Below are 72089 nucleotides of genomic sequence, written 5' to 3'. Positions count from 1 at the left end.
CTTGGTTAGAGAGCTTTTGATCTCCCGTGTCATTTTAATTCATTTTTGTCTAATGAGGTTCAGCCTTTCATTATTACCTTCCTGATTTCAACTTGACTGGTTTCAACTCGATGAGCACCTTTTGTTGCATTTAAATAAGGAGCTACAGACATCTAACCATTACTTATAGTGAAAGGGTCCTTCTGGTGATCAAACAAATTCCAAATCCCAAACTCAATTAAACATTTCCTCAGTATCTTGTTTTCTCCCAGCCGTTGTGCATTCCCTACACCTGCTCACGTTGACGTTAGTATATTTCCAAAGGAGTGCACGGCAGACTGCAGCACAAGAAGAGTTCAGATATGTTTCATTATTTCTAGTTAGGGGTATCAATCGATTAAAATATTTAATCACAAATAATTGCATGTTGTCCATAATTAATTTGTGACTAATTGCAAATTGATTGCATATTTATTCTAAATGAGCTTACTTTACTTTGACAGAATATTTTTTATGTTTATAATATTCTTATATGCACTGAAGTGGACAAATACACTTTTTGCGCAAATGAATGTTCGTTATAATTCCAACAAAACCAAATATGATTATAAGATTATTGTAGAAAAAAAATCTTTAAAACGCCTCCTCTAAAAAAACAAAGTTAGAAGTTCACAGTATGCATACTCCAACAACGGGGTTTGAAGTAACTAGCTATGCTTACTCACATCCCTCTCAATTTTCCCATGCTTTGCACTGTTATAAGTTGCTTGCAAAACCCAAACACTTACTTTTACTTAAATTTGTTTTGAGTGAAGTATTTTACTCAGTGAGATGTGAAATCATCCATAAAATATGACAAACTGTAAAGGCAATAAACACATCAGGAACAAAAAACAAAAACAAAACAAAACAAAAAAAACAACAGGATTTATCCTTCAGCTAGGTTAGTAATCAGATCCCATGGTGTGGTCAATTAGAAGACAGATGTGTTGGGGAAAAAAATAATCAAGCTTAGTTAAAGTTACAGTTTTTCTTGATCGCTTTCCAACAGTTGTCACCCCAAACTCCACATTTTGAAAACAGCTAACAAACCAAAACAGCAACACTTGTGGTCAAAGTGACACATTTTGTTGGCAAAACACTTCCAATATGAAACAAAAACAAATATTTCCTTCAAACAACAAAACTTGAATCCAACTGTACGAACTCATCAAATCAATTGTTACATAATGGACAACAAAAATGTGAGTGTAGGCCAAAGGGATTTTACAAGTATAAGAGACAAATATGAATGGATGAAAAGTTTGGGTTTTTGTTTAAAATGATAAGAAATTTACACAAAAAAATGAATCCCTGACATTCCAGACAATATCTACAATACGCGTAAGTGGTTATCCTCTGTTAGTGTTTTAAAAAGTATTGAAATAACTGCACCACTCATCAAAAAAAAAAAAAAAAAAAAAAAAAAAAGATAACATGCCACTCTTCCCACACTCTTTCAAGGTTTAAAAGCAGATATTTTTCCTGTGAACAAATCTCCAGCAGCGCTGTTTGCTTATTATTAAGTATTACAAAGAAATGGCCCAAGTTTTAATGACTTTAACAGCTCCCAGCTTCAGAGCCACGATTCTGTCCTTTATAATGAGGCCAGCAACAGTTAATCTTCACACTGGAAAAAGTGTGGCCCAGCTTAAATTAAAAAAATTGATGTCCATTTGTTGCATCTAATATATTTGACTTCACAGAATCTAAATAAAGTGGTTTGGTACAACATGACTATTTAATATTGACTCAAACCATATTACTTTACTTGACCCAATATTAATTCTTCACCTTTATCCAAGTTAAATTATTTACATTTTAGTTTTTGAACCAAACTAATATATTTAACTTGAACCCATCAAATATATATACCTTGCATTAATTAATTCATTGGCACCATGAAAGTCTTTTTTTTAATATATTTCATAAACTTGGTTTCATAAACAATTTGCATCACTCACATCACACTTAACACACTCCAGCAACAGTTTTTTTCTAAGCCATTTATTCCTCAAGTAAAAAAGGACAAAAAAAGTTGCATGTTCAGACAAACAAATATAAACATGTCATTGTTGCTCTACATCAGAGCAATGAAATAAAGACAATATGGCTTATCAAGCAAAATTAAATGGACAGAAAGCATTCACTGTTGTTGTACTGTTCAAACACATCTGAACTTGAAGGAATGTTGCATCTGTAAACATCATCAAAGAACTAAAATTCCAACAAAAGCACTCCATTAAAGTGACCCCGTGAGCCTGTATAACAAAGTGCTGTGAGGTGGTCTACCTCTTAAATAGATGCCAGTGGCAACTACATGCACACATTAAGCACACACAAATATACACTACTGTGCAGTTTTGAGTTCACCACTGAGTTTGCGAATCTTGGAAGTCATCTTGTTGGAACCAAGCTCCATCTGGATCTTCTGAAGGGCCTCAAAGGTGAACCTGAAACCCTGTGGATACTCCATGTTAAGAGCATAGCAAAGTCCAAAGAGCATTGCCACTCCAGCTGCAAGAGAAGGCAACTCATTGAGGACTTCCACACCATCAATGACAATCCCAACGTCTTGGGGCTGCTGTAGAAGGCTTGAATTCTCTCTGAAGACGAAGACTGCCATGATGGTCCTCTCCAGCTCCTGCTCGGCTTGATCTTTCTGGGAGACCTGAGGCAAAATATACGAAATATGCAACTGAACAACTGCAGTCTGGCACACCTCATTAATCACTATATACTGTATAATGGCATAGGTGGTCTCCCGTGATGAATAAAGTTGAATCATCATTGTGACAGAAAATATCTGGACATACCATGTATTCCTTTATAAGGTCCTCAACACGTTCTCCCAGGTAGATGATGAGAGCTTTGAGGATACACTCCCTTCTGAAATCGGCATCAGCACCCTTTAGGGACAATCAAAATGGTTATTATGCGATGTGTACACTAGTCTAGCAACTTAATTCCCAGCTCTACCATAAACAGTGCTTTTACAGTGTGTGCCTGGTCAATACTGAATCCATGGCAGACAAATTGAAAGCAGTGAAAATGTAAAGCCATTCTAGTACATCTGCCAGAGGTCACTAGTAGTCCCTCTTTACATAAGACAGACTGGATGGCTCCTGTTTGGGTTCCTATAGTGACAGGTGCAGAAATTATTTTCTATGCGCTACTACACATTAATGTACTCATAGGTGGCACATGTTTTTCTGTTTTTAAATGGTTGATAGTGAATATGGTGCAAAACTTGGCACACAATAACAATGCCATGTACATCAATTGCACATCATCTGCACATCCTCTTCATGTAGAAGGATTGAGGGCTGTCGTTAGTGGCTAATTATATACTGCACATCATACCTGGTCAAGAAACTCAAGGATCGTGGCAGTTTTTGCTTTAGTGATCCCTCCTTTCTTTCTGAAGATCTTCAGCAGCTGCGGGGAGTGCTTGTCCAGGTGCGCCATAAGTCAGGTCAGGAGGGGAACAGCAGTAACGCACAGAAACTCTGCATCAACCTGCACACAAGAAAACATTGCGAAATACACTTAAAATTTAAGAATAATGTGAAATAAAGAAAATAACAAAAACAAAACATTTTCTCATCTATGGGCTTAAGTATACAAAAAGTTGTAAAAAGTGTACCTCTTCCATCTGAAATAAAGCTGGCCATCTTTCCATGAGGTTCTCGATGGTTGGCTTCTGATCCACAATCTCTTGCCTCCTGAACTGAAAAGTCCTGGCCATCTTCTCCCGTATGGTTCTCTCAGTGGTTAGCTCTATTTCTTCATTCAAGTCATAGTCAGATGGATTGGAAATGAGTGACGTGACAACTATTCCACTTTTAAAGTCATTAATGGTGCATGACTGATGTTTTCTCCATTTATGGCTCCGGAAACTGCTGTATATGTTGGTTTTGTATGAGCAACCATCAAACATACATGGGACTACTTCATATTTTCTCAGATGTTCATAGATATGTTGGAAAAAAACGTGCTCAGTAGAAAGCTGATTGTTTCCACAAATGTAACACTTGAAAGAAGAGTGTCTTTGTTGGGACTCCAGAGAAGGATGATTTCTAGAGAGATGTTTCTGAAGACCATTCCATGTCTTGGACGAACAGGGACATTGTCCGTGGATGCATGGATAGGGACGCCGCCTACCGTGAAACCGATGGTCAATTCTCAAGTGTTTCAGTATCTTAGATCTTCTTGAAAAATGCTTGCTGCATTCTTTGCATTTCCACATCCAACCTAAAAAAAGGAAAGTAGACCAGTAAATATTTAGAAAATGCAATGAACAGAAATCTTAGTTTGTTTAGTTTTAATGACAGTCTGGTAATCTATATATCTAAATACAATGTTGAGTCTAGCGGTAGTAAAGAACATTGAGCTGCATGTTTTGTATGAACTAAGATATCATTCATTCAACATCATTATAGCTACTACTGCGCTCTTACAATCAGAGCCACCCTAATGTAAAAATGACTGCGGGCAAATGCTACACTGTACTTGCCCCCCCCCCCCCTTTCATTAGAGATTTGCTTTAATAGAGTAAGCTTGGTTGAAGTTGGCATGTTCACTTTTTGAAGCACTCTGCCTGCCACACTGATCTTGCAGACCACTTCGACTGAAATAAAATAAATAAATTAATTAATTAAATCGTTTGGTCCACTTAATCTTGTCTCCACATTCATTAGGTTTTTCTGAACGTTGCAACCCAACAGTTTTACTGGCTCAACGATATTTTAACAATGGGCGCGTGCGAAATCACACTTCATAAGATACCTGCCAGCATGCCATGACATATCTCTGAAAACACAATGCATTCGGAAAATGAAGTTCTTAACCTACAGTAAATGGGGCAGTGTCGTGAACAAAATGCATGAAAACCAGTTGTAGAGCCGAACAAAAAGTTCAAGGCTTAACAAGGAGATTCGCTTACCGAGAGCATATCCTGTGAAACCGTTTTAACAGTTGGACAAACCAGCATGGCGAACACTGGGAAACATCACCGACCATACCATACAAGTATAATGCATGCACAAAACGCCATTAATTTTCAACGGGCCTCGCTACCATTAACAAACTGGGACTTTACAATCATAGTGGTATAAACACACTAGACTAACTAATTGCTAACATGGCTTTACATGGGTTAAGCTAGTCAAGTTCACCGTGTAGCCGAGCTAACCGTGGTGGAAGCTATTGATTGGTAACGAATTATGCCTACCTTGATTAATTCCAGCTACAACCGAACAATGTACACATAGTTATATTTCTCGTGAAATACGTGTAAGTTCAGAAATTACACCACATTTAACCCAGCGAAAAAGAAAGCGTTTACTGGGATACCCACATTTAGGCGGGACTTTCAGCTTGCTAACCAGGTGACATTAACTCGGTCTTTTGCATTAATACAATTGTAGGCTTGTTAAGACACGTTTACATCAGCTTAGTTTAGTACTTACCGCAGGTTTATTCTTTGATAACGTGCTCGGACGTTAATCATTCCTTCTTCCCCATGCCGAAACGGACGAAGCTCTCCAAGCACTTCTCCCCAACTTCTTCTCACGTGACTCAGATTGAAAATATGACATCATTTCCTTTCAGCATGTTTTGAGAGGAACCAAAATATTTGCTTTCTTCCCTTCAGAAGTCTTATTAATTCAGTCTGAATCAAAATTGACACCTCAGAATGCAAAAAAATAGACTTTCACAACCAAGTCAATTATTTTACATTGTATTCAATGTAAATTATTAGCTTGAATGAACAACTCTGTGCTACACTTTTTCCAGTGCAGAGAAAAAGGTTTACCGGTAAGGAGGGCACAAATTGCAATTCTCAGCCGGCAGTAGAATAAAACAGCGAACAAATCAGGGCCAAGCTGACATTAGCCTCGCGCTAGCAGGACACCCACTTCCCATGAAGGCCAATTACTGAATCCTCACACAAGCGGTGGAGGGTTTCCACAACTTCCAGTCGGTGTATTCAAGCGAGGTTAAAAGAGGTGAGAGGAAGCGACTGGGTTTTTACCTTTACAAAGGGACGGAGCAGACATATCTGCCAGGGCTGACATGTTTTTTCTTTTTGTGCTCCTCACACAGCTGCTGTATAATGAGCCTATCTGGCCTTAAGAGAGCATTAGCAGTCTGCCGCTTCTCTCTGCTATCTGTGACACTTCGCTGCTCAGGAGGAGGAGAGCCATTTTCTCTTTGAAGAAGATATCAGAATCATTTCATATATCCTGCTCATCATTTTTCTGAGTGGAGCTGCGGGGCTGTGGAGTTCTGTTCCATCACGACTCGCCACTCCGTCGTCCTCGTGTCACAGAGTGGGTTTGAACGTTTCTGTTTCTGCTGAGGAAAGAAAAAAAAAAAGATTGGATCCACGATATCCTGGTGACTGAGAGATGGACATTCCTCAGTCTCTTGTATTTTTATTGTTACTTGTTTGAACCATTAAGACTGACTTAAAACTAACTGGTTATTTGATAGCTGAGTTTACTGTGCTTTGCCAAAGTATTCCTACTCTTTTGACTTCTTTACATTTTGTCACATTACGTAACTCAAACATGAGTTCATGTTTGCAATCAATCATTTTTTGTAAGCAAACGCTTACAATGTTTGGAGGACATTATGTCAATCCACAGATCAGGTAAGGTAATCTACTGATACAGCAACTATCAGTTTCACACAAATCTGAATTTTATGGAAGACTGCTGACAGACAAAATTACATAATGTTGTTTTTTTTTGGTCTAAACTTTGTGACAAACCATGTAGAAGAGACTGCGTCCATAGAAAAAGGTGCTATAGTCAGAAAAGACCACAATTCAACTTTCTGGCCTGTATTCTTAATGCCATGTTGAGAACTAACACTGCACATCACTGTGAACACAGGATTCATGACTGTGGAACATGGCGGTGGTATCGTCTTGCAGTGTGAATGTCTTTCTTCAGCAAGGACAGGAAGTTGGACATGGATTAAACTGGTCTCACTCATCTGAGACCAAACCTAACAGACTCTTTTTTTGTGTGTGTGTGTGACTGAAACACTGTGGATCACACACATAAAAACTGAATCAGCTAAAGGATCACAGACCACGGGATTTATCAAACCAACTAAAGCCAAACTAAGCTCATCAAACTCTTGTGAAGGTGACAGTTTGAAGGAACAAACACAGCAATAGGAGATACTCTCAAATTTAGACAGGCATTTATGTATGTTACACTCTCCCATAAAATCAAAGTGATACTGTTTAGTTTATGTTTATTTTAACTAACAAGTAAATGTAATTTGGAAGGCGTTGACTGTATTTTCTTGCCATACTCATGTGGAGAGGTTGGAACATTTATTTGCGGCTGTGTGGGTTTTCAAGTGACTTCCAATGTTGGCTGTTAGCTGAAAATTATTATTTTTATGTTAAGAGACGACAACATAATGTTTGGGTTGGATTTCGCAAGTAAGCATTTATGATGAATAGGTTTATTCTACGTGGAAAAAAATTCATTCAGTAAATTCAATTTGTTAAATGGAGTTCCTTACATTTATGTTCAATCTAAAAGGTAGGTTCATTCATTTATTTACTTGATTAATGATAGTTTGCACTGGGTATTATATTGTTGTAATGTTATATAGTCCTGAATATTTTTATATTTTCATTTTTTAAGTCACTTTGCAGCTGTTGTCGTGTCTCAGCTGTTCTTTTTTATTGGCCGTCTGCCTGATGCATTCACAGTTCGGTTAATGATAAGTTCACACTAGACTAGTGTGTCCATATCCTCCTCATAAAATGTGAACATGCTTGTCTGACTGTGACTGAAGTTGGTTGGGTTCCCCTCTCACACTTGCAGACTCCAGTCTTCACTCCTTCTCAGTCTAACGGAGGTTTGTGCCAACTGACCACAGCGAGTGTAGACTGACGTAGCCTTTCCCTGACTTGGAATCACTGGTAACATGGCACCAAAAAATTGCACAGTGTGTCCCCAGCTTGAGTGTGATGTCCTCACAAGGTCTGATTAAAAATAAAAAAAAAGAGGTGTGTGTCTGTGGGGGCTGCAATCTATAATGGAACAGACGTTATCATTATTGCTAAATAATGCACCGTGGCCACCAGCTTCAAGTATTAATAACTTATTGAACAGAGCAGTTTCCGGTGACCTGCCTGTGGGCCTTGACCATGACTGAACAGGACCAATGTGTGTGTGCGTGCATGTGTGTGTGCGTGGGGAGGGTTGTGTGTGCATTATTGAAGACAAGCCATTGTAATATTAAGTCCTGAGAAGCCCAGTAAGGAGGCCTTTTAAAGATCTCTTCTTTGTCATTTATTACACTGCTACAATTTAATAAGTTCTCATCACCAAAATGTTCACATGTGGGTCTGTTTCTTCTCAAAACGTCTGTTTGAGTTTATTATTATTAGTATTGCTGATTTTGCTCCAGTCCTATTCTTGTGTCTGATCTACTAAATATTTTACTAATATTTTTCAGTGACTGATCTAAATTGTAAAATGTGTTGGGTCTGCTGTGATAAAACTGCATGCTGAAGGAATGCTGAGATTTTACTTTGCAGATGATAAATCTTTTATTTCCACATAAAATAGAAGACAGCAGCTTGAAGTTTGTGCAACAATGTTAACTGAAGTAAACAAAAGCATTTTCTAAACCAAGTTGAGATATGTTTTTTTAATAAAAAAAAAACACAAAGCTCCATTTTAAATGTCTCCAGCATTATAACAAATAAAACCAACCAACATGTTTCCCTAAACTATTCTCCTGTGAAAGAAAAATATTTTCCTTTTTAGCACATTTTTGAGGTTAATTTTTTTTGTCACAGCCAGACAACAGTTGGTGCCAGCAATTATGTTGAAGTGCAGATGTGTGAGAAAGATTTTATTTCTGGTCTTGTTAAGGCCGTGTGAACATCACCAGTTACTTTGTGTATTTTAAAAAGTTTACATAATTGAAAAGAAAACAAACACCAAGTCTCCATGAAAAAATATGTTATTAGATTATATGTGACTGGCCATGACAAATACCAGGAACCCATTTTGCATTATTTTCAGACTTACAGGGCTGTGAGCTTATTTCTTTACTATATGTTATCAGTACAAGTTGATACTATATGTTCACCCAGAATGACCAGTAAACCCCATGTCAGTTAGCACAGACTAATTATTAGTTTGAAAGAATTGCCTTATTTTGTAATAGTTACCTTCAAAAACCCATTGGAGCCCTTTTAACTGTGCTTTAAGAGGACAGTTTAACATCAGCTAAAAGAACAATTTTTCAGATCACCGAAAGCTCTAAGGTGAGCACTTCAGCTGTAGAGAAGAATGATTCAGTGTGTCAAAGAGAGCCAGGAGTGTCTTTCCCTGAAGTGGAAGCTATAAAATCATGTTTCCTCCTAGTGCAGAGCTTGCTTTGCACCTGCAGCAGGTAGGGGTGAGAACTTCTGCTTCTACAGTAAGATATAATCTTCTGGACAAAAAAACAAAACAAAACAAAAAAAAAATCTGCTCTCGAAAACGTCAAGGGCAACTCACTACTCAACTCAAGCTGATCCTCCGCAATACTTTTACAATTGTACTCCTTTCACTTTGCAAAAACATGACTGGATTTCGTCTTACAAAGCAGTTTCAGATTAATATCTATTACCATTATTGAATCTTAAAATTCAGCAGCCTTTAGTAGACTGACTGTGATCAAGGTAATAACCCTCACACCATCCCATCAGCTCCACCAGGCCAACTCTTTGACACAATGCTGAATGGATACATACTTTAATCCTATTTTTGCCAAATTTTGACTCTACTACAAATATAATGCAGCTAAAACTGAGACTCATCAGACCAGGCAAAAATGATCCCATTTAGCTACTGTCCAATTTTTGAGAGCTTGTGCAAATAGCTTTAGTTTGCATTTTTGCCTGACAGGAGCTGTGCCAGATGTGGTCTTCTGCTTCTGCTTCTGCTGCTGCCCATCTGCTCTAGGGTATGTTTTTAGGGATGGTATAATGAGTACCTTGGTTGGGCTATTATTTGAGCTACTGTTGCATTTTTATCATCTTAAACCAGCCTGCGTATGTTCCTCTGAAATCAAAATGGGTTTTGATCAACTCAGCAGGATATGTTCTGCTTTACAAACCATTCTGTTCAAACTCTGGCATGCGGAGTTTTGTATGACAACCCTAGTAGATCAAATTTCTGAAATACTCATGTCAGCCTATTTGCCATTAAAAGTACAATATTCAAAGTCACGTAAAACCCCTTTTTGTGCCTATTTTGTCCTGGAATTGAACTTCAGCAATTTGTCTTCACCACATCTGACTACACAAAGCTGATCATTTGTACTTAATAAACTGGTAAGTGAATGTGTCCATGTAATCCATCTTCTTGATGACCACTGTGGGTTTATGAATAAAAACTCATCCCCTTTTCAAAGACTTAGAGCCAGAGCGGGTTTAAAGTTCAGGCTTTGTGTTCCACATGTAGTGGAGAAGGTTAAGAAATGCTTTATGACTTATAGAAAAGCTTACAGCAGTAAATACAAAAATTCTGGGATGTGTTTTCGAACAACAGAAGCAGCAACCTTTGACCCATCTGTAAGTACCTTAGATTTAGGGCAGCAAAGTGCACTGCATGTTTGTTTGCTGCTGTATTTGCAGCTCAACAGAGACCCCGTCTGCCTGATGCAGAAACATTGCCTCCCCTCCCGCTGCCACACTCGATCCCTTTCTGCTGGAAATGAAAAATGAAACAGGAGTTAACAAACATTTTGGCTGCCTTTCACCCTGTGAGCACTAAACATCCCTTATAAAAATCTATTTGCTGGACGGCTTGTAAATTGAAAGCTTTAGAGACGGTTGCCTGGTAACTGGGACCCGGTTGCCAACCTCGACATAACTGCCAATTATGCCGGGCAGGAGAAACTGGTGTCATCCATATTTTTTCCTCCTCCATCTTCTGACTGCCGAATGTCTTTTTATTCCCCCCAGAAGCAAAACAACATTCACATGAGGAACAACACTGATGTTTTTGCCTTTCACATAACTTACATGGAAGGTGATTAAAACAAAGCAGGAAATGATTTTAAAAGAACATGGAAAAAAAAAGTATTGTGCGATTTTTGCTACTGTAAGTTTTGCTGCCAAATGACCCATAAGAGTAGAACTGAAACAGTTGTAAAATCCAGTATTCGATTGATGCTTCTACGGAAATAATTCTGGACAAAATCCCCCAGTTTCTCCCCTCTCGTAGGGAAAGCTTATTTGCTCACGACATCCTCCACAAGTTTGGTAGGGGAGAAAAAAGGGAAAACAATCCCCCAGTTAATGCATTTTTTCTCAATTAGATTTCACCCGGCGTGTTTTGCAGCCCCACCTAGCTGCTGGGGGGACACTGATGAAAACTAATGCTGTAATTCTGCACACATATTGCCACCTGACTATTAGATTTTGCCCTCTCTCTTGTATGGAGGCCAATGTGCTTGTTGGTTAACCACATTAGCTTTTGTGTGTTATTGCTTTACGTTCTCACCCAGAGGACAGTTTCAATAATCAGGAGGAGGAGGAGGTAGGTGGCGGAGGCGAGAATGGAGTGAGAGGGGTAGGGGGGTTCACCACTAAACCATCCCACAGGGTCGGCAGCGCAGTCTGAGCTGCAAACAGCTTTGCTTCTCAACAGTTTTCGCCTTGCTTTCTGCTGCAGAAATAAGAAAAAAAAAAAAAAAAAAAACGTACCTTTGATATTAATTCTGCTAAACATCTGATACTGTGGTAACATTTAAGAGATATGCATATCATGAAAAGTCATCATCAGACATGAACTGCATCTTTTGTGTGTGTGTTTTTTTTTTCCAGTTTGTTCAGATTGTCAGGGAGAGAGTTTGAGGTAATTTCTATTATTTTTTATCCTTCATCTTTTATATGGTAACATTTATAGCCACAATTTGAAATAACTTACCTTGGTTTAGCTTTTCACTTCTCCACATTCTATGCAACATGTTTGAATGTTGAAAAGCTCAATTAAAAAAAACACATTTAGTTTCACAGAAGTTACCTGCAGCCTATGTTTCTGCTGTTTGTGCTTATGCTATTGCATTTCTATCGATGTTGTGATTATTACCAGCTACACCGTGCTGCTATGGACTATTTTATACATGTCCAAAAACACCATGAGATGAGCAGCACAGATCATAGGTAACATGGATTTCCTTCAGTTACTGAATGTAAAAATGTAGAGAAATGTGTTGCTGCCAGTTTGGACAGAATATTGGTAATAGTAATTTCCCTGGGGAATACTTACAATTAGCTAAATCCCATTATTTTATTCCAGACATGAATAACACCATCATGAATTAACATGCCTGCGTCTTCAAAGCAGAGCGGTGCTTTTCTGTCACTGAGGATTGCAAATTTGAGCAACGCTGAGTTTGACTTTTTTACAAACACCGGCTGGTACTGATGATCAGGTGTGTGCTCATCCTGACTAGCTGCATGCGTAGGGGTCAAATTATTACATTGACCACAATTGTGCATGTCGTAACTTCATAAATTACATTTATGATGAGCTGATCACCTTTGATTACAGTTAAATTCAGTGCACCCTCCTCCTGCTACTCTGCCTTACAACGGGCTGCTCAGGGGACTCACAGCAGCGGCTCTCTGACTTTGGGGGATGAACAGACATTAACCAACATTTGGACGATGGCAGAAATGGACACTGTCAGATGCTCAGAATGCAGCTGGAGTTATGTTTCCATATGTTGTCAGACTGCTTTTATAAGAGCGAGCGAAAAGGTGTCAGGTGACGCTGATCAGTGGAGTGGATGAGAAAGAGCCAGACATATTGCTGCACAATTTATATAATAAAGTCATCTTACATTTTTATACAAATTAAACTATCTGACACACTCACCTAGATTCTCATCTTTCATCTTGGTAAAGTCTGTTTTGTCACAGGACTGCAGAGCAAAGAATCGACTAGTCAACTAGTTAATTAAACCGCTGCCTTTGTCATGTTGACCTTGACTTTATAAAATAAGAAATCATGCAACTCCTAGCCTTCATGCCAGAATCACCAGTTAATACTGCAAGCACTTAGGCTGTGAGAGAAAACCCATGCCTGCAAACTCACTCAGAGAACACATACTAATACTGGCTTTGGTATTTTATCAAGAAAATAATCTCTTACTCTGGCAGGATCCGTTTGTCTGAGGGGAAGAGAGGGAGAGACATCAGACTGGTTGCAGAAACAAGGGAAGTAATGCATATTGAATACGAGCGGCGAGATGACAGTGCAGGTGGTGCAGAACCAGTTGGTCCAGAGGCTAGTGAGATTTTAATCCAGTATGGAAGTGATGTTGTCTGGAGGTTTTGACAGGCGATCACGACCTGGAGCTGAGAGATTTTAAGGAGAGTTGTGAAGAAGTTGCCGTTAGCTGGGAAAACACTGGAACTTGGATCGGATGCAAATTCAGCACCGAGGTCCTTTGAGCATTTTTGAACCTGAGGATTCTGACGTTGCTTGGGTAAACTGTTCACCTGGATTAATCAAGGAAGAGGCAGAGAGAGGACAGGACACAGGTCAAAGGAGACTAAGAGCTATGACTTCCTTTCTACCAGTAAGATTGACCGTCAGGCATGGAGGTGTGAGAGCAGCCACAGCCGTGGGCATGCACACTGCTCCACGTCTGTCACTGAGGAAGCAGAAGATAAAGAAAAGCATAAACGGCATCACTCACACTGCAGAATATGACAGTTTGGACTATGGCCTAATTCTGGACAGAGCAGCAAGTAGACGTAGATCTAGTCTCTTGTGAAAACATCAAATATTTTAGGATTTGCTGGGTTTCAGTGTGCCTTTCAAACTAAAATTCTCTGTGATACCAAAATAAAAGACAGACTGTTTTCATTTCTCCTTTGTGTCTATCTATCCGTCTGATGTGGGCTGCTCATCTGAAGCTCGGCTTCCCACCCAGACTGATAGATTTCTGGGATAAACCTGATTGCAGTGCCAAACACAATAACACTAATCATAACTGTGATGATTACAGTGAGCTCATAGTTTATGAGCCACAAGAAGAACTCTTTCCTTTAAGTTTTGTCCACACAGTTGGAACCACAAAAAAGGCAGATTTTGTTCTGGACTTTGTATAAGGATACAGAAGTCGATGATAAAACGCCTTATGTTTTAGATTAAGCGTTAAGAGTGTTGAAAAGAGAACAAGCTCTCTTTCCAAGGGGAATCACTTGGAAGAAAGTATCAGGCAAAAGCTGATACTGTAAAAGCTCTTATTTAACAAAACAAAAACTTTCTTATGACTATTTAATTACAAAAATATCTACAGAAAACTCAGAGCTTTATAAAAGATATTGCTTCCAACAATTGCTAAAATATATGATTAACTCTATGTCTATGGGTTTATTTTGTGAAACTTCTGTCAGTGACCTCGTTCTTTTGGTCACAACCCAAATGTCGATCAGTAGGTTGATCAGTAGGTTGAAACCAATATGTAATAAGGTCCTTGGTTCAGATCTCTGACTGACTATTTTTGCATTAAATTAAATTAAATTCCAGAATACTTTATGAACTCCACAGGGAAATTAAACATTGTTGTGACTCATATTATGCACCTTTCCCTCAGTCATCCTGTTGTATTCTTATCAAGAAACTAATTAAACATAACATGTAATAATAATGTTTAACCTTAGCCTATCTCTGAAATGTCCAAAAGGCTGTCGACATTTCCAAACCCAGCATGTTCCATGACAGAGATTGGATTCTGAGGATAAAACAAGACAACTCTGCCAAGTTCCCAAATCCCAAGGCGATCTGACGCCAGCCGAGCAACGTTGTCCATCCACCCTGTCCTGGGTCTTCCTAACCAGATGCCACCTTAACTCTGAGTCCCTCCTGGATGACTGAGCTTCTCACCCTCTTTCTAACAGAGAGCCCAGACACCCATAGAGGGCGCAGTTGGAAGTCATTCCAGCTGCTTCTGTCAGTGACCTCGTTCTTTTGGTCACGACCCAAATGTCGATCAGTAGGTTGATCAGTAAATCGAGAGCTTCGCCGTTGGCTCAGTTCTCTCTTCACTATGACTCGCTACAATGCCTGCATCACTGCAGACTCATCAATCTGTCTATCAATCTCACGCTCTATTTTCCCTAATTTGTGAACAACACCCCAAGATACTTAAACTCCTCCACTTGTGGCAGAACCTCCTCCCCAACCTGGAGAAGTCATTCTATCCTGTTCTGGGTCTTGGATTTGAAGGCACTGATCTTCATCCCAGACATTTCATGCTCAGTTGCAAACTGCTCCAGAGAAAGACAGAACCACTTTAAATTCATTGATTAGAAAAAAAGAACCTGTTAGGGTTTATTAAATTAAAACTGTCTGATTTCAGTCAGCAGATTATTTCTCAGTGCGTTTCCAATCCAAACTTTTACTAAAAGAGCCAGTGAACACAGTGGGAATGTGCTCCTTCATTTAAAACACATTCAACAAAATAAGATGAACAGCACAGTTTGTTACTACTAAACATTTCACTGACAAGATCTGAAGAACTAATTTGATTTTAAAAATGTGTAAAAATTGCAAAACACATGTATGAAAACAGCATCTTTGCCGAACAGCAAGCACCCACATCTAACCTCGATGTGACATTAAATGTGATCAAAATCAGTTTTTCTCTCCAAAATAACTGGGTTTGAAAGTAGTCAAATATGTGTGTGTGTGTGGGGGTGTGTGGGGGTGCGTGTGTGTGTGTGTGTGTCTCCTTTACTTTGCAGCCACAGCACTTCAGCATCTGAACAGCTCGCTTAGCGCAACATCGGAAGTCCTGCTTGTTTTAAAGCATAATGTGAGGCTGTGTTCAGGTGCGGACACCCTGTCATGCTGGAAACGCACGCAGAGGAGGAACTCCGGCTTGCTTGTGCGTTCTGAGCCTCTGTTGCTGCTGCCAGCCGTGGAAGGAGATGCGCTTGGTTTTTTCACTTTGAGAGAAACCCTCAAGCGCAGACCTGTCCCGCTCTGCTGCGAGCGATGAGACGCTTCGACAGGCTTCTTGCCGAGCCAGAGGACGATAAACAGCGAGCTGAAAACCTAGCAGACAGCCTCTCACTTTAAAAGCACTCCTGGGGTGGCAGCTGGGGCTCCTGCGAGTCAAACAGGTTTTTAATCTCAGTCTGAGGCGCACTGCTCTTGCAGTAGTCAGCCACTGCAGGGGGTTTTAATCATACTAGAGATGCATGAAGTGGCAGGAGCCCCGGGCTGGGCGGGGCTTGGAGGGATTCAGATTGTGGTGGGACTCAGGTTGTGTTCATATTGTTTGAAAGGTCGAGCACAAAGAACATGGATAATGAGACTTAATCATAGTGAGACCAAGCATTGTGTCACTGCTGTTACAGACATGCGGCAGGGTCACGACTTGTGTTCTGTCAGAAGAAGAGATATCATCGGGATAATGGGGGAAATGGGTCTGCAGGAAAGGTTGTTTTAACAAAATCAGAAACTTCCACAGCACAATGAAATGTTCCAAGTAAAAAAAAAAAAATATAGATGGTAATTAGAGATGAACAGGAAAGTCAACTAGTGACTGGAACTAAAGTTGCCACAGGAAGCAAATTCTCACCCACCTTCCAGGCATTTCTTGATATTGATGAACTGTCTGTTCCATGAAGTCTAAACGTTAACGAGCAAATTTGCTCTTTTTTTTTTATTGTTCCAAACTGATGAATAATATGTTATGAGATATGGTGTATTTCAAAATGGTGATAATTTCAGAAAATCTCAGAATAAGAATAAGGTTCTGCATTTTAGAATAGGCATTGATGTGTGACGTGTACATTTAATTTGACTAGACTAATTAGTGAACCACTGAAGAATTTCTGCTAAAACCATTTAAAATGTGAGGTCTGTATGATTTCAACTGCTTTTCCTCTCAAGAACACATTGTGCAGAGTGGAGAGTTTTGATATATATTTTTTTATAGTCAACATTTCAAATTTTTATACAAAAGAGCATCAAAGTTAAGTAGGTGTGCATTAATTTAGTTCTAAGTAACCTTTTAATTATAAGATTTGTCTTCTCATTTTAACAAATTTGAGGCTTAACTAACAAATTGCCTTCACAGAGATGAGACAGAACCATACTAGTCATGGTACCAGAGAAAAATAAATAAATATAGAAACAAAGAATATTGTAGATCCAAGCTTTTTGTCTCTCAGGGAGTGCTAGAAGTTTACAGCAGATGTAGAAAGTTTTGCTGCTGCTTTGCAGAGAGGTCTGCTGGTTCTGAGAAAATAAACTCCCTATTCTTCCAAAGCCGGCGTTGCAGAGCAGATAAAGAGACTCTGACCTTTAGTGAGGAAACTCCCCCTCAGTGTTTGCCTCCATATTTGAGAGACACAGATGTTGTTTTCTTTTCCAAGGCCTCTGCTCCCTCCGATGTGCTTCGAGAGAGGAAAAATAATTACCGCGGTCGTGGCTTGGGTCAAACGGCAGCTAAATGCTGTGGCTGTGTCGACGGATTTAAAGCTAATGTTTGCCGAGGAGGAAGGTTATGGCTATGAACTCATTACTGAAACAACAACAAAAAAACAAACAAACTGTAGGACAGAAAACTGGATTTAATTCAGGGGTAAATTAGAGCTGAGTGGAAAATTCACATGGAAAATGTTACAATTATTGCTAAACTACACACAGACTCCATCCTATTGATTAGTTTATTTAAAACATTAGTTTATGGGTAGTCAAGAAAATCTTTATGATAAATTATTCAATATTAAAATCCATAAATCTGAGCACAGTGCTGTGATTAATTAATGAGCGTCTGTATGTGAGGTAAATATTTATTAACAGCAGACTCGCCACAGGTAGAGATGATGTTAATAATTTAAAAGATGAAACTCACAGAGCAAAAATAAGAATAATAAAACTTCATGTCTTCATCCCAGAGTTTCCTGATGCAGTTTCAGCAGTGTCTGCCGGGTCCGGCCCATCATATCGCTGCAGATTAAATATTAAAAAGCAGGCAGAGACGAACACACGGCTTCGTATCTGCAGCAGCAGAGCGAAGTCGCCGGAGGACACTGATGTTTCAGAATGTGAAACTCAAACAGGCAATTGTACCAAAGAATATAGTGGAAAAAGATTCCCAGGATTATCAGGATGGGATTGAGGATAATAAACAGAAATCAGCGGTGCTCCACTTTTGCAGCAAACTTCCAAAGAGGTAACACCTTTGCTCTCATCAAACTAACCAGCAAGAAAAACTCAACCTCGCCCAGCTTCTCGGCACTAGAATAAGATTCTTATGACAAAAGTAGCCAATTTCGAAAAAAGAAACATTTTCTCTTTTCAGTTGTGGTTAGGCTTTTAGCTCATGATAAGCATTGTTTTCACATCAGAAAAGACAAGAAATATATATATTTTTTAAAATGTCTAAATAAAATAGCGACCACCAGGAAAGCAAAATTTACCAAAAAGTGATGATGGTAAATTTGAGAAGTTAAAACTCAGAGATCGATACATAAAACAATGAACCCTCAAAATAGGAGCAGCCACAGCAAAGTCCCCATCTCAAATTTGTGTTTATGAAGTGAAGAATTATTTGATCTTTTATCCAATGAGGTGAATAAAATACCCTGTGAAGCATACTAAGTTAATTGCAGTATATGGACTTTAGAATACAATAACTGTTTCCAATAACTATCTGGCAATCTCTGCAAAAATACTAAATGGTAATTGGTGAATCATTTAAACAGAAAAAAAATATATTTCCATCCATAATGCCCAGCTCTAAATGCAAGAACCTGATTGGATAAGAATTCTCTATTGCTTATTAAGGGTTACTGGATGTCAAGAGTTGTCTTCCAACACTAAATAACCTAAACAACTGAATAGATACACGATCATCATTGTTCACCACTTTCAGAAGAAGGATTTGTCAACCAATAGCAATTCTGTCAAGAAGCATCATTAAATCCAGTACCACCTTCACGTCACGATGAAAAAAATCCGCGAGTCGAGGCCGGCGGATTTGCTTCTTGTTGAACCTTCTTTTGAAGAGTAGCATTGATCTTGAAAACTAAAACCTCTGATAGACGCTTTTTAATTCCACTGTCTCAGAACTCTTCCAGCTGGTGTTTCCTGGCTCATATGGTCCCCAGCAGCCGTTTTTTTGCCAGCTGATTTCATTTTAATGACTGGATCTAAGCACATCAAACCCGTCCATGGGTTCTGACGGCAGGTCAGCAAAATGTCAGCAGGGTCGGTCACTGCTTCTAATTGGCGCTCTAAAAAAAATGCTTTGTTGTTTGTCAGAAGAAAGGGATGGTGGGGGATAAAACACACAACAGACTGGAAATGAGCGTTAAAGAGACACAAGCACGTCCACTTTCAGAGGACAGACACATCATTTGGTCTGTGGGAGAGTGCAAGGGAAGCTGTGGAGAGATAGCAAACAGATAATGAGACGGCTAAAAGCTTGATCTTGAGAATAATTTGCTTCTTTTGCAGCGTGGCCTCGAGAGGGAAACCATTAATCAAAGGTTAGAATGAAATAAACTTTGTTCAAAGATCCTTTTTCCTCAAACATTTAGGACTTGGAGGATGACAACGACAGACGGAGAAAAATCCAATTATTTTCCTCTTTCATCACTTCACTCGTAACAAATAAGACACGCTTTCTGAGAGGCGACACAGTTTAGTTCTATAATTGCTGTTTTACCACCTGCCAGTTCAGCTAACAGTCACTCTCTCTGTCCTCTCCGATCGCCACGCTGCAGCCACATATAATCAGGCCAGCTGCAATTAGAGCTGCCGCTGTTTCTGACCAGGATTAACACCGACCATCGTTTGTTAATCAAGAACCTAATGAGGAGCAGGGGACTTAATATTTAAACTTTTGTTTAATATATATATATATCTGTGCTGGCCTTCAGGCTTAAGATTCAGCTGTGTCATCCTGTCTCCTCCACAGAACGAGGTACGGCCATGGAAAGGTGTCGTTTATCATGATGCCAGCTTTACGAAGAATGGGTCTGCATTGAAGCAGTCCCGTTTCAACATCGAAGGTTTTTAACAGCTAAATTTGCAGAAAAAAGAAAATGTGGAAGAGAACAAGATTGTTTTAGAGTTTAAAACAGGTTTAAACAAGTCACCTAATTAATCTCTGACCTGAATGCTGAGCTTCTTTGATCTTCTAACGCTCTTTGTTTATTGATGTGCTCTACAAACTTCTACTGTCCATACAGAATAGCTTTATTTGCACAAAAAATATATGCATGTGAATATTAATTACACAGCTGTGTGTGATTTCCAGCACAACGAAGTAACATATGGCAAGGAAAAAGTGATTACAATGACTGAATGTTGCACTTGGGATCAGGAAATTGCCATTTCCTCAACCCTACTGAGAACCGATAGTTAGTTCTCTAAAGATAATATTAAAAACAACACAAACACTCAATGCTGGGTCACCACCAGTCAGGATTCTGGCCATATGTTCCTGCATTTCAGAGGAAATTAAAGAAGTCATCAGAAACAAGAAAATATTTAGTCTATTTGTTCAATTGATTGTGGTTTTACAACTGATAAAATACATTCAGTTGATGTTTAATAGAAGCATTCCTTATGCTGTCTGTTGCTGTCTAATATGTTGCCTGTCGACGTTCTGTAACAAGAGCCTGTGTTTGTGGCTGTGCTGCAAATCTAATTGCCCCAAGGGGGCAATAAGGTTCTACTACTAAAATGTTGAAAACCCCAAACCTAACATTTGTGTCACTGCAAAAACCTTTGACCTTGCCTCTTTAATCACACTGCATTTCTTAAAAAAAATTAAAATCTGAGCATGCTCCAGTCTGTCGTGTTTCTCATCCCATCTTGTTCTCTGGAGATTAAATCTCCTCTTACATTTTCGTGCTCCGAGCGTACCTGTGATCCCTTCTGCTCAGATACATAATGGGTGTAAGTACTCATCTCGTCTTGTTGCTTGAGGGAGCCCTGCAGCACAAATCAAATAAACCCACATCACCTGCTGCTTCGCGAAGATTGGGCGTTTTCTCTTCAAACTGGGTCTAAAAGCTGTGGAAATGTGCCAATGTGTTCCAGGTTTGCTTGTGAGTGTGATATTAATCATGTGAAAGAAGGAGGGGGTAGGGGGAATGATTTTTTTCTTGAGTTTCACACTGAAAACAGAAAAATGTTGCTGGATGCTCACTATAAACAAATAATCAGAAACAAACAGAAACCAATAACCTGCTTGCTCCATTTTAAAGAAAAAAAAATCTCACAGTGGCATCAACCCTGCAGCTATAAACATCAGAAAATATGAAACAAGGGAAGAACAACGTCAACAGAACAGGGGGGTGAAATTTCACTGAGAGGCCGAAAATGAGAAACGACATAATAAAGAGATTCTATTAAAAAGCCATCTGACCGTTAATAAAAGTAATGATTTTATGAGAACGTCGGGTCTCACAGCCAGAGGCTGCGCAGGAGACAGAGCCTCTACCAGCTTTTATTTCAATGCTCTGACATTGCATTGAAAGGAAAAATGAGAAGTCTGAGTGTTGAAGAGGATTGTGGGGAGATAGGGAGGCGACATTAAAAAAAAAAACAAAAAACAATTGCTGCTTCTGCCATCTCTAACCTAATGAGATTTGGTTGCTGCTGTTGCTGTCGCTGCTGATGTGGCCAAGGCTCAGGTCTTATTTGTTGTTGGAGGTGATGGCGGGATTGGATAAAACACACATCTCACAGCAAGGCATCGTCTCTCTCATCTGCTGCTGCGGATCAGACTCCATCAGTCTGCGGCTGCTTTCGCTGCATGCTGAAAACGCCGAGGGAACATTTACATTTCAGTTAAAAGCGAGGCGGAAAACTGCAAACGGTCGGATGTGGAGACAGGTTTGCTCTGTCTCCTAATTCTTCACTGTGGAACAGCGCTATCTGTCTCCATGCTTTAATTATAATTTCTACATATGTATTAAAAAATGTGCCTACCGCGGGCCAAATAAAGATTTGGTTAAATTGTAAGGAAATGGAACAAACCACAGACCCTGCAGCCAGGACAGTTTTAACAAATGAACTTTCATTTAAATAACTTTTATTGCAAATGTTTATTACACCTGCAGCATGGTTTGCTAAATGCTCGTGAGTTTCTACATCTTTCATCTATCAAGACATCCAAATCCGGGAGCCTAAAACTATCTAGTTCTGTTTTTTTGCACAAATTCACATCTGGTAGGTACACACTGTGTCTTTAATGGAGAGAGTTTGGAAATAATTTGACTTTTAAAATTAGACAGCAAGCTGCAATGAAACTTGTCTGTCTTAGAAATAAGGTGAGGAGCTCCATCTGTCAGGGGAGCGTAGGGTAGAATAACAGCTTTGCCAAATTGTGTGTCAGCAGAGGTGGTTCAGACAACTAAGGCAAAGCAAGGCAATCTTATTTGCATAGCACATTTTTGGCAACAAGGCTTTTCAAAATGCTTTTCACGACTAGAAGGAAAATGAAACAACAAACAAGCAAAAAAAAAAAAAAAAAAAAAAACATTACATTGCAGTGGAAAAGTAAGGAAAATTGATGATAGGTTGAAAAACAGACTAAACTTTAAGATATTCCAGGGTCTTCAAGAACATTTTTTGGCCCTAATGTTTTTTATTGACAGTAATCAGACAGGAACTGTCTGTCAGGATAGATTTTGTTGTAAAGTGTCTGGTTGTTCAAAAAAGTGTTACAAAAAGTCTGCTGTTATTTAATTTTAATTCATATGTTATTGTTTAATGTAGTTTGCCTTGTCAGTAGGCATAATAGTTAGATTCTTCCACTGAATTTTTGATATGACATGACAAATGTGTGTTTGCTCCACATGGCAAATTTAAGAAATAGTTTGAAAAACTTAATGGATTTGGTTTTAAATCACTTGATTCTATGTGAACTTTTAAAAATGTTTTGGTGTATTTTAAATGCTATTGTGCAGTGAGTTTATCTTTACCTTTGGTTGTACTCGCACTTGTGTTTATTGGTTAGTTGTTTATCCATGGTTATGCAATTAAAGTGATTAGATTTATTTACACATAAACCTCAAGACAAACTGGGTATAAGGTTTGTCTTGACTTCTTAAATCAGTCTGACTCCTGTGTGTTTGTGTTTCTTTGATTTAAATATAGTTTACCTGTACACATACAAACACCACAGTTAATTCATTTGAAGTGATCAAAATTGAAAGGTGTGCATTTTAATTGGCATCGTTCACAAATTCATCAGCATGTGTGAATATGAGGTGAAGTGCGAGGTGCTATATTGGGAATCGTCACTGGAGTGACTCTGCTGGTGTTCTGTCATTTTATTTATACCTCAGACAGAGGGCGGAGTGCTAGTTGGATGTGCAAACATTCATTACTTCAAACACATGAAAAATAAGTTGTTTTTTATTACAAAAAAAAAGGTTGACTGTTTGATCCAAGATAGACTGAAATGTATAAGACTCTTCGAATAAACAGCTATTGGATTTTTCTTTGCTTGAACAGACCCGAAGCACACAGTTAGGTTATTAGTCGGACTCTGTTGAACTTGACTGAATGCTAACGGTAATTTGGTGATGCAGTCTGTTGATTCAGGCGTGCTGGACCATGGAAAACATGAACAAGCTGCACGACAAGAGCCCTCAAAGACACAAGTTTCACACCTATGTTTTAGACAGACAGTCTTGGGCCCTCATTTCAACCTTTGTAGCCTCATAGATTGAGTCTTCGGCATCACAGCCCACACTATGTGGAACTCTCTCCCACCTGAACCGCAACACAACATTACTTGACTTTTTTCAAGAAACTTCTCAAGTGGGATGATTCTCACAGACATACAGCTTCTCCCCTTTTCCTCCAAAGGAAGCGATGGTCAGTGTTGAACAGTTCAATTGCTTTTGAAGCATTGAGTGACAGAAACTGACCACTTTATGTATAAGGGACAGTGTTTGTGGGAACACAACAGAAACACCTCTGGGATTTTTAAGAGCCAGATTGACAGATGCTACAGGAAACCCACAGATTGTTGCAAACTTGTTGCTCACAAAACTGCAGCCCATCTAAAAGCTGTCAAAGTTTTGAAGGTTTTCATTCTGGATAGTTTTACATGTGCATCTCCTCTTCTCTGTAGGTGGATATTTTGATGTTCCTGTCTATTCAAAGCTCAGGCGGGCCTCCTCTTTCCTCCATCATTGCCTTTTTGAAGCTAGGTCCATGTTTCAATAAGATTTAAAAAAAAAAAAAAAAAAAGAAAATCAAAAGCTTTCTAGAATTCTGCTCAAAACTGAACCTGCTGCTGTGAAGTTGTTATAGAAAAGTTGATGACTTTGCAGTCTTGCAGAAAGCTGACGGAACAAGAGCAATGACAGTCTGTCATCCACCGTGTCAGTTTGACTTTTAAAAGGAAAAAAATAATAAACAACTGGAGAGCAAATTGATTTCTAAGGGACGCGTGGCAGTTAAACGCACAGGGAGTTCTGGGACATGTTTTAGTTTAAGAGGACGGACGGACAGCAGAGACGTCCCCAGACGAAGAGCAATCACTCGTCAAAAGCAACACAGATTAATGTGAATGCAGCACAAACAAAAGCACATCGCTCTCTGTCAGCACTTGACTGGAAGCATCATTACCATCAGGAAGCAAAAAAAGATTTAGGTACTTTTTTTTTGTTTGTTTTTCTTAAAGTCACTGAAAAAGAGAAAGCTCAAACAGAGCAATCATTCTCCAGTTTCACATTACAACATTTAATTCAGTGAAAACATGTCAGAGAAAAGCTCTGGCAGCTACTTTTGTGGTGAAAGATGCTGACACGCATGCATTTTGTGTTTCTTTACAGAAAGTCTGCTGAAAAGTTGAACTTTTCCAAAGAAAAAACACCAAAAGCAGCCAAGTAATTATTGAAGTTTTAGAGATATCCCACCGCTCTGTGCAGCTTAGCTCCATGTTGGCCCAAAACTACACCAGAGTTCTTGTTTTCTTTTTTTTCTTCATTTCTCATATGTGCAGAGTACTGCTGATTCGGTTTGCCACCCTACAAATTTATTGGAAGAAATTTCTTCACCTTGTAGCTTTATGCATCCATCCATCGTCTGCTACTCATCTGACCACTGAGGAAACAATTGCACAGAGTTCCCCAGACCTCCTTCTCCTCACTTACCTCTGCCGTCTCATCTGGGAAGATGCTGAGGCATTCCCAAGCAACGTGTGAGATCCAATATTTCAACGAAATACAGTTTCTGTCTTAAAGACTTGCCTCAAAAGCATCCTTGCAAAAAGAAAAAAAAAATCCACTTCGCCAACCATTCCTCAATGGAGGAAGTAGTGATTCTATACAGAAGAGTAAATTCACGGAGCTGTTCAGATTTTTTTGCCTGCATCATCCACTTTACTTCTCCTTGGAAGTCACTAGAGAGATCACACTAGATGCAATTCGATCTGATTCTTTAAAATGTTGAACTATGTCATACACAATTAGTGATCTAAATGTTTTAGTGCACAACTGCAGATTATTGAAAAAGAAAAAGATGTAAAGATTCAGCAGATCTGGATTCAGCATTAGAATTAGGAGACGGTGGACCCAGAAATTCTGGCTACAATTTGTGGCATCTTTTCCAAATGTTTTTTAAACACCAACCCAAGATTAAAAAATTGTTTATGACTTTATCTCAACTCTCTAGACGCTAGCCAAAGTGTCTCTCATAGCTCCAAAACAACATGTTGTGAGCAAACTAACGGCACGAGGTCAGAAGTTGAACGTTTCACCGCCGGGTGTTTTTTTTTTTTTTTTTTTCAATCTGTGGATATGTCTCCAAGCTACTGCTCCTCAAGCACCATTTTGTGTGGCTTCCTCCTCCTAACTGGATAAATCAGCATAAAAATTTTAATACCATGAATATAAATTTAAACGGGACACTTCGCCATCAATACTTATGTATTTGGAGTAACATGCTTCGAGGCATGAATGTGGTGTTCAGTATGCAATGTCACTATTCTTCTACAAATTTCACTTGTTTTTTTCAGTTACCTTTACTTTTCTTCCTCTCTCAACCTTCTCACGCTTCTTGGTCATTGGACATAAAAAAAATTATAAAATTATTGTCAGCTACAAGCCAGAAGAAACTGAAATGTTTTTTTTTTTTTCTTTTTTTTTTTTTTTTTCCAGAGACATAAAGATAGCAGCACTGCAGATAAAGCTGATGGAGACAAGACAGTTTTGTTCTGCTCATTTAAAAGTAAAACTAGCCTTTTAAAAAATTCAAACTCGCTTCATATTTTTGCTCATTAGTTATGTTATTTTGACAGAAATGTGTTAAATCGGCTCATAAACTTTCACTGAAAAATTTGCTGCAGCTTTTATAATCTGACAGAATCTGTGGAGTGTCTTAAATTTTGTGCAGATTCTACATTACTAGAAGTAAGAACCTAAAAGAGATTATTAACTGCTTCAGTTTTCAGCAGCTGTGAGCAACATGGGAGATTTGATTATTTGGATCTGACCTCATATTCAACCAGACTGAACATCAGATGCAAAACTCTTTTAAAGCCCCAAATTTAAGATTGAAAAAGATAAATAAATAAATAAATAAATAAATAAATAAATAAAAGAAAAGTACATTTTCTTACAAAGTCTTTCTTAAAGCTTTTTTGTGTGTGTGTGTGTCTCTGTGTCATGATTTGAAAATACCAGTTATGTTTTGGTGTTGTGAGATCTTGTTGGTTCAGACAGCTGCTGTTCCTCTTAGTAGTTTATTAATGAACACTGAGATCTCCCCAAGAAAGGGTAACACAATTTCATCAGATGTACTCAGAGAAAAAAGGAGGAGAAGGCGAATGATGCAAAAGGACTGGGCAGGAATGGATGAGGGACGTGAAAAAGGAAAAGAAAAATAAAGCAGAACAAAGGAGGAGGAAAAGTTGAACCGTGGCTGAAAAGGGAAATGACATGGGAGGATAATGAGGTGAAATGATGGACAATGGTGACGAAAACAAGAAGAAACATAGAAGGAAGAGTAGGACAGAGAAGAAAGTGTGAGAAAAACTAGTTCACCAGTCCCTCACATCACTGGCATTTAATCACAAATCAAAAAAAGGGGGACATTTGTTAATGTGAGGGCATGGTTTTAAAAAGAGGCATAAAAATAGTGTTAAAGCCATCATCATCATCATCATCATCATCATCATCAAAATTAAAATAATTATGTTCTTTGTATGAATCCGTGTATAAGGGAACTTTTTAATAACTGCTGTGCCATTAAAGCGCAGCAGTCAAAGTATTTCAGGAGGTCAGTCTATTAAAAATCTTGCCACTGGTCAACTCCTGCTGAATGTAATCCACACCCAGAGTTTCCAGATCGAAAGCAGTACAAGAGCGACGTTTTAGCATTTTCTAAGAGTTCTGCTGCAAAGTTTGACACCACTTAAAAAAGAAAGTCCTCAGATCTGAATAAATTCCCGCTCTGCAGTTTTTGAAGACACATCTCCGTCTCGTCGCTGTCAGCTTTTATTTTACTCCATGTGAAAGTGTTGCAAAGAGACAAACGTTGAGCTCGGCGGCTCGCCCGTGACTGTCAGCTCCTTCTTAAACTGATGAAGAGGATGAAAAGTGTGAAGACCTAAAAATGGCGTCTGGTTTTAAATCCATATGTCCGTTCATTCCTCAGTGGAGTGAGGGAGGAAAAAAAAAAGTGTAATTACATGGATCCTAATGCGGGATTGATTCGTAACTGCAGGACATCCTTGAACAAGATACTTAAAAATTAAGAAAGGAAAAAGGCGAGCGGTGCCCTAAGTGAATTTAAAAATGCAGGAATAATTACACATATACTGCAAACTAATTAAGAAGCTGTGAACTCTGTGGCCTCCTTCCTCCCTTATACTGATTACGCGGTTCATATTTCAGACTCACAGGGGTGATTTTTCTGCCGCAAATGGACGAACGGAAGTAAAACCCGACGAAAATGAAGCCGTGACATCAGACGTGGACACACAAAAAAAAGAAAGAGAATTGAAAAGGAAGAAAGTATGTCTCTGGTTTCTATTTCAAAGTCGTCATTTTAATTGTGTTGGAGGCAAGAAAAAAGAGGAACACTGTCTGAAAGAAACATGGATATTTTTATAATTCAATGGATGTAATTTATATCTGTACCAGGAGGAAAAGGGAGATGGCAGTGGGGTCCGGTCGAAAAATGTCCAAAAATAGCATTAACAACATTGACAAGAACCCAGAGGATATAAAGAGCAGATCTGGACAAACATTTAGATTTTTTGCAGCTGTTTGTTGAATTGAAAACCAGACTTTTAGCTGATTTGTGCTGAGAGAAGAAAACATAATATTCTCGGGTTAGTTTAGTAATAAATTATTTTGCAAATATGTTCATATTTCCACTGTGTTTCTCACTGTAAATAAAACTGACTACAGCATAAGAACATTAAGATGTTATTGTCTGAAGAAGAAAAAAACGGACAACTGTTTTCTTTAAATTAGTTATTAATTTTGGTCTCAGAAAAGCAAGATTAGAAAAACCTACTCTGTACTGTTTTTGGTAATTTTATGTTTTGTTTTTTTATCTTCATATGTCATTTTTGGGGTAATTATCTGTTTCTTACAGAAAAATCCAAGATTATTCATACTCTTGGAGGGATTTCAAATTATCCCTCCAAGACGTTTGTTTCTAAAAGTGATTTACAGAGCACTTTTCAAGATACTCAAACATGTTGGACAGCAATAAAACTCTACAACGACAATAGACAAGGAATGATTCAGACTCTCCAAAGTATATAAAGTGATGCAAAACAAGTATTACTGTGATATATTTATAGTTTAAACAGTTGTTTTTTGCATGTCTGTGGTAATTTTTGTATTCTGTGAAAATTGAACCGTTTATTTTTTTATGATCAAAAGTGTTATGTACTTTATCATTCATTTTGTGGTTGGTTTTTGACTCTTGGTCGCATCTTATTTTATTGATCTTTTTTTCTACCACCTTAGTGGTAACTATGTTTTTTTTTGGTTTTGTTTTGTTTTGTTTTCCAAGATTAAACTGTTTCTTCCCTGGAATTGTTTTGCATGTCTCTAAAGAGACATAATGTCTGTTTGTGGTAGTTCGTATATTTGTAATGATTTATTTTATTTTTCTTAAAACTTTCACATTTCTATGAAGCGATTTTTAACCTTGCAACAGATCCATTCCAATTATTTTACCCTTCACAAGTCAGTCAGAGATTAGTGAAGACTTTTACTGATTAAAGTGGTGATATACTGACTTGAATGTATCCACATTTCTAATAATTACTTAGAAAAAAAAGACATGGAGATAATATAAAGGAAAAAAAAACATTAAAAGAATGTATAAAATGTGAGAAGAGGGAAGTGGAATCATAGAAAAGGTTTAAAGTCATCCTGGATTCGTCCTCTTCTTCCCTCTTTGTGCCACCAAATCTTCAGAGTGGATTAACCGAATCTTGCAGCTGCTCTTCAAAGTCAGCTTTATGCCTCCGTCCTCCCTCCTTCCTCTACTCTTCATCTTTTTTGAACTTCTTTAACTTCCTAAAGCTGCAGATATTCAGAGAGGCATTATCAGTTGCTTTATAATTTAACAAAATCCTCCACAAAGACCACAGCAGCGACTTACAGGAGGCGAACATGCAGAGAGAAACACACCGAGAGGCTACCACAGCACGAATATTCAAACCTCGAATCCTGCCAGATAAAGTGAGAATTAAGAGCAGCCGTGCCGCCTTGTTCTGCATGTCATTTACTTCTTTAAAAAGACTTGAGTTTCTCTCGTCAGTCTTCTCCAGAAGCATTCACAGGCGAACGATGATATCACTGAGGGGGGAAAAAAAAAAAAGTTTGACCTCCTTTCCTACTTCCACTGCCCTCACATTTCACTGAATGCTCCACTTTAAAGGTGACACTCGGCAGACAAAGAGCAGCATTACCCAAATGGGTTTTCATCAGTTCACTCTTTATGGAGAGTTTTATAAACTTTTATGAGTTCAGAGCCTAAAAGTGTTTAATCTAAACTCGAATTTGCAGATGAAAAAAACAGTCATTGTTTACATTCTTTTATGTGAAGAGTTTAAATAAAAGGAGGGACATAAGGAATACACTCTTTAAAATGTTGTTTGACTATGTTGAAGATGAAATTTTACAGATAGTAAATGTTTCTCTTCACTCAGGTCATTTTTCTGAGTGGTCAGAAAACAGAAGCCTTGTCCAAACAAGCTAAGTGTTTGCTTACTTCCAAATTACATGTTTCTGATCTCAGAAAATCAAGATTAGGAATTTGAAGTCAACAACACTCCCTGGAGAAATAAAACAAAACAAAACAAAACAAAGGGCAAGCAAACAACTAATTGTCATCATGAACTCAGATTCATAAGAATGAATCTAAGTTCATGAAAATTAATCTGAGTTCAATAGAGATTTAGATAGAGATTTTCTATCTAAAAGAAGATGGTAAAGATGCTGCATGCTTTTAATTTTAAGAGGTTTCAATACTGTAATGAAGTCAGTACAGGCCTCTGTAAAAATTGAGGAAAGAACAAATATTACTAAATGAACGCATTGGTCTCCTGTTACTAAAGCATTATCATTTAAAAATCATTATCAATACTGAATGGTCTTGGGTCTAAATTTCTAGTTTCTGATCATTTTATTTGTTTCAATTACCTTGTTTTTGTTCCTTTATTTCTTTCCTCTTTCACTCTCCTTTTATGTGACATGCTGTATCATGTTTTGTGCGTATTTAATGCTATGTGTTTGAAGAATAGAGTGGCTTTGATTAAGCTCATTATCCCTTCTCTGACATCATTGTTGCTGTAAAAGAAACCAGGCAGAAAGTTTAGAGTAGAATATGTTGCCTTTTTTACCATATCTTTTTGAAGGACATGCATGCATTTTTTCTGCAAGACTGGAAAAGAATCAACATTTCAAATGCACATGAAAAAGAAAAAGGCTACAGATCCTTGAGGGGCCTTTATGCAGTCAAGAAAATCATGGAATGAATGTAGGAGATTTGTGTTTATACTTTTGAAAATAGTCAAAAATATTAATCGTATATTCACACATTATAAAAAAATGTAATCAAATGAAAGAACAATGCCTTTCAATGCTCTTTTATGTGTGACATGAAACAACCAACAACAGAAGTTAAAAGACATTGTGCAATTGGCTTTTTACAAACATTTCCTTTATGATATGGTGATATTTGAATTATTTAAAACCGAAGTCTCTGATCCAAACACTCAGCAGGCAGCTGCTGCCGTGCATGAACCACAGGGCCTCTGTTTGATCAGAGAACCAGGACAGTTTCAGGCCGTCTCCCCACATTAACACAAGTGACGGATCTGAAGACGCGCTGACAGAGCCCCGCCGCTAATCGGGCGTTAGCAAGGTAACGTTTCTGGCGGAGTCTCACCCAGCTGGAGTAAATACCTGTTCACACCTCACAGATAAGTAGGAGGGAGCTGCAGCTTTAGCGACTTTCCTCCACGACTTTCACTGTAATTAACTCCTCTCAGATGAGCCAAGAGAGACGACAGCAACGCGGCTGCCGGAGGAAGCAGAAGTTTATCATTTGGCCTTAATGTTGTTACAAGATGTTTGCGACTTTTTCTGTTTTTCTTTTAGATGTGTGTGTATATATATATATATATATATATATATATATATATATATATATATATATATATATATATATATATATATATTATTTTTTTTTTTTTTTTTTTTTTTTTTTTTCTACCTAAATCTACGACATTTGCACAGGTGAGTTCACTCTTTGATTGAGGAATCCAACAGATTCTTCAACGTTTTGTGGACAGAAAGTTCAGATTTCCAAAGGACATTGGTAAAATTCCTTTGGAAATTTTACAGCTACCAAGACTTCTGTCTAGCCAGCCACTTGGGATAGATTCACCAAGGAAGTCCCAAGGCGTTCCCAGTCCCTTCAGCATGTCCTTTCTCTGGGTCTCCTCCCAGGATGTGCATCTCACTATGGAAGTATTCAGGAGGCATTCTGAGCAGGTACAGGTGCCTGAGGAGCCAGTTGAGCCTCTCCAGGATGACCAAGCTTTTCATCCTACCTCTAAAGAAGAGTCCAGACATCCTCATTTCATACGCTTGTATCTGTGATCTTGTTCTTTCGTTCACTACCTAAAGTTCCTGACCATAGATGAGGGTAGGAATAGAGATGACCGGTAAATCTAGAGCTTCGCCTATTGCCTCGGCTCTCTCTTTACCATGATGGATCAGCATAGAGCCTGCATTACTGCAGATGCAGAACTAACATGGACCAAGCTCTGACACCGGTCATACAAGGACTGTATCCAAGGATCTGGTACCCCATACTCCCAGATTACTCCCCACAGGATTGCCCCAAGGGAAATGGTTGAACACCTTCTCCAAGTCAATAAACCACATGTAGACTCCCTGGACCCTCCACTGCTGAAGATGTAGAGCTGCTCCAGAGTTCAACAACCAGGATGGGCCAGAAAAAATACTGGGGGGTGTTGTTTTGTTTTGTTTTGTTTTCATGGTGACTCTCCAGCAAGCATGAGTTATGCTTGCTTATCAGCATTTGATTAAAGTTTCATGAAGATGTACTCAGCTTCTTTCTTTGACCTCAGAAAACAACAGCCTGCTAATCAGTCTGTTTCATATGCTGTTTTCATCCTTTTCAGGGTCAGCCAATTTAAAATCCCCAATTAACTCAACATGCCTGACTTTGGACCATTAATTTGACTCCTTGGGGTTCCGTAGTTTTTAGATTGCTGTTTTTTTTTTTTGTTTTTGTTTTTTTTCCAGCTGTTTATGAAGAACCTTCTGATTTGATTACATTTTTTTAACAACCTCAAGCCAGGAGTGATTAAAGGACTACAACAATATGTGGCCTTGTGTTCAAAACCAGTTTGGTGTCATTATTTTATTTATTCATCGCTGATATTTACACAAAGACAGGTTTCTACAAACAGTCAATAAATTGTTTTAAGGGAAATTGCACTAAAACCAAAACAAATTACAAAATCTAAAATGAATTTGCAGAAAGTTCCTAAGGACAGGAGCAAAAGTCTCATCATGGTTTAGACAAGTCTGCATAAAACTTGAGCTTTGGAAATGCAGTGCTGGGCAAAAGATTCTCAGAAAATCATTGGATTTTTAAGACTGTTTCCCATGTTTTCTTGCTTTTTCAGCATACATTAGAAAGTTAAAGTGGAGGGAGTCAAAAGAAATGTGACAGATGATAGAAATAAAATGTCTTGTTTTTGTATTCCATGGATATTTTATGGATGACCTAAAATGTATATCCTGAAACCCCACTTGGGAAATAAAAAAGATGGATGGATGGATGGATGGATGGATGGATGGTTATTCTGTGGAACAACTGAGACAAAACATAGTGGCAGACACAGCGTTTTTGTTCAGTTAAAAACAGCAGTGATAAGATGTAAAAAAATCAAAATCAAAATCTGATATAAATTTCTCCCAAACAGCTGCTACCTTACGAGACTAACGATTTTGGACCTCACTGCAAGGTTCCTTATTTGCACTGAAGGAAACTGATGTAGTCATGAGAAACAGAAACAAAGACATCGTCTTTTGGAAATGTTTCATTGACAGCTCACGTGCAAAGGTAGCTAAGGTAACACGCATTGTATTTTCTGATGAAAACGTGTAAATGCATGGTATTCTTCAACTTGTTTTGATTTAGTAATTTGATTTGATGTTCATGTTTCATTTTGCTAACTCGGTTAAACCATCAGATTTACAAAGGGAGATATTTGTTCTATGTATAAAGATTTTTTTTTCTACTTTACTTCTTCCAACACAGGTTTTTTTTTGTTTTATTTTTTCCAAGAAAGCCCATCTGGGAACAAGAAGCAGCACGGGAATTTGAATCCAAAAGAGGAAAAAGAAAACAGAAAATTGTTGTCTGAGCAGCAACAACAGATGATGTAGGACATAAGCCTCCTCCCCAATGGCAACAAATACCGAATGCATCAGGCGCTGCAAGGCTTCTCTTTTAGAAACTGCTCCACCAGCTGAACTTTCCATGATATCCTGGTGGCTGGAGGAGAAGAAGAAGGTTTGTGGGGTGGAGGCCTCAGAGACCAGTTAGAGCAGCAAACCCGAACAGTTCCCCCTTCTTGTTTCTATTAAAACTTTTCCTCTTGCAGGCTTCCCCGCAGGACTCCATGTTGTTTTTTTAATCTTATTCTCAGCATCAACAAGCACTGCTGTGGCTGGCCAGCTGCCTAATGGACGCCATGAAAGCATACCAAAGAAGACAGAAAACAAAGCAGCAGGCCAAATGAGAAGCTCCTCAGGGTCCCAGCGGTTCCCAAGAGCAGATACTCAGAATCAGAGGATTGCTTTTAAAAGTAAGGGGTTGTAACCCAGCTTTTTTTTTTTTTTTTTTTTTTTAATTTATTATTAATGCAGAGAAGTATAAAGATTGCTTAATTTCAATCCCATACATCAAATATTAAAATATATGACCATTTAAAGCCCATTTGTTTGTGGCAGACATGAGATCAATTAAAGTACAGTGGAAGTATTTGATTAACCAATCCTTTCATCCCCTAGCAGATGTTCATTTCCTGCATCAGAAACTTTTGTCTCTGACATGATGTTAATTCACATCATGTCAGAAACTTTTGTCTCTGACATGATGTTAATTCACATATGAATCTCTCTGAGCCCGTTTTACTGTCGGCCCCTCCCCCTGTTCGGTGTAACTCAAATCTCGGACACTGAACATAAACCTAAACGTTTGTGTCTCCGTCTGCTGTGCTCTCAAAAGGTCTACATGCATCCTCCCTCCGATCACACGGTTTGCTAAGCAGCGTTCCGGTCCAACTGATGGCCGGATGCTATCGTCAGAGGGGAGACATGTGCGAGAGGAAAAGAAGTTTTACGGCTTCATTTGTTGATGGGGACAAATCGGCTGAATCTCCCCGCAGAGATTAATAGCACAGCAAATCATGGCTCACGTTGCAGAGGCGACAAGCGTTCCGCGGATGCCATTCCCGACGGCTGAGGCTCATTTAAAAGCCGTATAATCTCGGAGGTGACGGAGCAGCAGGGGAAGAGCGCATGGTTGGACCAGGACGCATGACAGCTGCATTAAGAGCTGCCACGGTAGCTTCACGCCCACAGGGCTCCCTGCCTCCACCACGGCCCTCTCCCCATCAGCACACTTCAGTGACAGAGAGGATCCTTTCTTTAAAGCTGCTGATCTCAGCGGAGATAGAAGAGGGACTCTAATTTAATCCGCCTATGCTGAATTAAACCAGCCGTTAAGGCATTCACACTTTCCCTACAATGGCATTACATGAGAGCTTGTAATGCCAACATTTTGTCTTCAAGCAGTCAAACGGCAAAGGGCCTCACATTGGATACAGTGAGTTTTGTTTGAATGTGTTTCGCACAGTTGGCGTGTTTGCTCACAGTTTTGAGTCTGTCCACCTCTGGCAATGAAAAACCAACAGCCTATTGTAGTGAAGAGATTTAAATATAGGTAATGTTTTAGTAATGCAATTTTGTCCAATATTTGCATTCATATTTTTAGACACAGTAACTATTATGAAATGTCAAAAGGAACCAAAGCTAACACTCACATTGAGAGTTCGGGTAAAACTGAAGAAAATTTGTTCCCTGTAATCATGCTTCAACATTTTTTTTTCAGACATTTTTAAACATAATCTAATCAATTTTGCTAATAATGGTAGACAAAAGAATTCATGCTATGAACCTTGATAATTTGACTGGAAAAGTAGCCATTCAGATAAATCTATTTATTTTTTTATTTATGTTTTTGTATGTTACAATGAACTTGCTGTTTTTCTGCTAATCCTGATGCAGTTAAAGAATTTTAGGAAACACTAAAGACGGTGATGAGGACCAACATCAGACTGGGTAATTTTTTTTAACCTCTGTGACTAACAGACTTAACAGTTGCCTATCCAATTTCTTGTTTCTTTAAGCTTCAGAACTCAGAAAAAAAAAAACTTTGTTACCTGCAGCTGAAAATGATGGATGCATCAAATATGACTTAAAAGAAACTTGACTTTGCAGTTTAAAGTCTTTGTCTCTTTAAGAAGATCCTGCTCTTTCTGACCCTCCGCCTTCTGCATGACATCACAACAACATTCCTCCATTAAGCCTTTACCAATTTTCAGTTTAAAACTGAACATTGGTTCCAACAGTAGACTTTGTTGGAGCAAGCGCTAGGCACCGGGAGACTGAAGAATTTCTTAAATAATGAGAGAATCAAAGCAACACTCAGGTATGTATTTGATGAGGGAATAAAATTATTATTATGAATTTTACATAAAACTGCCCCTCAATTGGCAAGTATATATTGGTCCAGTACATATACTTACAAGGAGTCAGCACTGGGTGTGACTACATGTGGTCAAGGTATTCTGCATCTTGTCAAATTCAGCCCAACTTCAGATGCCCAAATTTTTCCCCTTTCCTTCAGCAGTTGACTTCAAGTTTTTTTTCCCCCTCTCTGTTTCTCTTTCTCTCAGATTTCTGAGAAATGCAAACAGGCAGCAACAGATACAGTTTTATGATGCTAATCAGACTAAATGTGGTAACTTAGATCCAGTTAGAGAGAAATGATTGCTTTTCAGGAAGAAACTAAACATTGGTGTTAATGTAGACTAATTCCACAACGAGCAGCAGAACGAGCACATTTAATTTGCTGCCAAATGAAACAAGTCTTAAACAAGAAGGGTGTTTATTCTGCAGGCGGAAACCCCTGCAGTGTTCAAAGAAACAACAAGCTGTCTGAAAACCCAACAGCAGTATGGCTCAAAGCAGCTGAGCGAAATTCACTCGCTTCTCTGAAATCCATGTTTGCCCTTTCCGGTTAAGCCACCAACAGCCAGCTGATTCTGCAGATTTGGAGAGAAAAAGCTGGGGGCCCAATCAGTGGCTCTGTGTTCCGAGTCGCAGGACGTTTTCCGACCCATCAAGCGCTCGCAGGCAATCGGAGAGGACGAGAAAGACAAAGGTACCTCAGATGGCTAATTACAGAGGTCCAATTAGAGTGGAGTCAGATCCTTTATTGGGTCACAGGAGGAAACCCATAAAAACATCATGAGACTGCACTGAGACAACAGTTCAAACAACTCAGCACAAACCTGCTCAAGCCTTCAGCTTTATTAAAAAATCTGACCATCAGATGAATTTTATCTCACAGTCTCAGAGAGATACTTTTTTCCTCATTTTCTCAATATTCTTTTTTTGTGAGTCACTGTGAATTTAAAAAAGAACAGTATAAATTCCAATTTTAAGAAGTTAAACTTTATTATCTCCCACAGGATCAAGAAAACCTTGACATTCCTGTGTGTAACGTTGGTTTACGATCACAGTTTTTGGCTTAAATTGCAGCTGGACTGATAAAAACTCCTTCAGCTTCACCTCATTCGCCTTATTTTTCATACCTGGTGTGAATTTTTCTGTTTGCTCTCGTATGGAAGGTAATTAAGCTTGCTACCTTTCCTTGTATACCCTGAGTACTTGGGGTGCAACAATTTGACTAAATCTGTTTTAAATTTTCTATATATCTCAATATCTTCTCTAAAAGAGTAGTTTTTACTTTTGTTGTGTTGATGCAAATTATTTACAATGTGACTTGATGACTTTGCACAAAACTCCCCAAGTACACACAAGAATTAATTTAGCTGTTAAAATTAGACACCTCCAAAACAAAAAAAGAATAAAAAATAAAATAAAATAAATAGCTCTTTTCATTTGTATCATCAGTCCTCATCAATTATTCTGAATTCATATTGATTACTAACATTCGTTAAGAAGTTAGATTCAATGTAATGTACTTATAGTTAATATTTATATGACAATCTTTAAAAGAGCTCTTTTATATACAAAACACTTTGGAAGAGGGTGAAATGAAAGGATTCCCAAAGGTCAAATCTGTCAATTCTTTTGGAAAACATGATCTTAGTTTAAATTATGATTCTACTGTTCAGTCTTTTCAGAAGTTTTGATTGGCTAAAAGAGCTGCTATAGTTACACCTGACCTTTAATCGGGTGTCATCTTTGTAAAGTTGAGACTTTCCCCTTGGGGGTAATTAAATAATTCTGGCATCTGCTTTTATGTTCCTTTCAGCTTAACAGTATCTATTTGGTTTAAATGTAGTTACAGTCATTTCTCTTCCACTGGCTTCACTGTCTTTCCTTTCACAAAATAATCTGCTCAGCAGATTTCACAATTTAAGTTCTACTTTACCACTTTTGGAAGTTGACATAAAGAGCTGATAACAACTCTAAGAAGTTTTAGACCATCCAGCCTATTCACCTCCGTCTCACTCATCTTCAACTCTCTCAGATCTCGTTTTATTCACCTCAGCTGGTGATCTGACATTATGAATAAATTTACTTTCACAACAATTTGCAGCTCATTTTCACAATTAGATCAGTGCTGCTCTTCCAATATAAAATTGATCAGTGAAATATCATGAAGTTCTTTGCATGTTACAAATAGACATTTTGGATGTGCACATTATATTTTTGTGTGCCATTGTATGTTTTTGACTGATTCTAATTTCAGAAAATTAAGTTAAGGTATGAGTGTAATTGAAAAGTATGAGCATGAAACTGAAAATAATTTGATGACATTACAATAGGAGCTCAGAATGTCATGTTTAAATCCTCCTAACTGATAACTTCCTAATTTTATCTTCAGAGATAAAGTTTTGACATCACTTAATAAAATGTACTCAAACAGGGCAAGCTTGAAAACATTAAATAATTATTTTAAAGTTAAAGATTGAGGGTTACCTTGGTGATTTTGCATTTCAATATACAATTTATGTTTGCTTTGACGGCAGATTGATGACTGACTGACCCAGCTGTGCGGTTGCACATTGAGGATTGTCCTCGATTTGAGGATTCCCATCTGCTCTGCAGATGCAGTGTCTTCTAAGTGCTCCTCCAATCAGTGAAGAATCTCGTCTATATAAACTCAAACAGCCCCCATCACTACATTATGTCTCGATTGCTGTTGAATGATAAATTGACTTAACTTGTCACTGGTTGCTTTCTGGATTTTGTTTCTCGTAGTAAGGCTGATTTAGCATATTCCATAGATGCAATGTGCATCTATGCATCACTGTTACAGTGAATCCTGTGGTGATGATTTTTAACTCCACCTGACAAGCTTTCATGCCGTGTCACTGAGACATGTAAGACCAGAGCATCACAGGGAGTGAACACATTTTGGTTTTAACTTGGTTCTTGGGATGTAATCAAAAAGCCGAGTTAGTGAGCAGGTGTGAAGTGCAACCCAAAGTGCCATAAAAAACAGTGAAACTCCTGGTTTCATAATACTAATTTTAATGACATAAGCGTACATCAATGCAGCAAAATACTGACCCAAATGGTTGACCTGTGACAGATTAAGATGCCTTAAGAGAGACAATGAAATGAAATACTGTAAAAAATCTGCATTTAGCTCTGCCACACTTTTTGTTGTTGTTGTTGTTTTTCTATTGAATACATTTTATTAATATTACTGGTTGAAGTTTTACTTGTGTAGGTATATTGAAGGTATTGACATTTGTAACAGACTGGGATAGGGGTAAGTGTGTAAGATAATGGATGGATGGACATCTATAATTCCCTGCTACTAAGGATGAGGTTACGTGTCTCTGGTGATCTTAAAAGTTTAAAATTTGGTTTTAGTGTCTGTGAACACAACAGGAGGACAAAGCTGAATTCACACTACTGTTCCACATATTAGTCAAAATTGACTTGGACAGATGAAACCTTTTTAAAAACACAGTTTCAGCTGCAATGTGGACTATAAGAGGAAACCCTGCTGCCGTCAGAAGCCTCCCCGCAAAGAAATGGCGTCACATCTGTGATTAAATAGCCACTTTGTCACACTAGGGGGACAACATGCATCAACACAGGTAAGCGTGGAGGCCTGTTGGGGAGTTCATCATTTTGACTGCTTCAGAAATCGAAATGGATAATTTATTGGGCTTCGGTCACGTCAGGAACACACTCACACTCGGCAGCATATTTCCCCGTCTGACTCTGGCACTGTTATTATTTTCATTTTGTGACAGATCGCCAAAGCTGCAAATCTTCAGCTGCAGCCCATTAGTAATCCTGCGCTGCCGCCGGTCTGATAGTTATTATTTCCCAGCAACAGGGCGGGTAATATATGGTAGGAGGCTAGGTAGACTAGAGGCAGCTTTCAGACCGGATGCAGGTCAGAGCTGAGGTTTAAAGTCATTCACTCTAAATTCAGCAAAGAGATTCAGGCAGCAGCCGAGGAAACAAAAGTTGTCACAGTCGAGACTAAAGGGGCCAATTGAAGGTCCAGACAGAGGAAAGAGCTGCCAGAAAGAAGGAGGGAGGGACGGTGAAGTTTTGAAAGAAATGGATAAATGCTGTGTGTGGAAGAACTAAATGCACTCACGGTGTTTCAAAAAGTTTAAAGGAGAGAGTAGCAGCCATGTGTTGATGACATAAATTAATAAACTGATCGTCCTCATGACGACCTCCTCTTTAAAAGCAGATGTTTTGACTGTTTCAGAGAAACTGCATGTGTTCACACACTCCCATGGCAGAAAGACAAAATCATTGACTTCAGAGAAAAAAAAAAAAAACTGTTACTGCCCGTCACTTTTATGAGTCACGAGTTTCATCTCCAACTTTACAGTTTTTGGCTTGTATGTTAAATATTAGGGTTCATGAGAAGACAATTAGAAGAACTGAGTAACTATGACTTGTTTGAAAAGGTTGATTGAAAAGCCTTTTGTCTTTCTTAAAGGAATATCACAGCATAGATTGACTTTGCAAATATACTTAATATCCCATTGAATCACAAGACTTCTGGAACAATCTGTGTTTTTGTAAGCTGGAAGTCAGATATAAACAGTTTCAGAACCTACTGAAAACCTGACTTTATTTCATATCCTGATACATAAACACTAGGTTCGCTATGAAACCTTTGAAGATAAATATATACTTTTTATAAAGAATCGGTAGTCTTGAGTTCAGAAGAATATATTTTTATATGCAGTAAAATAAATGGTGCATTATTTTTATTTGCTCTTTGAAATAAAAATATGAAAATATGATTTTCTGAGATAAACAAAACTTGCCGCAGAATGAACCTAATTTAACTCAAAGTTTGTTTTGTGCAAACATTCAAATATTTCCCTGTGGTAGTCATTCCTTCACTCTACTGATCACATTTCTATTCATATTTGCCTTTTGTTTTTCAAGTAAAACAAACTGACCTGCCTTCAGGTTGACCAAACTCGTCTTGGTCCTCATATTGTCCTCCTCCCTTCTGAAACTTTTCTCCTGATCTATTATTCTTTTTTTCCATTTATGCTGCTATTTTTTGTGCATCTCCTTTCCCGAGGAAGACTCAGAGCTCCCTGCACAGCACCTCTTTCATCTTACGGTTGTCGAACACGGTTTTGCCTGAGGCGGCAGCTTCCCACTCCGCTGACTTGTGTTGAAAGACGAGTCAAAGCGCTGTATAAGTTTTTGACATGCCGTTTGAGCCGAGCCTGAAGCGGACAGAGGCTGTTCTTCACCTTCAGCAGGTTCTCATGTTTGTTTTATGACTGACCTCGGTATTGAACGCTGCAGCGTCGGTGTCCAGCTGCCAGGTGAACATTATGAATGTTTCAGGCACATGTTAATCGATTGATCACAACTCATGTCCTGACATCAGCAGAAAGCAGCTCCAGCATCTTGGTCTGGCTTTGTGTGTGTTGGTCCACAGCCTGAGAGGAGAGCAGAAACTGTCTTGCTTTTTACTCTGTACACAACATGAAGGTTGTTTCTGTTTCTCTTGGGCATGCTGATTTTAAATCCTAATCCTACCTACTGCTCTCGACCAGAGTTTGTCCAAGAAATAGGCACACATCCATTGTGTGTTTTTAAAAACGCTTATAAAATTTGTTTATTCCGTACGTCTCTGTTCTTTAAAACAACTTTCATAGAACTGGACTGCTTTTTATAATGCAGAAGGTCCCATTGGCTTCTTTCTCTAGTAAGGAAAATATTGTTGCAATATAAAGTGTTGAGAACAATAGATTTATCTACCTATGTTTCCATTCTCTATATCTGTCCTAAAGGAAATCAGAAGAGCCGGTCTCTATGTTCAATGGGAAAAAGTTGGTATGGGCTCTCAGAAGGTTGTCAGTCCATCGCAACACTGACCAAAACTATTTACATACCTACTGCAAGATCATGTAGGGTTGTCACCTTTCAGGAAAAGAAGGGGCTCCATGACGGCATCTTGTGGCGATGACCACCTCGGCCCGAGTGGCTCGGTATTCTCAAATCCTAAACTTGATGGGTATGAATATATCATCATCAAGCATAACAAATTAGTGGTCATGACTCCTCTGAAAGATCACATAATAAAAAGTCTGATTGACTGAGGGCAAACAATGAAGATCTATTGAGTGAGCTCTGTGTTTCACTGTTTGACATCAGTGTTACCTCATAGATTAAAGAGGTTAGCATCAGATTATTCAGTGTCAAGCATAATCTCGATTTTACTCATTAATGAAGAGTGTCAGAGTTGAAAGTGGCACCAGATAATCCTTGGAACTTGAACAATCCTTTAAGTGGAAAACTTGAGATGAAAAGGTGAAAGCAACTGTGTGATAATTGCATTAAATAAGTGTTTTCTGCTCCATCTTTTCAACTCTCAGAGGCACTTCTGCTTGAGTAAAGTCTACTGGTTAGTGTTAAATTTTTCAGCCTGTATCCTCCTGTTATCCAGCTCTCTCGGTGACATTTTCATCACCTTGAAAATGTCACGCGGATCGCTGCCGGCTGGCCCTTTAAGTGTGTTTCTTTTCTTTCCGTGCAGCCTCTCTCACACAGCGATCATCATGCTGTCTGCCAGCGGCTCTACTGCACTTTGGTCCTCCATCAGCGCTGATATGCCTCTATTTGAAACCTTTGTGTCGGTCTGAAGGCTCCTGAAACCATCTGAACTCAATCGGAGCTGCTATTTCAGAGAGAGGCTCAGCACCTGTCCAGCTGAGAGAACCCATCAGAAGCAAGAGAACGATTGGAGTCCTGAAAAGAAAAGAAATATTCATTTTTTTATTTTTTTTGCAAATGTGATGAAAAAGCCATTGATAAATTAAATAGAGGATCATATTAGGGAATCACCTGCAAAAAAGCATTATTTTAATACTGTACATTTGAAAAATAATGTTAATGAACACAAAACTAATTGTTAATAGATCCATTAATTGTTATTGTTTCAATTCTATTTAATGAACACCAACAATAATGAAAAACAATCAAAATGGGCCTATTGTATGACCTACTTTGTATGTAGACTCAGAACTTGGTCTTTGGTTCTTAAAGGATTATTATTTTTAGGAAATCAACCAAACTAGAAGTTTAAAAGTTCATAAACTTTTTTCAAAATGGGGTCACATAAGGTATCTGACACCAAATGTGTTTATTCTGCTCTTTGTCATCATTGTCTGGACATCTTCCCTTGAGAGGAAACATCAAACCTCCAGTCCTCTTTAGGCATTTTTTTCTCAATTCTTCATTGATCCTCACTGAGATCTTGGTTTTGCAGAGCAGACAAACTGATGCTTCTTAACATTAAAAACTCACATGTTTGTTAATCTGTGCCCCTCTTTTTTTACCGAATCTTGGCTCATTGGGTACACACCGGACTTTGCTCTACAGATACCAGGAGTCCTGCTACTCCGAGGAAGAAGCTTACAACAGTGTGAAGGCCTTAAACAGATTAGAAACAAACTGACCAAGCAGGTCGGGGCATCTAAGAGAAACTACAGTGAGAAGTTGAACACTTCTCTGATATTATTGTTGTTAATAATAAGAACAACAACAATAACATGAAAGCTTGTAAGATTAAAATAAAACTCTGACGTCATTAGAAGTAAAAATAACAAATTTGTCTCTTTCTAAAGATGTTTTTTTTTTTGTCAGTTTTTCTGAAGGCTATTTCTGTTAAAATTTAGCAAAGAGAAACACAAAGTCAAATTTCTTTTTTCCCCCTTTTCTGCTGTTACTCCACAGTGGTAAAACAGTGAAAACAGTTGTAATCTTCACAGAACATTTACTACGGTAAAACAGAAATACTTCAAATCACTGAGATACATTTATTTGTTTGACAGAAAAGTAGAAATGTAAAATACCCATTTTGCACTTTCAGAATCTTTCTTTTCTTCATCGATCTGACCCTATGCAGAGCTCAACGGATTATGGGAAATGACGTGAGCTTCCTGTGTCCTGCACATCTTTCTCCCTGATACAATCTGATGTCGGTCTGCAGGTAAAATCCAGCACTGATAACCAGAGTATGAAGAGCTCTTCTTTCTCATTTCATCGTTGGCTGTGTTTGATCGTATCAATGTCAGACTGTATGCTAAACTGGAGCATTTCCATGCAGCCTGTGCTGTGGTTTACCAATGTATTCAGGCCAGTAAGCGGCCTGCCTGGGCCAAATCACATTGGGTTAGAGATCCTGCAGGAGGGTGACGGGGCGAAAGCCAATGAGCTGCCCCAATCAAACCAAAAAATATAAGCAGCGTAACTGCAGTGACACACGCTCTGCCTCCAGATCATCCATCACAGACTTTATTCTTCACCAAACTCATCTTTTAAGACTGTTGATAACAATTATTTTAGAATTTTACTTCTTAAAGCTGCATTTTGTAACTTTATAACTTTTGTAACTTTGTAAAAAAAATATATATTTTCTACATATTAATTAGAAACGCCAATATGTGACAAATTATTTTATCTCTTCCCTTCTTCCCAGTGCTCCTATTACTATGTGCAGAAATACACCACTCCCTAAGAGAAACAACCAATCAGAGGCAAGATGAAAGTCTTATCACTGGCAATCATGCTCATGTAGGCGCTGCACAATGTGCTAATGGCAAAGAAACAACATCCATGGCAGATTACATTGTGGGCAGCTAGCTGTAGAGAGCAAGAGGGAGAGTGTGAGCAGTGCGTATACGGTTGTGATTGACAGCGCTAAGACCTTCTGAATAGTTTATTTCTAACTATGTGGTGCATTTCTGCAGATGGCAGTAGGACCAAAGGGAGGAGGCAGAAAAGCTGGATTTTTTCACAGTGTATCTGTCTCATATTATACTGTAACAACAAGATTTTTGTTCATTTCCTGAGATTTTCTATTGAAAAAAAATTAAAAGATTAAACAGGTCTATAGGAAATTAAAGCTAACCGTCATAATAGTTGAGGTGCAAGTCTGCAACTCAAAGTCCTGTGTTTAAAATACTTTTCATAAAAATGCCAATTTTGTATTTAATTTTGTCTTTATTTCTTTTGCTTTATTTCTGTGGGTGCATATAAAAAGATGAAAAAAATAGTAAATGAATACATTTGAAACCAAATATGCAAGCCTCTAATGCTTTATGGGACATGTCTGCAGGAAGATTGAGACATTGCTTGGTATCCTTAGTTTGTATTTAACACATCAGCAGAAGGAATCACACATTTCAAAGTGGAAAACTATCCCGACTCTTTTCAAATGTGTTGTCGCCTGAGGTGGTGTACTGAATGACTATTAACAAATGAATAGAGGCAAATAAAGTGGTTCTTTGATGGTTTCATGGAGTTCTCTAAGCATGGCTAACAGTTTCTGCACATGGGATATTTCAGGGGTTTTCTGACTCCACACAGTATTTGCATGTGAGCGCTGCAGCTGGAGAAACACAGTCGACTATTTCTCAGAAGAACACATGATGTAACCGTGTGAAAGTGTTGTTCTGAGCTGTGAGGCAAATCTGTGATTTGCATGTGAGATAATCTGCAAGTTGCTTTTCTTTTCTGTCTTGGGGAGATCAAAGGACACATCAGTGTTGTGTCCGTATCAGCTGATCGGAGTCGACCTCGGGGCTCCGCGACCCGTTTCATGTTCAAAAGTTCATCAAAGCAGTGGGTAAATCACAGCAGAGCTAATTACACCGCCCCAAATGCACACATTAATGCAGCTAAACCTATTGAATTCTTCCCCCGGCTTCATGTTTGACAAAAGTGCGAAGGCTGCAGAGCTTCCTGGATCTCATTCATGGATGTTGTCTTTGTTTTTGTTGCTTCTGGCTTCACAAACGATTCTCGGTGAAAATCATTTCAAGGCCCATCTCCAGACTTACTTCAAAGTGAGTACAAAACAGCCTATATTATTCCAACTTCTATTTGTACAGTTTCCTGACATTTAGTGACTCACGTTAATTTATTCTGCAAAACTTGCCTATTTGATAAATAGGAGTTATCTTTCCAACTGCAAAGGACTAAGGTAGGAAGATGAGACTCATTGTTTGCATTGTAGATATGGACTATGCATAAATAAATTATGAACAACGTTCAGTTAGGCTAAAGCAACATACAATACTGAAATTTTTTTTTTGTTTGTTTTTGTATTTACCCTGTGAATCAAAAATCTTTGATTTGCAGAAGTTATTGCATGTTTATCCAAATTTCTGCCACAATCTGCCATTGTGTTTACAACCTTTTTGAGCTTTAGGCAAAACCTTTTTTATGCATCTTTTTTGTTCAGTAACTAATGATGCTTTAAACATTGTCAATTCACTGTATTGTTGTATCCAACCTTTGCGGCAATGGTTTCTTCCTTCATATTTCTCTGAAGAAAATTAAAAAAAAAAAACATTATTACTCTGGATTTAGCTTTCCTTTTGGATGATTCGGACCTGAAAAGAAGTAGCTGTCCTTGATAATGTCCCCTCTCTATTTCTCTGTGACCGGCAGCCAGACCCAGATTTAGATTTAAAGCTGTCACTCGGTGGCAGAGGCAACAGACCTTGACTGTGTTGTGATCACTGAGCTTATCCTGGTGTCTGACCTCAGAATGAATGAAGTTAAAAATGTTCAGCAGAGTGACAGCAGGAAACAGCCCTAACCTGCAGAATAGCTCGCTGCAATTCAATTCAGACCTTCAGTCATGGTTCATGTCTGGTTCTGAGGAAACCATTACATAATTTTATCTTTTTTCAACATGTTCTCACCACTTTTCTTTTATCTTTTTCTTTCCAAATGGGAGGCTTTAAAATTGATCTGAACTTTTCTTAAAGGTGGCGGCAGCAATTCTTTCCACTGCTCTACTTCTTTTGTACCTGTAGAACATAAAATGACTTTATGACACCAGTGACATTTCCACAATTTTGCAGCATTTTACTGGATACAAGAGGGGAGTTACAGCATAAGAATGTGAAAAATTAATTGGTTATTGTTTGCTCTAGCACCTGGAATTGTATTCTTTCTGAATATGCTGCTCTTTTTTTTTCCTCTTTCTCATTTGGAAATAGGCAGGATGGAAGTATGAAAATATGATTGCTGGATCTAACAAACCTCCATGCCAGCAATACATAATACATTTTTAAGCCTCATAAAAACACATGTAGCATGAAAAAAAAAGAAAAAAAGAGTTGGCAGGTTTTATAAAGAATATCTGGGGTATATAAAGACCAGAGAAATCATAGCATATTTTGATTATATTTTAGAACAACTTGTATTTTCCCAGCACTGTATGGCTTAAATCACAATCTATGTAGATATGTCAGTTTAACTCTCTCTTGTCTCTTGTCTTGAAATCTGAGTTCATTCAAAATACATGTGGGGCTGGATTTCCAAATTCCTTAAAGCCCTGTGATATATTTCATTTCAATACATCGCTGAACAGTTCAGTTTTTTTTTCCTGTACTGTAAAATGCATTTTCAAGTCGGCAAAAACCAAAAGAAGGTATGTATTTTTAAAACCTTCCTTTAGCTTCCCCTTATTCAATGTTATGTTTTTGTTTTGTTTTTTTCTGCCAACAGCATCGTATTGAGTGTTTTGCATTTCCTGTATGGGAAAGTATATATATATAAAAAAATTCCCTTCTCACCCTCCGCAGGTGGTCTCTCTCTCTTTCATCCTCTGAGCTCGGGTCCTCTACCAGAGGCCTGGGAGCTTGAGGTTCTGCGCAGTATCTTGGCTGTGCCTAGAACTGCACATTTCTGGACTGAGATGTCTGATGTTGTTCCTGGGATCTGTTTGAGCCACTGCTCCAGTTTGGGGGTGACTGCCCCGAGGGCCCCTATGACCACAGGCACCACTGTGGTCTTCACCTTCCAGGCCTTCTCCAGTTCCTCTCTGAGGCCCTGGTATTTCTCCAGTTTCTCATGCTCCTTTTTCCTGATGTTGTGGTCACTTGGTATTGCTACATCCACCACAACGGCTTTCCTCTGTTCTTTATCCACCACCACAATGTCCGGTTGGTTCGCCATTACCATCTTGTCTGTCTGGATCTGGAAGTCCCACAGGATCTTAGCTCGGTCATTCTCCACCACCTTTGGTGGATATATATATATATATATATATATATATATATATATATATATATATATATTATTTATGTACTTCATAAATAATTTTATATATATATATATATATATTTTTTTTTTTTTTTTTTTTTTATATACAGACTTTTCCCCCTTCATACCTTATTTTAAGGCTAATAATTTAGTATTCACGAAGAATACATTGTGATTCCCAGTATGCATTTTGTCTACAGTTGAAAGAGCACTAAACTGGCAATTGTTGCATATTTTATTTGAATGACCACTGACCACTAAAATAGATCTTAAAACCAAAGCTTTTCTGACAGCCCATAATTCCAAAGTGTGAACCCGACTTAATGAGCTTTTATCATTGAGGTGGAAATGGATCATGATATGGGGACAAAGTCACTGTAATATGACTTTGAACTTGGTGGCCAGATTTTGATTTACAATTCTCCTACCTCTGTCTCATCTTTGTAATAACATAGTCAATGTCAGAGGTATTAATTAGGTTAGATTAAAATGCCTTTAAATCCTTCTAGGAATCTGTCAAAAAATTGCAGATTCATAACGGTGTTTATTAAAGCCAGTTAAACATCCCAAAGCTGGCTCTTTTTGTTCTCCTTGAAAAGGAAAAACCCCTCTGGCTGTTCGCTTTCAGAATTGGAAGTTGGATTCCACACATGGACATCACACTTGCAATCTCATCATGGCAGCAGAGGTGTGTGTTTTTTTTCTTTTTTTTTTTTTTTTCCTGCAACTAGCTGTATCCAACTAGTGTATCCAACTAGCTGTATCCTGATGCACACACATGGAGGACACTAAAGAACCTGGACATGCACGGTTTAATCTTACCATGTAAAAAGCAGAGGCCAAAGTGATGCCACGGTCTCTAATCAAACAGCTGATGCTTTGCAGGAAAAAAACAATGTGATTCAAGTCTTTAATGTAATTACTTTGTCTCTTTGAGACCCATGGCTGCTTCTGTGAGGGTTTCCCAAGCAGAGCTGGAAGGTTTTTGTTGTTTAGCCACTGAGGCCAATGATTCACCACACCGTGATCACACACTTTCCCCATTAATTAAAGTTTCATATGAAGAGTCATTTGGGAATTATTGTTTCACAGCCAAACTCCCATCCAGATGGCTCCAGATAGGAAGCCTCAGAGGATGCCTCTTTTGTAAGTCTCTGTCACTGAGACAAATTTATAAATTTCTGTGGGGTTAGACTAACTTTCTTTTAATTGCTGGATATTAAACAAAGAAACTTCTCATCACGTCTGAAAGTTTGGAGAGCGTGTTGATGGCTGTTAACATGGAGGAAGGACGTCACCCCTCACAAATTCAGATCACGGAAATCCCACAAGGCTCCCTCAGATCAGTCTGATTCTCGATGTTTTGATCTCCATGCTTTCTAGATCATTTAAAGTAGAGTTCAGTTTAATAAAAATCAATAAAATGTCCTATTTACATATTTTGCTATTGAAAAAAAATGCAATGTTCACATTATTGTTATAGTAATGCCACACAAATAGAGTACGGTCTACATGTAAGATACACAACAGGACTCCAAGAATAAGCTAAACTTTTATTTTGACAAAAATGCTGTTGTATTACACCTGTATGTCATGAAATGGTTCATAACAACTTTGAGCAGAAGAAATGTTCACTGCAAAGCGTTCTCAAGCCAGAAGGAACATGTAGTTCTTTAGTTAAGGTCTGAGTCTGAACCCCCCAAATCAACCTATCTGGGATGAATAACCCTGATCAGATGTCCGACTCCTTTCAATATCAATGTCCAAACACCTTGTTTATATTTCAGATAAAGCCCAGCCAGGCAACAGAGGATGCTCATTTCATCCACTTGTCCCCATGATTTCATTTTTACAGTCATGTAACATGAACATAGGTTATTTTACCATGTCAAAGTGTAGCCTTACCCTCATTACTGCAGCTGTAGGCCCGATCACCCTAATTCTGAGGAAGGACCAAATCCACCTTTTCGTAATTGTGAATCATGGCCATATTCTGAGGAGCTGACAATCAACAAAATGATTATGTTACCAGTTTTCTATTTTGAGATAAAAATTGCAACTTCTAAAAACAAATTCCTCTAATCAGCTTCAATGAGAGTGCATTTACCACCTATTTCATAGAGGTACACAGCTTGTTTTGTAATGTACCATTACATCTTAAATGTTAACAATTTACACAACGGTACAATAATTTCTGAATGTGTGTCTCTGTATCTACCATATTATCTTTAAGGCACTAGAAGTCTTAGTTGATTTCTAGTGCCTAGTAATCAGACAGGAAACGGGCAAAGAGAGGTCGGGAGACAATGTGCAGTAAGGTAAGGTAAGGTAAGATAATTTTATTTATATAGCACATTTTCAGCAACAAGGCAATTCAAAGTGCTTTGAATTGATTCCTGACTTTTAAAGGTCTCAAAGTCAGAAATCAAACCCAGGGGTGGGGGACTATGCACTCCTTCTGCCCCGGAAAAACCTTTGGATCCTGCAAAAAGAGCCGGAGTGTCAATGAGAAAAGAGATATTACAGGTTTCCATTATCTTCTTATTTCTCTCACAACCAAATCTTGGACAAGGTTAGATTTGAATGTGTTGATAATGATCGTTAGACATATTGATCAATTCCTGTCCACACAGCATCCATACGCTGCGTTTGCTGCTGGATTCTAGTGGTAAATCTGGATCAAACACCAGGCCTCTTCTGCTCACTCAGTCCGTAAAGGTTTAGACATGGTTTGATCTTTTACATTGACCTTGAAGGGGGCTGCTGAATGGATGATGTTAATTCTGTAGTGTTTAAACTGGCTCACTGTTCATCTTCACACATTAAAAACAGGAACAGTCGTTGCTATTTTCCCTCAATTCAAAGCTCCTCCGATCTAAATCTAAATATTAGGTTTTAGCCCCAATAAGACCTTTTCTGTTTGAAAATTCAGTATAAAATGAAGGGAAAACCAGCAGATTTCAGTTTCTCTCACGTTGCAGACCTGAATTGATGGTTTTCTGTCATAGTTTAAGCATAGTGTTTTAGCTGACGCTGCTGCTGTAAACACTGATGTGAGGCTGTTTCAGAGGGGAATATCACAGTGAACCTCATCATGTTCTTACTGCTCCCATTTATCACCAGCACATTGTTAACTTTTTATTGCTGACTTCCAGGAGAAAAAGGCTTGACAAACCTGCAGACTTCAGTCCACGTCGTAAAGAAAGCCAGCTCACTCCGGCGCAGACCAAGTGCATAAAACAGTTACGGATAATGGAGAATAAAGATCACAGCAGCCTTTTTTTTTTTTTTTCCTACAGCCATAATTCGCCTTAAAGTAAATCACTGTGCTGTAAAAAATAAATTAAAGACTTATTTGCTCAGACGCTGCACTTTGTCAGGAATTTATCATCTGAAATTCATCAGAAAATTACAACCATCAACTCCACTTATCTGGTAATTATTATATAAATCACCAGCTAAGTGTTCTTAAAGATGGAAGGGCTCTTTTTTAATGTGCAAATTTTTGCCCTTTCTTACTTACACAGAAAACTTCTTGTGTGGACAATTCCCACAGCTGTCCTGAAAAATAGCCACCTGTGCTGCAAGGTATTCTGCAGCTGAGCCAAACGCCTTGTTTTTGTTCTGTTTTGATAAAGCATATCTGCGAATTTTCTCCATATGTGGATGTTTGAGCTCATCAGACGGTGTCGAGGATATGAAGATGCAGTAACAGTTGCCGTCTGACTCACCGGCGGCCGTGTGGAAACAAATATCTCTCAGCCTCCACCGGCAGCTTGCTGTAAATCAGCATGTGGCAGAAACATATTTCCTCCTGCTCTCTCCGCAGCCTGCGAGGTGGGGAAGGAGAGGCAGAGTTATAATGTATGAATGTTTCTGTGGCGGAGATTTGAAAACGACTCTAAACTGTCAAATGACCCGCATCTGTGAGGGGGAAAAAATGAAAACAAACGACGAGGTAAATAAGCTGAAAATATGAAATCCAACACCCATAGATCTTCAGCTGAGAAAGAGACGCTGCTCAGGTGTGACATCCGAGGGATGACATATGTGAAAAATGACCTGATGTGGAGGAGGAAAGCAGAAAAACTGGCAAAAGAGCAGGAAAAGTTGTTTTCTAAAGACTATCTTTAGAAAAACATAATTTCAAAAAGGCCTGTGTAAAGTCTTAAAATGTTAGACGTTCAAATGTCTTTCTATTCCGAGATTAAACTCTGTTTTAAGATAAAAATAATATTTTCTATATTTTTATCATTTATTTAAAGACTGGATTTTGCTGAATATTGCAAACACTCTCTCTTTACCATTTTACAATTTAAGACATATTTTATACTTTTTTAAAGTGTAGATGCATTGAGTAATGCAATATTGAGATAAGTTAGAATCTTACTTGCACCTTTGACACTATAGCACACAACAGGGCCTTCATTTCCAAAATATACACACTGCTGAAGCCAAACATTTACACATGAACATTTTTCCTCACTGTAATTAAAGACTAAACTTTTCCCTGTTTGGTTGGTAATTTTTGGTAATACCAAAATTACTTTTAATTTTCAAACTGCTAAAATTGAGAAAGGAGAGATGATTTAGAGATATTTTTCTTTAAGTTATCTTATTGAATTCAAATTTTCACATACACCAACACTACTAAGCCTTACATTTCTGTAAGGCTGATGATTTCAGGTCGCTTTTTAGCTTGTTTCAGATGATTCCACAACATCTTACTTAAAGGAAAACAGTCAAACCATGGGGATGCGGGTGTATTTTAAGAAAACAACTCAAACCTACTTCCATGATCTTGTAACATCATGGCAAAATCAAAGGATCAGACAGAGTATGTTTGAGAGAATTGTGAACAAGTTCAAAGTTTCTCAAAAACTCCAGTTCAACACTGGGTACAATTTTCAGATTTTGGAAGTTGCTAAGTTTATCTGTTTAAAACAAATTGCACAAGCAACCATGAAAAAAAAGGAATAGAATAGAATAGAATAGAATAGAATAGAATAGAATAGAATAGATATCACACAAGTTATCCCAGAATGAGGAAATTTATGAAAGCTTGCAAACACAAGACCACCATTTCAACTCTGATTTACAAGATGGAATATCATATCATGGAATGTGTTTTTCTCCTGAAGGACACAAAATGGAGAAATGCCATCCATCCATCCATTTTCTCATATGTTTATCCCTATTTGGGGTCACAAGGGTTTCTGGGGCGTATCTCTAGCAGTCAGTGTGAGAGAGGAGGGCCACAGCCTGAACAGGTCGCCAGTCCATCGCAGAAAATTGAGGAATGATAGTTTTCTATTTATTTTGGAAATCAGAAAGTAGTTCAGATTAAAACACAATGCTACCCATAAATGTAACCATTTCCCAGCATTTACACTGTACAAAATATTTGAATTGTTTCAAAGTCAGAGAAACTTTAGAAAATTCAGAAAACTTGAAAGCCTGAAAATCTTTTCTCAAGGGAATATAATCAGATATTTATAAAACAAAAATTGTGCAGTGGAATTGCAAGTGGGGTAGTTGTTCCCCCAAAATTTTGGTAATACCTAATTTTCCACACAGCACAAAACATTTGAGATGACTATTAACATTTGAAATACATGTATTAATTAATTTGGAGACAGGTAAGATAGTGACTGCTCTAAACTACTCAACACAAATGCACTTTTTAAAAAAAATTAAAACTAATACATTTACAACTATATCATTAAATGTTAAAGTACAAGTCCAGCTCATGATAAAGGTAGGCTTCAAAGATGTTTTATTCACGGGAAAAATCTTTCTCCGTAAAATTTTCAGCATTTATTTTTTTATTAAAAGATACATGTTAAAGTCCTCCTGACCCCACCAAGGACAAGGGTGTACAGAAAATGGATGGATGGATGGATGGATGTATGGTGTAAAGTAGGTTAGGCTCAAGGGTCAGAAGTGAGCAGAAAATCAGGACCAGCCACTGCTTCAGTTTCTTCCAGTTATATTTTTTATTCAGTCATTTCTCAGACTTCTCTCCCAGCATTCAAAAACTCACTGGTTTTATACACATTTGGCACCACACCTGTGCTTAATTGGACACAGCCACCAAGGAACAGGTCAAACAAACAAATTCTAAACAAAGAAACACCAAAACTACAAATCAATTTACAAACTCCTACCTAATGAAATTATCTGCAAAATAAGTCACATGATCCAAAATAACTCCAAAAGATTATTTTTAAAGAAAAACAAACAAAGCAATACACAAAAGAAAAACCCTCTAATTGGTAGAACCCAATAAGGTAATCAATGACATCATCCAGCCACTCAATCAGGAAGTACTGGGTCGGCCCCTCCCACACTCCTGCAGATCTACAAGGGCAAATGATGGTGAATACAAAGAAAAAATAAATACACCTTGAAACAAATTCAACCCACAAAGCAGAAATAATAACCAACCTAAACATAGATGGATCCTGCAACATAATGCTAACACAAACAAACCCGGGATAGTAAGTAAAGCAAAATTGCAATGTTTACATTAATTATTATAACCAACTATAAAATAAGTGAATGATAAAATATAAGGGACAAGTGGTGAACATAAACTGAACCACTTTGTCACATTCCCCCCCCCTTTAAGTCATTTAATCTTCATAGGAACGGGAAAGGTAATCTGCCACAACATTCTTCTTTCCAGCTTTATACTGAATCTTAAAACGATAAGGTTGCAACGACAGGTACCATCTGGTGATTCTTGCATTGGTCTCTCTCATTTTGTTCATCCATTGTAAAGCTCGATGGTCAGTCTCAAGCACAAATTCACCACCCAGTAGATAATATTTTAAAGTGTCAAGAGCCCATTTTATCGCCAAAGCTTCTTTTTCTATTGTTGAGTATCTAATTTCTCTGGGAAAAAGCTTTCGACTTATGTACTGCACTGGTCTTTTGTCACCTCCATCACCTTGCAGCAACACTGCTCCTAGCCCCACCCCTGAAGCATCAGTCTGCACTGTAAATGGGCGTGTAAAGTCTGGACACTGCAACACAGGTTCATTACACAAACAGTTTTTCAGATCCACAAAGGCAGCCTCACTCTCTGAAGTCCATTTAATCTTGTTAGGACAAGATTTACGTGTCAAGTCACTAAGAATGGCTGATCTGGTGGAGAAATTGGGGATGAACCGACGATACCAGCCAGCTAAACCTAGAAAAGACCTCAGCTTTTTCTTAGTTGTAGGAGGAAAACAAGCAGCAAGGCTATCAACCTTACTCACCTGAGGCCGGATAACCCCACCCCCGATAACATACCCCAAGTATTCAACTTCAGTCTTAGCAATGTGACACTTTCCAGGGTTGATGACTAATCCAGCTGCTTTGATTCTTTGCAGGACATCTGTCAGATGCTTCACATGGTCTTTCCATGTCTCACTGAACACCACAATGTCATCGATGTATGCTGCTGCATAGCCATCAGCTCCTTTTAAAACCAAGTCCATCATCCTCTGGAATGTAGCTGGAGCTCCGTGAAGTCCAAAAGGCATAGTTCTGAAACGATAAAGTCCACTAGGAACCCTGAAAGTGGTTAAATCCCTTGAGGATTCTGTTAGTGGAACTTGCCAATAACCTTTACAGAGGTCAAGTGTTGTCAGGTAGTTAGCATTTCCCAAGCGCTCAATAAGTTCATCAACTCTCGGCATTGGATATGCATCAAAGACAGAGACAGCATTAAGTTTTGAAAAATCAATACAAAATCTTTGTCTTGAGTCATTTTTCTTGGGAACAAGCACCACAGGGCTGCACCACTCACCTCTGGAAGGTTCTATGATCCCCATAGACAGCATTTCTTCCACCTCCTGTTTCAGAGCTGGTATCAGCTTTGCTGGAACTCTGGAGGTTGTATCTCTGATGGGTGGTTGATCTGGATTGCGCAGTCGTATGTCATGCTGAATGAGATGGGTGAAACCTGGCTTTGTGCTGAAAAGTTCTTTTGGCAGAATAGTCAGCAGTTCTCCTTGCTGTTCTGCCGACAGATGGCTTACATCTGGCAGAAGCTGTTCGCCCGCTTTAGATGGAAGGAATTGCTCTTGAAGCTCTTCTTCATCGATTACAGCTCGAGCCCACAACTGCATTGATGGAACTGGCCGTTCAGTCCATTCCTTTAACATGTTGACATGAAAAACTTGTTGTTTTTTCCGCCGATCTGGCATGTTGAGTTCGTAAGTGACAGGACCTACTTTCTTGTTAATGACAAAAGGCCCCTGCCACTTGGCTAAGAGGCTGCTCTCAGTAGTTGGTAAAAGTAACAACACTTTCTGTCCTTCTGTAAAGGTTCTCCTACGAGCTGTTTTATCATAGTTCTTCTTTTGACGCTGTTGGGCTTCTACCAGGTTACTATGAGCCAGTTCCTGAAACTGTTCAAGTTTATCCCTCATTTTCAACACATACGAGAGTGATGTACACTGTTTTTCAGGTCTGGTCCCCTCCCAGGCCTCTTTGAGGACATCTAGTGGACCCCTGACAGTATGACCATACAAAAGTTGAAATGGAGAAAACCCAGTAGATGCTTGAGGTACTTCTCTATAAGCAAAAAGCAGAAATGGTAACCACTGATCCCAGTCTTTCCCCGAGTCTTTTACAAACTTTTTCAACATTGACTTCAGGGTTTTATTAAACCTTTCAACAAGTCCATCAGTTTGAGGATGGTAGGGACTAGTTTTGACCCCGGTAATTCCCAGAAGTTTATAAACCTCTTTCAATAAGTTTGAAGTGAAGTTCGACCCTTGATCTGTAAGTATTTCTCTGGGAATTCCCACCCTTGAAAACAGCTGAACCAGACAATTGGCTATTTGGCGAGCTTTAACTCGTCTTAATGGGAAAGCTTCAGGGTACCTAGTTGCATAGTCGCACACCACTAGAATGTATCTATGTCCTGAGCTACTCCTCTCCAGCGGACCAACAATGTCCATAGCAATACGAGAGAAGGGGGTGTCTATTACTGGCATAGGAATAAGTGGGGCTCTGTCACCTTTCTTACTCGGAGCTGTTAACTGACACTGCGGACATGATTTGCAGTATTGTACAGTATCTGAAAACTGTTGCGGCCAAAAAAACCGGCTTGACATTCTGGAGAAAGTTTTCACATATCCCAAATGACCCGCCCAAGGAGCTGAATGGGCCAACTGTAAAACTATTGGCCTTAAACTTGTGGGAACTACTAACTGGTCACCCACTTTGCTACGACGATACAGGCGTTCATTCTTTATAATGAAAACTTCCCGAACTCCCTCTGTAATTTGTGTTGATTCTGGTACACACTTAGCAAAAAGAGACGATAAAGAGGGGTCCTGCCTTTGTAGTTGGACAATACTGCTCGGAATCACCAGTAGCTCATCAATGTCAGGTTCAGAAAGTAACTCAGCAACTTCTGTCCCCTTTACCCTCTCATGTCTCCTCTGCATTCTGCTTTTTCTCGGACATTGACGTCTTAGACCTTCCTCACCAGGAATTTCAGTGTTAGCAAAAGGTAACTCACTCAAACCAGGCACTGACTGAGACTTCCTAGAGCTAGACCTAGTGACGGCTAGCAGACCCTCACTTGAAGTATCTAGATCTTTCTCTGTCTTTGCCAACATGTCCCTGAGGAGAGGCATATCCCGACCCAATACAACCTGGTAGGGAAGTTTATCCATCACTCCTACAGTAAGTAAATGTTCCTGGTCATGAACTTGAAGGACAACATTGGCCATGGGGTAATCAACATCATCCCCATGAACACACCAGACTTTAACTTTACCAGAAAATGTGGTGTCTCTGGGAAGACAATCTTGTCTAACGAGGGTGCGGCTACTGCCTGAATCTAATAAGGCAACACATGGCTTTCCCTCAATGAAAACACAAATCGTGTGCTCCTGACCCCTAGAGGGTACAGCAGACTCAGGTTTTTCCCCCCGTAAATCAAAACACTCTGGTGAAAAACACATGCAAGTTTTACTGACTTGTGGACCCGGGCAATCAGCCTTAAAATGACCAGTTTGGCCACAAGAGTGACAAACCAAAGGACCTCTTTGTTTAAATTCCCTGACACGATTATTGCCGCTGATTGGGGAACTGTCTTTGAGATATTTATGTCTATGTCCATTCCCAGCCCCCGACTTACCCACCATTAAGGGGCCTGAACTCTGTTTCAAAGTCATGAACCCTTTGTGTGGGCGGCGAGCTGCAAGGAAAGCCTCCGCCATCTCTGCAGCTTCTTTTGAAGTGGAGGGGTTGCGCTCCTTCACCCAGGTTCGAAGATCCGGGCTGAGAACTCTCAGGAACTGCTCCAGCACCACGACATCTCCGATTTGTTCTCTTGTCCTCTTCTTTGGAACCATCCACTTTTCATACAGATCTTTCAGGCGTGTTCGCAGTTCCTTGGGTGTCTCGTCATCCCTCAACGATGTGGACCGGAACCTGGATCTGTAAGTCTCAGCACTTATTTCAAACTTCTCCAGTACAGCAGTTTTTACTTTATCATAGTCCATTGTGTCATCAGTGTCCATAGCTACATAAGCAGCTCTTGCTTTACCGCTGAGAAGAGGTGCCAGATGCAGGGCCCATTCTGTCCTTGGCCACTGACATCCGGTTGCAATTCTTTCAAATGTTGTCAAATAATGTTCAATATCTTCATCCTCACCATAGGGCTGCATCTTTGGACCTTTCCAACTGATTGTTCTCAGACTGGATGCTTGTGGTTCCTCAGATGTGCTGGGAGGGCTTCGTCTCTGTTGCACCGATTGTGGCACCTTTGGTCGCACCGCAGGACCGGGAAGTGTCCCAGGATCAGCTACAGCACCCTCCAGCTGCATCTGCTGCTCTTGACGTTCCATTTGGACCTCCTGCTGAAGTTGACTGAACTGGTGTTGCATTTTCCTCCACCGACCGTCTTGTATTTGTCTGTCGTGCTCCCATTTGGCTTCCTGGTCAGCATGCTGCTGCATCAGGCTTTTCAATAAAATTGAAAGTTCAGAAAGACTTTGTGCCTCAGGTCGCTGCTCACCGGAAGCTTCTGGTAGGCTTTCATCGTCTTGAGCCTCCTCTGTGGCACCCTCTATTGGCCCCTGATGTCTTTTAGATTTGGCTGATCTCTGCATTTCTGACACCTATCGGCCTGGAACCACCGCTGCCACCATTTGTAAAGTAGGTTAGGCTCAAGGGTCAGAAGTGAGCAGAAAATCAGGACCAGCCACTGCTTCAGTTTCTTCCAGTTATATTTTTTATTCAGTCATTTCTCAGACTTCTCTCCCAGCATTCAAAAACTCACTGGTTTTATACACATTTGGCACCACACCTGTGCTTAATTGGACACAGCCACCAAGGAACAGGTCAAACAAACAAATTCTAAACAAAGAAACACCAAAACTACAAATCAATTTACAAACTCCTACCTAATGAAATTATCTGCAAAATAAGTCACATGATCCAAAATAACTCCAAAAGATTATTTTTAAAGAAAAACAAACAAAGCAATACACAAAAGAAAAACCCTCTAATTGGTAGAACCCAATAAGGTAATCAATGACATCATCCAGCCACTCAATCAGGAAGTACTGGGTCGGCCCCTCCCACACTCCTGCAGATCTACAAGGGCAAATGATGGTGAATACAAAGAAAAAATAAATACACCTTGAAACAAATTCAACCCACAATCCAGAAATAATAACCAACCTAAACATAGATGGATCCTGCAACATAATGCTAACACAAACAAACCCGGGATAGTAAGTAAAGCAAAATTGCAATGTTTACATTAATTATTATAACCAACTATAAAATAAGTGAATGATAAAATATAAGGGACAAGTGGTGAACATAAACTGAACCACTTTGTCACATATGGATGGATGTATGGATGGATGGATGGATGGATGTATGGATGGATGGATGGATGGATGTATGGATGGATGTATGGATGGATGGATGGATGGATGTATGGATGTATGGATGGATGGATGGATGTATGGATGGATGTATGGATGGATGGATGGATGGATGGATGGATGGATGGATGGATGGATGGATGGATGGATGGATGGATGGATGGATGGATGGATGGATGAATGGATGGATGGATGGTTACAATTTGGATTTGCTGCTGACTTTGAAGCAAGCAAGAGTGAAAATATATTTATATGAAAAAATGCATCGATATGAATTGTTGGAGATATTGTTCTTGATATTGACGTTGTCTTCAACACCAGATACAACCAAGTCCAGAAACATGCTCTGACTGCCACGCTGCATTTTCTCCACTATGTCTGCTCCAATATGTTTAACCCTCCAGCACCACCCCAAGAAAACCTCAGTGAAAAAAAATGAGCCTACCCGGCTGAGTGTGGGATTTCCAGGAGCATTGTCTCAGCTTTTATTCTCATTAAGCTCCTGGGAGATGATGAGCCCTTTCCTTTTCTTCTCTGCAGCACGTAGAATTCGAATTACATCCCAGCGCAGCTTTTCTTCTGGGCCCTTTTATGGATCTCAGCTTCTCCTGCAGCAGGGTGGCAGATTATTAATCAGATTCATAAATAATAAAAGATGCCAGCGAGGCCCCTGGGCACCGGGGGGCCACTGCTTCTTCCACGGCGAGGAGAAGTGATGGAGGATAACGCAGAGAGAACAATATTAACACAAAGCCAGCTGGATTTATTCAAAGTGTGCTTACCGTCCACCTAAAGAGGATTCTTTATAAAAACCTGAGCCTTATTAATATTCTGCATGCAGCTTAGGACGGCTGCAGAAATTAACATGAGGCTAATCTCTCTCTTCCTCAGAGTGTTTAAGTTAATGGTGCTGCTCACCTGCTGCCAGAGAGAGAGCAGCCACTAAGTTTATATACCAAGTGACCTTCACTGAGCTCAGATATTCTAACTTAATCTGTCTGCAGGATTTTCTTCTTCTTTTTTCTTTCGTTACTAGGCTTCAGTAAGAGCAAATAAAAATATCAGGAGATCTTATAATCATTCTTTAATGACAGTGTAGGGAATATTTAATCTTAATCATAATCCAGTTTTAATGTTAATGATTTATTAAATCAGTTTGGTCAGACTTCTGTCGACTTACATGTGTCCTAAATAGACCAGTGGACTTATTTAGAGTATAACTATGCAGTCAAAGGCAAATGATGAATATATATTTTTTTAAATATTTTACATATAAAAATGTAATGTGGTGAGATCAGACTAAAATCTTACTTTTGGGATTATGTCGAACTCCTATATTGAGGAGATAAACTAATGCTACACATCACACTGAACACACAGTCTCTATTATGGAGAGATGCTTTTCACAAGGAAAAACTGCACACCTGAGTTCACCTTTACTATGACATAAGCCCTAAATATACACCACAGTTCCAAAGGAATTGTTTTGAGCAAAAGATGTTAACTTGTTAAAATGACCTAGTCAAAGTCCAGACCTAAATGCAAGTGAAATGTGGCAACTACAGGCTAAAGTGGTTCTGAGAATACTAAATAGCTTTCAGTAATTTCAGTGATTAATAGTGGCTGGTGTTTAAACACACTCTTAATTGATTCTGTAAACGAACCTGGTTGCCTTTTTATAAAACAAGAGCCAAGTCAGAGTGTTACGGCCAGTGGCCATAACACAGAGCATTTCCATTTTACTGTAAACATTTCATCCAGTTAATGGATGCATTTGGGCATTAATTCAAAATTACAGGTTGAGACACATTCAGGTGTTAACGAGTTTACTTTATAATATGAAAATCCTTTTCTGTTGCAATTGTGGTGTATTATTAAGGAATCTATTATCTCCCTCCCCTGTTTTATTGTTTTTGTGAAAGACTGAGATGTAGTTTAACAAGAAAGACCATATTTTTCCCATGTCTGCAAACAGATGACATAATATTACCACCTTAATTTACTGATACTATTTTCAAAAACAAGTAGCACTGATAAAGGCTTCACTATCAGCTGATCACAAGTTAAACACAAAGTTTAGAGCAGGTTTTACAAACACCAGCGGGCGATATTAAAAAACAAAGTTTTTAAAGAACTAAGCAGGAAGAGGCCTTCTGGAGTTTGATGGAAAATAATGACTTTTAAGTGCATCCATAAGCAGTATATTTAATTCTTTGCAAACTTGGTGTCAGTGACATAAAATAATGTGTTCCTGGTATTAATCGGATATTTTTATTGTTGTTGAGGAGTATTTTCTTTCTTTTGTGCTTTTCAATTTTAAATTAAACAGATCAAAGTTAAATAAAGGAGATTAAAACATGGCATTCACAATGTTTTGATTGGCTGCTGTTCCATTTGAGTCCTTTCCTCTGGTGCAGGTCCAAATTTGTACTAGAACAGAAACAGCTTTCGATTTGAGGTTAAGAACATTGAGGTTAAGAATGTACTATCACTGGTTTAGCATTGGAACCGATTAAATGGAAAAAATGCTACGGTACACATGCATTTCTCAGATTGTACGTACGCAGTCTCTCTAAGAAGTCTTGAGTCCGGTCCGAGGATTCCTCCTTGTGGCATGGGTCTGAGACACCTCCCCTTGGCTTCTTGTTCTCCTTCAGCAGTAGCTTATTTACAGCAGATTCTCGGCCTTGATGTCGACATTTTATGCCCCAAGTTTAATAAGGAGAAAATGAACTTTATTTAACCACCCGAGACATTTAGACACAATGCATCCTTCACCTTCTGTCCAGTAATTTAAGTAGATGGTGAACTCTGAACTAGCGCCACCTCTAAGGTCAGGGCGACTTATCTGGCTGTGACCAGCACCCTGAGCCCCCTGAATGTTTAGGGAGGGAGGGGTGAATGAGTTGGCATAAAAGGGGCCAAACACAGGGGCCCTGAAGTAAGTGGCAATTTATGGTAATGAGAAGTGATCTTTCCTCGTGGACGTGATAACCTCGACGTTAATCCTCCCTTCTCGACCTTTCGATGCCCTGCTGTTCGACACTTTTATTACAGTTTAATCACTGCCCTCAAAGAGGAGGTGAACACACTGAAGCAAAAGCACACATTTGCATGTGAGGCCTCAGACATTCTGATTTTAATACCAGTTGATGTAATTCCCCATATTTATTTATAAGTGGTTTGATTTATTTCTTCATTATTTTGACAGGTTATTTGAATTAAAGATTTTTTGGGGGGGATCTATTTTAAGTAACTGAGATGGAAGAACATTATTTGAGAGGTAAGAAAGAGTGACACAATTTAATGTTTACCTCAATCTTTAAAAAAACAAACTAAACATTGTAAGAACAACTAGAACCTAAAAGTTCTCTGAATGCTCTCAGAAAGATTCTGCTTTTTTCTGCGACGGACATGGATTGTAATTATTGACAATAAAACAATGATCCAACTATTCATGCATTTTTTTCTTCTTTAATTTCAGTCATGACATTTAAAGGGGCAGAAGTCCAAATTTGCCATAAGCCACAGAGACAGCGTTGGTACTTACTGCTTTAGATCAACAACTTAAGGCTCCCATATTCTCTGGCTTTATGTTGGACACAGACACTGCACACACTGTTTGCGGACATTTGGGATTTGGAGAGTACAGACTGCATGCCTTCATTTCCCACAATCTGAATGAAGCAGGTTTGATGAGCTAATTGGATGCCTAGCCCCATTTCTCTGCACACCTGTTAGTGCTGCACATGGTGTCGGTCTGGCTGATGTGTGTCCTTGCAACTGGTCATGGCGACTCTCAATCTTATCAGCTCCGTATTGGATAAAAACAGTTCAAAGTGAACACTGCTTCCCACTGAGCGGTTTACTGTGCGACATTGCATACAAGTTAATTTAACATCTACCTTTGTTTCTGGCAGACATTCACTTTGAGTCCACATGGAGTCCCCTTTCAAGATGTGGGGACAATCCGTGTAAGGACATATGACCAACTATGTGGGGGCCATTAGGCTCTTGAAGGTAGTGTTATAGTGTGTGAACTTTTCCACCAACAGTATCCTTGGAGCTTCGTTTAAACTCCAGTGCCTCAGTAAGTGGAGTGGCTGATCATGTTTATCCACAACAGAGTACCCATTTTCTGACTTCTAGCAAGATCATTTCAATCATCTCAAACTCTTTCAGCATACTCCAATGCAAGTAGAACACCTGCATGTTGTCAGTGAAACAGTAAAAATGCATCTCGACCTGAACATACACCCCACTCTGATCTGCTTATGAACATTAAAACACATCCGTGTGTCTCCGTTGTTGTTATATCGACTCTGCTTTATCACAGAGCAGCTCAGATGAAGGCAAGAGCACAATTTTCACATATGTTTGCATCATTGCACGTGACGATGAAGTTGCATGTATGTTGCATCATGAACCTAAAGATTTCCATCAAACAACAAGGAGCCTTGTTTCCTCTCCAGATGGACAAAAAACATAGAAGAAGTGGAAATGAGTGGAAAATGCAACTGACAAACCATGAAAGATGAATTAATGTATGAGATTAAGATATTTTAAGTGTTTTGAGCCGTATTTTTTTATTGACAAACATTTTCTCATTCCTTTTTTTGTCATTTCATTTTCTTTTTTATTGTAAAAATCCCTTTTGATTTTCCCATTATGTCTGACAACACCTAAATAGATTTGTTTTGGTAAACCTTCTTCACATTTTTTGCTCAAATTGCATTTTTTTTTTAGAAACTGGTCTCATTAAAGGCATTTATTCTGCTACAATGGAGATCACAGTGAATGTTTAAAGCACCTTTAAGCTAGGACATAAAGACAAATTCTGAGGCAACACAATTCATGAAAGCCATTGCTCCCCTCTCATATGTACACTCCTTTTGGTAGGTTTGTTATTTACCAATGCAAACAAGTTTCATATTTTAAGTAGTTCTACTGCTGCTCTAGTGGAAAACTGAAAGTAACATAGATGGAGAAAAGCATAGGGTCACATCGGCATTTTTAATATATTGTATTCATCTTGAATGATTTCCCATTAACAAGTTTACCAAAAGATGCTGTACTGCAGCATAACCAGCTTTTTTGCCTTTTTTTCTTGTATCTTCAAATACTTTCCCAGCTCATCATCTGATCATTATAGCCACCTACTTGTCAGTGTGTTTGTTATCCTTTTCCTTCCAAACAGTCCCGACCTTTTGAAGCATGACTCTATTAGACTCCTGGCAATGTGTTGTGTTGGCTGGCACCAAGATGTTAGCTGCAGAGCCTTTAAGTCCTGAAACTTATGAGGTGGGTTCTCCATGGATCAAACTTGTTTGTTTAGTACATCCAACAGATGCTGGGTTGGATTGAGATCTAGCATGTTTGAAGGTTGGATCAATACCTCAGACTCGATGTCATGCTCCTAAAATAATTTTTGAACTTTTTTTTAAATCTAGGGCGTGCCATGCTTTGGGCAGGGATCCCATGAGCACCTGACTTTTCCGCATCGTAGAGTTGTTAGTTACACAAACATGATGATTTGTTGAATTCTGATACCTTTGCTTCATGACCAACATTTACTTCTTAAACCATCTGAGCAACAGTACATTGTCTGTCCCATCCGAGCACCCAGGGCCAGGATTCACTTCCCTTACGTGTCATTGAACTTTGGCTGCCACTTATGCCACTGATTCTTCCCCTTTTGATAGTTTCTGAGTACAAGAGGTACAGTTTTGGAGATAATGGAATAGTCATACTTGGTGCATATATCGCCACTATCAAGTCCAAAAATGTAGAGAAAAACCTCAGTCACTCAGTTTGTCTAGCTATGTTCAAATGTGTGTCCACCTCCTTTCTAGTATCTGCACCTCTTCCTCCTTTTTGGTTCATATAACTCCTTCTTCCTTATGTTTCCTACATGTCTACTCCTTTCTGTCTTTCAGTCTACTGATCTTTCTCCAATCCAAACACCCAAACCTGATGATTTCCTCATTAGGTAATTGCTTTTCTTTGCTGAAAGTAAAAAGGAAAGGATTAAAACAGGTCTGGAAATGTCTTTGTTTGCCCAAAAGTGTCTTGCGGCTTTATTTCTTTAACAGAGACTTTCTGCTTTGCCCCTTCTTCCCACCTTTGTCTAATTTCTTCAGTAAGCATGATTAGTAGCGCTCCTGTTTTAACTTTCCCTGACACTTTTCCTCTTTCCATCTCTCAGGAACCCCTCTCATCATCTTTTCATTAGAGCTACCTCTGCCCCTATACATTATTCAGCCTGATTCTCAGTTTGTTCTTTATTAGACTGTCGCCAGAGTGCATTCTACAAACTCATTAAAAAACTATTAAAGCCTGATGATTTCCTCTGATAACAGAGTAGGCTTTCGCTTTGTTCCTCTGACTGATCTTCTGACAGGACTCATTGACAGAGAACATCTGCACATTAGTGAAGACTACCCTTTAACCTTTATATATTTTATATATAAACTAATTTTTTATTTTTATTTTCTTCTTTCTATATTCCTTAAATGTCGTCATTGAGAGAAAAGTGGAACCAAAGTCAAATGTCATGTGTATCTGCACAAACTTGGTGAATGAAGCGGATTCCGATTCTGTCGTCTAGGGGAAACTCTAGACAACAGCAGAGCCACAAGAGCTACGGGACCAATAGATTCAGATAAAACATGAAATCATACAAAACACTGGATTGGTTAGTAAGCGCCGATGTTGAACTCTTTCAAACTTTGTTTCCTATCAGAGGAAACCAGCAGGGTGATTGGGAAACTCTGGACCTAAATCTGCTGATTGAAGCCTTTCATCCTCCTCTGTTCACACCTCCATCTAAAAGGCTTCACTTTTATTAAAGTTGTCTGTCCGAGGTTTCCTGTGCTGCCCCACACCCGCCGTGATGTCTTCAGACACTCACAATGATAAATTACATGTGTTGTGTGTTTCAGAGAAGCAGAGTTTGAGCAGTTTTTTCGTCCTTATTTCCACGGGGGATAATGTCGTGTTTTCGGCGAAGAACAGTTCCCGTGCCTCCTCTGACACGTTAATTGATGCTTTTCGTTTTCTTGTTCTCGGCTCTCTCCGGGGAGTTGCTTCTTTCCCGTGATTTGCCGTGGGAGTTTAACGGCAGCTGTGATCAGACACACAACAATCAGGCTTGTGGGGTGTCAGCTGATTTGTCAAGGCCTCGTTTCTTTTTCCTGTTAAAGACTTGAGGAGGTTGAAGGGGCTCAGCTCTGAGATAATCTGTAGAAGAGGATGAAGAAGAGATGACATCCAGGTGAAGAGGTGTTCCTTTCCTTTCCTCCATTTCAAACCACAACTTAGATCTTTAAATGTTTTTAATTAATCCACCTGATTCCCTGATGCCTCAAACGGTGATTATTTTAATATGTTTTGCGTTTAAAAATTATTCCCAAAGCCTCCTGCACTGAAACGATTATTCTGAGCTGCTGTTATTAGCTGATCAGGCAAAGCCAAATATCATTCTTTGGATTTGTCAGAAAACTGGACATATTTTCATTCTGCCTGTGCTTATGGGAATATAAAACTGAAATAAAACTCTTTCTTTTTGTTCTGAATTATAATTCGAGCTATTGTAATTCTTCCATTTCGCTCTTCTTTGAAAAAAAGGGAAAAAAAAGACCCCCCATATGGATCGATTGCCCATTTTCTGCAATTTTCTGTGCTGTTTCCTGGAAAACATTAAAAAAAATCACTGCTTTTATTTTGTCAGATCAAAAGAGTCACAAAACAAGAAGGAGAAAGAGGAGCAAGAATTGGCAGAAAGTTTTTTGTATTTTTTTTTTCCCCAAATTGTTCTTTGATCCATTGTGGATGGTTCTCTGTTCAGACATTGTGGCTTGTGGAAAAAGGAAAGTGTGTTTTATACTAGCTGTCTTTTTCAGAATGAGGTAATAAATACCCACATAAGTCATTGCTCAACCGCAATTCAATTCTGTCCAAAAGTCTTGATTCGGTCCCTATTTATTTATTTCCTTACTTTGATCATGATGTTCCAGTATTCATCTAAAGAGGTCATTTTGCTGTGTCCCAGGCTTTTTGAAGGTCTTTTAGAGAGTTCACTGCTTTTTCACTCAGTTCCTCAACATTGTCAGAGGAACAGCTTTGACTTAGGGATCTTTCACTCAGAAAACCTTGTAAACTTACCTGAGGAACCAGTATGTGCTGAGAAAGAGCAGACACCTTCACTAAAGAGAGGTTGTAGTGGAGTCAAAGACATAAAAACTAATTTATTTGATATAACATTTTGGAATAGTTCTGAAAAGTTTTTTTTTTCTTTTTTTCTTGGGAAACATAATCAGATGTATATACAAAGTTCTCTGAGACATAGAAACTTTAAATTAACTATTTTTAGTGGCTAAGGAAGCCGTGACAAATATAGTTTGATCTTCTGTCAATCATCTAATAAATCATGGAGAAATAACTGCAGTACAAAAGAGTTTTATCATTTTATGCTAGATGTCCTGTTTCTAAACTCTGATTTTGACAGAGAAAAATGATTAAATTAAAGCTGTGTGTTAGGGCACTTCTGTGGTATTTTGTGCAGATTAAAGATGTAAATGTGACTGTATATTGTTGCCAGCAGCTGCTGCTATTTTGCGCTGCAATCTGCGAATTGTCGTCTTTGCTTGGCTTCATATTTTGTATAAGTGAATCAGAAGGAAACTCGCCTTGACGGGAAATTTCCCAGCGACCGGCTGCACAAGGTACTGAGAGTAATGAGCGTCTGGTTGAGGTGTCAAATCAGAGGATTATCTCGTTTGTGGGCTTTCAGACGTTAAGTGGCGATCTGAGAGCTCCTTCGGCTCTGCAGTCTGAACCATGACCTTTCACAGATGGAGGAGCCTCAGGTTTGACCCTCCCTCCCCACTCTTTACTCGGAGAATGTGCCTGTCCTGGGAGCTGACATTTCCAGCACTCAGCATCAAAACGAAACAAACCTTTTAGTCTCATTCATATGTAAAATTTTATAGTAACCTTCCCATCCAAATCGAGACCACGACAGCAGATTATCTCTATGCAATCGAGGCGGCAGGTCGCCAGACTGTGGATCCATCTAATCTGTCAGAGTTAAATGAGATCCATCACAGATCTGGATAATGGCCCCTGCAGATTGTGTGCAAAAATCTGCATTAATAATTCAACTCCGATCTTTATTATTCATGAGACTGAGAGGCGAGCGGAGCTGCAGAGATCTGAGGAGGGGATGGAAGAGTCACCTTTTTTTTCTGACCCTGGACCTGCACAAGGGAGACAACACGTAGACGACAATCAAGAATTCATATTTTGAAACAAAAACTACAAACTGCAGCAGTCTCTGTGTGGCTACACAGCTACAGGTTACTTGTGTGCAACAAAAGCATGTAAATAAAACATTAATAGTATGCTTAGAGACAAACAGGCCAAACTGGCTACTAGATGTCGGGGATAAAATTTGCTCTTTACATGCATCATGGCATGTGCATTAAATATATGAATTAAAATTAAAAGCATAATTAATACAGAAGTACAGTGCCCACACATTTAATGGTGTCCACTTATCAGAGACATGAAAAGAGAGACAGAATATTGTCTCCATTTAAATCCACTATGCTGAAGCACTTCAAGAAAGAAAAACTGGACCAAACATATTCATGTTTTGCAAAAGTAAGCAGATTAAAAAAAAGAAGAAAAAAAACAGACAAAACTGGTGGAAGCTTCTACCAACCATCAGAGTACCATCAAGATTTACTCAGCTCCAAATGACAAAGTTCATTGCGATTGTCATTGTGAAGAAATGTCATCCCCATTCAGTGGGTAAGAGCTTTTGCATAAAGTTGACAAACAGTCCCAATTAAAATATTTTTTTCTGACACACTCTGAAACAACAAAGTCATACATTCACCAAAGAATGTATGACTATTTAAGACAGCTTAAATAGTTTTAATATTTCAATGTTTTTGCAATATTTCAATGTTTTTTTACTTCTGTATTTTACTTTCAGGATATGTAATGAGAGCTTTAGTACTGTACTCGACTTGTGAATAAGGGAGATTGTGCACTGCAGTGAAAAAAAGAAATAAAAAATACATTTCATAGTTACTCTGAATAACACACATTTAATAATCCAACCATCTATCCATCCATTCATCCATCCATCTAAATTAAAATTAAGAGAAAATATGTTTTTTATAATGAAAATGGAAAATGTTATTAATTATCCATCAGACTTCAGTGCTGGTAAAGATTTGACTTTATGGCTGTCTGGCTATATTGAGATGGGTCAACAACCAGCGGAGTCTTGTGAACTTGGTGAGCCTCACAGTTGGGACTGAAAGATTCATTAAGAGGCCAACACACCCATAGCTTTCTGCAGAAACATAAGAACTAATGAGCTACTTGAATTCTCCACAACCACTCCAGAAAGTGAGATGTAAGGTAATCTGATGTTCACATAAGCCGTCTGTCGGTCCGTCCTGTCCAGCAGCGGTGCTGTTGAAGGTAATAATCCTGGATGCGTTGCGTGGTCGCTTTGCACACATTCATTGAAAGCCCCATCAAACTGATAAAATCTTAACAGAGCCTCTCTGAAGCAGGCAGCTTTGAGTAACTTTCATCTCATTGTCTTTGGGTAAAGTTTGATCATCTCTCTCTTGTTGCCTCTGTGAGGAAAAACGGAAGAACTTGTAGCCCAATTAAAACTTTCCAGACTTTCTGACCACAAGTGAGTTAGTCCGTAAATCGCTGCTCATGGAGCTGATGAACTGCCCGGGAATCTGGCGGTGGCATTAAAACATGAGCTGTGTTAACTCTGTTTTAATGTGTTCAGTTTAATCTGGATGACAGCAGCCTCTCACCTTCATCTGCCTCGTGTTAAGTTTCTCCTGAAAGTCTTGAGCAGGCAAGCCGATGCAGGCTCACGTCTGTGTTTTAAACTTTAAAAAGCCGGTGACTCTCAGAAATGTCAGGAAGTGAAAGGAGCCGGTGCTTTGAGGTTGATCGAGCCACATCTGAATTTTATGATTTTACATTAAAAAAAGAAAAAGGAACTGCTTGATGGAAGGTGTTGCGCATAGACAGAGATCGAAGTGAGTGAGTGCGTTCTTGGAAAAAAAAAAAAAAAAAAAGACACTTTTTCGTGAAAAAAGCTCCCTGTCACATGTGAACCTTACTTAAGCTGATTGCTTCTTTAAAGGAGCACCATCACATGGATCCTCCTCTAACTGGGAATAATTAACAGTGCAGATCATTTTTCTAAACCACCTCTCTTCTCCTGTCACTGGAGCCAATGGGTTCACCAGACATTCACTCACCTGTTATTTCCTTCATGGTGCCTTCAAGGACACATTTCAGTCAGATAGCGTAAAAGTACTAAAACGCACCAAAACATCTTTGTCATTCCGCGAAAAAATTGCTTTCACCTCAGTAGCAGTTTTATCTGCTGAATTCAGTCTCCTTGAAAGAATTTTCTTGCTGAGACACGAGGCGCTTGAAGTCTGAAGCTTGTCGAGAAATCAAACCAGGGGCTAATCAACAAGTAGAGGTTGTGTGAGAGATGTGTGACACTCAAAAGTAGGTCTACGGCAACAAAGCAGCAGTGAAAAGTTTGATGCCGCTTTGTCTCCTATCTGGAAACGGAATTTGATTTTATTTAACTCAGCTAGACGTGAAAGCAACTTTAAGTAATTTTAAGTTCACGAAACTATTATGAA

General features: G+C 38.8%; 1 protein-coding gene across 1 annotated transcript; it reads right to left on the bottom strand.

Annotated features, from left to right (window-relative positions):
* Positions 1-55462: 55462 nt before the first annotated feature.
* LOC148156948 (uncharacterized) lies at positions 55463-60336 on the bottom strand. The gene is made up of 3 exons (XM_088009715.1): positions 57831-60336; positions 56271-56381; positions 55463-55500 (listed from the first exon to the last, which is right to left on the bottom strand). The coding sequence occupies exons 1-3, from the start codon at positions 59593-59595 to the stop codon at positions 55463-55465; spliced, it is 1914 nt and encodes a 637-aa protein (XP_087865841.1). The 5' UTR covers positions 59596-60336.
* Positions 60337-72089: the final 11753 nt, after the last annotated feature.

The sequence above is a fragment of the Poecilia mexicana genome, unplaced genomic scaffold, assembly GCF_051168715.1.
Source record: "Poecilia mexicana isolate PSO_F unplaced genomic scaffold, ASM5116871v1 scaffold_10, whole genome shotgun sequence".
NCBI classification, from domain to species: Eukaryota; Metazoa; Chordata; class Actinopteri; order Cyprinodontiformes; family Poeciliidae; genus Poecilia; species Poecilia mexicana.
The sequence above is the reverse complement of the archived record's forward strand: the minus strand, read 5'-3'. Positions and strand labels throughout refer to the sequence as shown.

Excerpts from the sequence above, each read along its gene's own strand:
- LOC148156948 (XM_088009715.1), bottom strand. The coding sequence starts at position 59,595 with ATGCAGAGATCAGCCAAATCTAAAAGACATCAGGGGCCAATAGAGGGT. Across the intron at positions 56,382-57,830 it reads GCTACTGGTGATTCCGAGCA|ATCAACCACCCATCAGAGAT; the intron begins GTATTGTCCAAC and ends TGCGCAATCCAG. Across the intron at positions 55,501-56,270 it reads GATCATAGAACCTTCCAGAG|TGTCCAGACTTTACACGCCC; the intron begins GTGAGTGGTGCA and ends CCTGTGTTGCAG.